Here is a 72,089-nt window from a genome sequence, read left to right as displayed (position 1 = left end):
TTGGTCTCAGCATGTCTAGCTGTCTCAGCCTGTGGAACAGACTAGTGTAAGACTCTCCCAATGGAGTGTAAGTTTTCTTTTTCTGTTCCCTTTCTCCCCTGAATGCTGGCCTAGGCCTGAAACCTGGTCCGGGATAGGCTCGTGGGTAAGTATTTGGTGTGACAGGAGCACGCCAATTGGTGTGAACAGGTGGCTGATTGTATGCTTGAGCATGGTTAATGGAAAAATGAGGCTCTGAAGGGTGATAGTAGTGTTGGGATGAATCATGGTGGTAAGCTGATTGGCGAGGTCGTTGTTGATTATAGTAAGACGATGAACCTCTGGGTCCTGACCAAATTCCTGAATCAACTACAGCTGCCTCTTCCCTCTTCTTTCTTCCGATTCCTCCTACCCCGCCTTGAATAGCTTGAGTAGTCGCCTTAATCGCTGAATAGCTCATGATTGTATTTGTATTGAGGCCTTCTTCCACCATACCTCCCATCTTTACTACTTCGTTGAATGATTTCCCAACCGCTGAAACCAAATGGGCATAGTAAGTTGGTTCCAAGGCTTGGAGGAAGTAGTCTACCATTTCACTCTCCTTCATAGGAGGATCCACTCTTGCTGCCTGTTCTCTCCACCGAAAACCATACTCTCTGAAACTTTCATTATGTTTCTTCTCAAATTTTGTCAAAGATAATCTATCTGGGATGATTTCCAGATTGTATTGGAAATGGTATGCGAATGCCTGTGCCAGGTCATCCCAGGTGTACCATCTCCCATGGTCCTGGCGTGTATACCACTCCAAAGCTGATCCGCTTAAACTTTGACTGAAGTAAGCCATCAATAATTCATCCTTTCCCCCAGCTCCTCGCATCTTGCTACAGAAACCCCTTAAGTGGGCTACTGGGTCGCCGTGCCCGTTGTATAGGTCAAATTTGGGCATCTTGAAGCCAACTGGTAATTGTACATTGGGGAATAAGCACAAATCTTTGTATGCTACACTGACTTGCCCACCTAATCCTCGCATGTCTCTGAACGATTGTTCTAGACTCTTGACCTTCCTGAACATCTCTTCTTGTTCAGCATTTTTGGCTGGCTTGTCAATTTCGGTTGGGAGATCAAAACGAGGAGCAGTTGAATGGATTTCGGAGGCTTTGAGGGTGGGCTCCGGGGGGTAATATTGGTTGTCCTGGGCCTGGAATGTAGGCTCACTAGGAGATTTGTGGAATGTAGCAGGGGGAGGTGCTACGAAAACAGGAGTCATAGGTGGAGGAAAATATGGAACTGGTTTCGGAGGTGGAGACTGCGGTGTCTGAGAGGTGGTGCCTCGGTAGTGCTGGTAAATGGGGAAATTTGGGGATAATTCAGTGGTAATATTATCCTGAGTTTGGGTCATTGATGGAGCAGGGTTATTTGGGTAAGATGGGGGTAACTGTCCTGTAGACCAGGCTTGGTACATCTCAGCCATTTGCTGCTTGAGTTTAAACATCTCTTCTTTCATTTTCCCGACATCCATCTCCTCTAGCTCCATACCTGTGTCAACATCTGGGATAGACATACTTTCGGGTATTGGTCCTTTTGATCTTGTGTGATAATGATAATATGCCAGTATACTCTTTAGAGAAACTAACTGCTTGAATTCTGGACATGAACAAACTTGTTAGTTTTGAGATTTTAACACATATATAATCACACGTTGAGATGCAATGCTCCTAGATAAATAATCCCTTTCTATTATGCATTTTCTTGGCTGCTTGCGTCGTCCCAGCTTTCTTGAAATTTTTATTGTTATTTGCTTTTAATTTTATTTATTATATATATCTCTTATTGCGGTGGTCGAATCTTATAGATATTGCCTACGTATCATGCCCCCGCATGAATCAGACCTTGCGTAGTTCGGACATGAGGCAAACACTTTTATTCATTATACAAAGATGAACAGACATTACATTTGAAAACTTTGTAAGAAAATGGCTTGAAACACACACACTTAAATCAAAATAAAAGATACAATTCTTAACATCTCACAACGTGCCCCACTTTCCATTTGTGTTATAAATTAATAGATTATTTGCTCAATGTGGGGCTTGACCTGGATGACCTTCCAGCGTACGATACATCCTTTCCAACTCCATTGCTAGATGACGGGCAAAAATGGGTGCATGCTCTGTAAACCTTTCATAATCCATTCCTTGGCAGTTTACGTAACTTTGAGAAGTGTAGACCGCCAGGTCGTGGATTTGTGCCCTGAAATCTTGGAGACGTTGGTCTTGGTTCTGCAATTGCTGCTGACGAGTGGTGGCTATATCTCTGACACGGTTTTCACGATCTAGAGCTGATTCTAACAGAGCTCGGAGTCTGGCCTGCTCTAATCTTGCTTGCGCTCTTTCCCTGTCGAGGTCTGCTTGTTGATGTTCTCTGTTGCATCTTCTTGCCTCTTCTAGTTGTGCACGAAGCTGGTTTTCTGATCGTATCCAATGGTCTTTTTCCTTCTTGAATTGTGCCCTGTCTTTTTCGGATTGCCTATCTTGGCGTTCCTTATTAGATCTGGCTTCTTCGTTTAATTGTTGGATCCTTTCTTTTGCTTTGCTCAACGCCCTTTTGTTTTCCGCAAGAATGGAATCATAATCTTGCATTCTTTCAAAAAGATTGGCGATGGTTTTTTGATCCTTCCAGCTCCTCTTTGGTGTCTCAGAAACTCTTTTCATTCTTTGGAATCGAGCATGAAGATTTTCATTCTCACAAGCTAGACTCTTCTTCTCGCCTTCGGCTTCTTGTGCTTGCAAATCTTTCTCCAAACTGAGGCTTCTCAGATTTTCTTTTAGGGCATGGATAGTTGCTTTGTACCCTTTTTCCTTTTCTCCCCAGATCAACCGCTCTTGGATTTTATCATTGAAGTTTTGAACATGGGGTCTTTTTGTTGGCCTTCTTAGCTCAGGCTCTGGTACATCATCCACGCGAGACCGTTTTTCAAACCACCTTGCATATCCAGGATTTATCTCACCCTTTGTAGTGTCTGGGACTTGAGTATCACTTTTCAAGTATCGACATCCATTCCACATCTGCTGAAGTAGAGCCTCGGGAATGGTGGCTTCTGGGTGTAATTCGATTACTTGCATACTCAAATCTTCATCATCAGGAACTACTTGATATCTCCCTAGTTGTCTTAGGACTCTTAGTGGCGCATACGGCTGGATGCTTCTAAATCCCAATAGTAGCAGATAACTATTTGAGGTTGACATGTGTATCACTTCCCTCATCGGGAGCCATCCCAAAGTCCATTCAATCTGATTTGCCGTTAAAGCCTTTAGATGAGATACCCATGCTTCTATCCCTTCTGGAGCCTGATAATTTTTTATTCTTTCCTCATAACTCTCGATGCAATTATCATTGTTTGACCCATACTGTATGATCTTGGGCTGTTGTTGGAGATGTTCAATCACCCACATTTGCAACAAAATTTTGCATCCTTCGAAGACTTTTGCTCCTGATTTACATAAAGTCAAAGCCCGATAAATGTCTGATAGAATGATGGGGACAAGGGTGTGATTTTCTTTGGTGGTGAGGATTTGCACAACTTTTGCGGTGCGAATATCAATTGTTCGCTCTTTGTTTGGGAAGATCATGATTCCTAGAAAAGCCACCATGAAGGCAAAGAGACGGTGAATTTGCCAAGTGTCTTTGTTTTGCTTGTTAGTAAGGCCTTTCTCATGAATTTCGAACCCATCTGACTTTCCGAACCTTGAATATAAAAAGTTGAAGGAACAACATCCATTGATGACATTGCTTTTTCCTGATTTGACTGCTGATGTTCAGAAGACCGAAGAATCGATGTACCGAGGGAGCCTTTGTGAATATCAGGCTTTGATTTCTTAGACTTCCGTCAAAACCAGCATATCCAGCTATCTCCTCTAATGTAGGAGTAAGCTCGAAGTCAGAGAAACGAAAGACATTGTGAACAGGGTCCCAAAAAGTTACTAACGCCGCAATCAGATCATCACGGGGTTTAACTTTCATAATATCCGTGAGATTTCCCAAATGCTTGACGACCCATTTTTGACCAGCTTCGCCTAAATCATACCACCACATTTGAAGCTGAAATAGAAACTCTTCTGTATTCGTGGATGGGGGGTTTTGCGTGGTGCTCATTTTGTATCTGAAATTTAATTTAATAAAGTCAAGACTCATTTTGAAAATATACACTAAAAAATCATTTTCAAAAAAAAATTTTATTTATTAAATACCTTTATTTCAAGATTTAAAACTATTTTTTTTTTTGAAATTTTTAAAACAACCCATTTTATTCCTCTCTTCTCACCATGATTTCATTTAAGCTGGTCAACAAGCATGTTCGAGGCAAATGAATGCACAAGTAGCAAGTAGGATGCATCATGATGGTCTTTTTATTTCGGGTTCACCTGTCCTAGACAGACCCAACCCCTGTGTTGAGTCTCCAAGGCCAAATGTACATGATGCAAATATACGTTCCTACTAGGGATCCGGTACATGGCTGAGTTATTCTAAGTGAAAAACCTGAGGTTGATTGTTCTAAACCTGGCTTACCCAAACGGACAGTTTGAGCCGAAGCGGGGGCAACGTACCGGGAGCACGAAAGTCTACCCGGCCTAGTTACTTGTCCCAACTTCGTCTTATTTGGTATGACTTTAACAGAAAGGTGGGCCACGCGCACGTGTGCACCATAAATTTAGAAGACTCAGAAAGAAGGGGGTTTCGTAGCAGTTGTATATATTCACAATTCAAATAATATTAAAGCGGTAAAAAAAACATTTAGCATGTTAAGCATATAAACAGTTGAAAATCATATAGTAAATAAAGCCAATTATCGCAGTTATTTTAAGCTTGAATTCTTTAAACCCTGAACCAGAGATTCTGGGTTCGTCCCCAGCGGAGTCGCCAGAGCTGTCGCACCTCCTTTTTACCGCGCCCGCGGGGCGCGTGGGGAGTTTTCTCCAATTGAAGGACAGTCGAAATGAGATTTATTTAATTATTTCAGAGTCGCCACCTGGGAATTTTAAGGCGTCCCAAGTCACCGGTTTTAATCCCTGAATCGAGGAGAATATGACTCTGTTTATTATTCTGCGAACCAGAAATCCTGAGTAAGGAATTCTGTTAATCCGGAAGAAGGTGTTAGGCATTTCCGAATTCCGTGGTTCTAGCACGGTCGCTCAACTGTTTTTATTATTGGCTTAATTATCTTGATTTTACTAAATACGTTTTTATTGCATGATTTTACTACCGCTTTTTACTTATTATTTACAATTATATAAACGAATTACGCGTACGTATATTCGTATTATATACCTTTTATAATTACCGGGGATCGTGCCACGCGTACGTGTACACAATAAAGTTGACCATATTATGTCCTTTATTACAAATTTATATGTTCGTAATTTAAAATAGAATTAAAAAAAACGTTACCACCCTTATATTTAAATAATGAATTGCACATCCCGGGTTATATGAAATTATTTTAACATTTTTGGAGAAATCCTTTTTATTAAATATTCGTTCGAAATTGCGCGTACGCATAATCCGAGTTTGCTTTTTTTAAAAAAATAATTAGGGTACGCGAACGCATCCCTAATTGCGCAAAATATTTGTAATGGTATTATGGATTTTCCACAAATTGTTTATTATATTCATACATTTTTTATGTGAAAATCATGAGAACTCCCATTTTTAGAGGCCCTTAAATTCTTTGAAAAGAATTCACAATCTATTAAATGTTGCCCGTCGATTATAATTTCCGAGTATAAATTATATTCATTCCAACTATTTAAATTCAAAGAAAAGAATAAAAATATGATTAATACTATTTTTAACAAGTACAACATATATATATGCCAAAGAATGAATTGTATATGAAACTAACAAAACTGATTTATGAAGGGAGAAGTATTTTTGAACAATTTTTACATTATTTATTTAGTGCAAATTCTATTTCTAATTACCATTGATATAAAGTGTTGCGATTTGTGTTTGTACATCTCATCTTATTTTCATATACTTTCTTTTAATCCAATAGGCGAAATTAAATTAATTAATTATGCTTATGATTGAGTTAGGATAGATATATATATAATCAAACCAATTTGATTCTCAATCTATATGAATTATTACTAAATATTAACTTTCACATTGTATAAGTTCCTAAGCCCTTTATTATTAAGAAAGAGAACAAGTCTAGTTGACTTAATAAAATGATATTGCATACAATATTACTCACCATATTTGACATCGTGAACATAGCGGATTATACTAACGCATCTTTCAACTATTGATTATAAACACAACCAATGTTGTGCCAAAAGATAGCAAATTGCAACCAACATCATCTAGCTTTAAACAACAACTAATTAACTAACAAAATAAACTAATAGCATATTTTCCTTGATATTTCCATATTTTGCTATACCTAGCTAACAATACCATAAAGTGTAAATAAAAGCCAACTTTCTGCCATGCTTCCTATTTACACAACTTAAAGATAACTAAACTAATGAAATTTCGACATGGATAACATTATCACAAAGTTTTATATGAATTTCAAAATAAGACAATTAACTTGTAGCCATCAAGTCGAACTCACTACTGGTTATCCAACATGAAACCAAAGCTAAAATTTAAATGTTTAAACTTAAACGAATAGAAGGCAGTATTACAATTCAAACTTCATTTATTTGTCATGCTGAATCTCTTTCCAACATAGAATTTAAAAGATAAGTACCTGGAAATGAAGGTAGAAGAAGTAAGTTTCAGCAGTAACAGCAGTAACAAAATCAGCAGAATAGCAATCTTTCCACAGATTTGAGCAATAATAAGACCCGAGGAGCCCAGATGCACAATGACGGTATTTTTAAAGAAAACTTTAGATTTTAACTGAACTGTGGAATCAAATAAATCCGAACAGATTCAACAAAAGGACAATATTTCAGATTTCAGTTTCCTTTCTGTTTCAAATTCCTGTTTCTGATTTTTTCTGTTTCTTCTTCCTCTTCAGAAAATCATTTCTGATTTTCTGCTTGATTCTCTTTCTTTTATCTCACTCTAGGTGTATTTTTTCTTAAAGTCTCTCTCAAAATCTGATCTATATCCCCTAATCTCTCCTTATTTTTTTTCTTCTGATTTTTCCTTTCTTCAGTTTTAAAAACTGTCCTCCAGATCAGATTTTTCTTTCTCTCCTTTCTCTTCTGTCTGAAAGGCTCCCTTAAGTCAGTCCCAATCCCCCTCTTTTATACAGGTCTGCCCCATATTTTTTAAGTGTTGCCTGGACCCTTTTCTCTTTTTTAAAAATCAGAAAGTTCCATTCAAAACTGCTTTTGAATACTTTTAATGATCTTATCCTGATTTTAAGCAGCTCCATTATCCCTTGTTCCCCATTATTACTTAAATTATAGCCACTATCATTCCATTATAAGCACACTATCACATTACCCTACTATTTCATTCCAAAATAAACCTGAAATCCTACTGTATTTACAGCCTTTAAACTAAAGTCAGAATCTGTTACAAAACAGATTTTAAAGTCTGTTTTAACAGTTTTAACCATTCCTAGGATTAACTTCCTAATACAATTGTATTTAACCAACCTTTGTAAATTCGAATTCAAAACTAACATCACAACAATATTATACTGAATTCAGCCTAATAGTTCAACTGAATTTCAACATTGGACGAAAAATTAAACAAACACAGGAGCATTGTCAATATACTGACAATGCCCTGTTCAGAAAACAATATACAACATTCATTTGAATTTACTGATTTGCAAACAAACATGATTTAATTGACGAGTATTAATCAATTGACTATTTACAACATTTGTCCATGATCAGTCTAAAACAAAAGAAACAGACTGTTTCAATCAGCATTTTCAGAAACAAGATTTATAACACAACTGATCGACGAACTTAATCGAGTCGATCACACACATTGTAATTAATCACAACCAACAGAAACAATTCATTTATTTGACTAATCATACGGGCATGAGACAAAGATGACAGAATTAATCAAATAAAAACATGAAAAATTAACAGGTTATTAAACAAACAATTATTCATGTAAGAAACAAAAAGAAATAAGGAAAGTACCTCTAAATCTTTAAATTCAACCGGACTCGAACTCAACTTGGATTTGGACTTTGTTTGAAATCAAACAGACCTTAGTCGAAGTATTTTCAACTGAAAATACTTCGACTAAGGTCGATTAAACCTCAATCTTCTATTTAATTTGAACAGAATCCAAAAGTCTGGTATTTCTAGGGTTCTTGAAGGTTCGATTTGGGACTTAACCATTTCTGGTCAGATTCGAGGGGGACCAAATACGACACAAGGGTGAGGGTAGCCTAGGGGTCATTTGGTGTCAGTTTAGAACAGATCTGAGTTTGTTCTTGTTTGGCTCGAATCTTCAAAAGAAGATTCGAGAAGCTCTGAAATAATTCGAGCCAAACAAATACTAGATCCATAACGAGGCATGCTAGGGGGTACTATGGTGTTAACTAGGGGTTGTTTGGTTTAGATCTAAGCTCGGCTCGAATCTTCAAATGAAGATTCGAGAACCTTTAGGAAGATTCGAGCCAAGTGGCTAGCATATCTGGATAGAGGATGTTCAGGGGGTTCTAGGGTGTTATTTTGGTGACCGGCGGCGTTGTTGCCGCCGGGTTTCAGGCGATGGGATCCTAGGGCGGCTAGGGTTAGGGGTGGGTTTCGAAAGATGATGATGAACAGTGGAGAGGGGGGGTGTTAAGTTAGGGGGCTGGGGTAGGGGTTTGGGCTTATATAGGGACGGGGTGGGTTGATGCTGACCGTTAGATCTAGTAGGATGAAAGGTCAGGATTTATTCACTTAACCAAACGATGTCGTTTGGTTTAAGCTGGGGGACGGGTTGAACCGGGTATCGGATCGGGTAATGATTACGGGTTAGGTTCGTGGGATCTCAGCCGTTGGTTGGATTTGATCCAACGGTCACTGATAAGCTATGACCAAACGCTGTCGTTTTGACTCGTTTGAATAAGACCGGATCTGGGCTGCCTGGATTGGGCTGGGGGGGTAACTTTGTTTTGGGCCTGGATTTTAATCCAGGTCCGATATTTTTTCTTATTTTTCAATTTATTTTTCATTTTTCTAATTTAAATTTCTAATTTTAATTATAAAACAATTTTAACTTCTAAACAATATTAATCACTTCATAACAACTATTCAACATACAGATAAAACATTAATCACACAGTGGAATATTAAAAATAGAACAAAATGCATATTTTTTGTGATTTTATTTTGAATCAATGCATAATTAAATCCTAGATATGCATGCAACATGTATTTTATTTTATTTTTTCATTTTATTATGGCAACGTAAATATTTACGGATATAAGACAAATATTTAACAAACATCACGCAAATTCAAAAATTGCACAGTAAAAGAAATTTATTTTATTTTTGATTTATTTTGGAGTAGTTTTCGTAAGGCAAAAATCACGTGCTCACAGGTACTAAGGTGATTGTTCACATGGAGCATGCGACGCTTTGGTATTTGATGAGCAAGAAAGATTCTAAAGCAATTTTGATGCAGTGGGTGCTTCTATTGCAAGATTTTGATCTAGAGATTCAAGACCGCAAGGGTAGTGAGAATCAAGTAGCGAACCACTTATCCCGATTGTAGGAGGAGGGGAGGCCACATGACAGCCTTGAGATCAATGATTCATTTTCCGATGAGCAACTCCTAGACATTTTAATGACTGTTATGCTATGATATTCCGATTTAACCAACTATCTTGGAGAGGTATTGTACCGAATGAGTTCTCTTCAAAATAAAGGAAGAAACTCAAATGGGATTGCCTTGACTATTATTGGGATGAGTTGTATCTCTTTCAAATATGTACCGATGGTCGGCGATGTGTGCCAGAGGAATAACAAGTGGGTATTCTTGAAGCTTGCTACTCTTCACCGTATGGTGGTCACCATGACGGAGCAAGAACGACGGCAAAAGTTTTGAGTTGTGGATTATATTGGCCTATGCTCTACAAGGATGCTAGTGAGTTTTTCAACATTGTGATGAATGCCAAAGGGCCGGTGGGATCTCAAAGAAGAATGAAATGCCTCTCACCACCATTTTGGAGATAGACATCTTCGACGTGTGGGGTATTGATTTCATGGGTCCGTTTATTAGTTCATGTGGGAATACCTACATTCTAGTCGCGGTTGATAGTGTTTCCAAGTAGGTCGATGTTGTTACCTTGCCCAATAATGAAGCGAGGGGTGTGGTGGCATTCTTAAAGAAAAGCATCTTTACGAGGTTTGGTACACCAAAGGCCAGTATTAGTGATGGGGGTTTGCATTTTTGCAACAAGGCTTTTGATACCTTACTCACAAAGTATGGTGTCACTCACAAAGTATCGACCCCCTACCATCCTCAAGCAAGCGGGCAAGTTGAAGTCTCCAACCGAGATATTAGGGGAGTATTTTGTCAAAGACAGTCAATGCCAACCGAACGGATTGGTCAAGAAAACTTGATGATGCTCTTTGGGCTTATAGGACGTCTTACAAGATGTCGATTGGGATGTCTCCATATCGATTGGTGTTTGGGAAGGCGTGCCATCTTTTGGTAGAACTCGAGCATAAGGCCATCTGGGTTTTGAAAAAGTTGAACCTTGAGTGGGATGTCGCAGCAAACCTAAGGGTGTCACAATTGAATGAGCTCGATGAATTCCGGTACCATGCCTACACAAGTTCGTCCCTTTACAAGGAGAAAATGAAGTACATCCATGACAAGTACATCCACAACTAGGAGTTCAAAGAACGTGATCGTGTGCTATTGTTCAGTTTCTGGTTAAGGATGTTTCTGGGCAAGCTGAAATGAAAATGGAGTGGGCCCTTTGAAGTAGTGAATGTAACCCCCTTTGGTGCTCTAGATTTGAAAAATAAGAATGATGAGGTTTTTAGATTCAATGGGCACCGGGTTAAATATTATCTTGGCAAGGTTGATAATGGCCATATTGTGGCGGTTCTTTATTTCAAGTGATTGGTAATCTGCGTCGTGTCGCGATATTAAATCAGACGCTTTATGGGAGGCAACCCATGTCTTTTTCTTTCTTTTGTTTTTCTTCATTAGATTAGATAGGCTTTGTTTTGTGCTAACTAGTTTTGAAGTGTATGCAGGAATTGGTGTGCATTGCAGGGATTGTGCAAGAAAATTTGGCTAAGTGTCACAAAAAGTGCGGACCGCACTGACACTCTGCGGTTGCACAACTTTGTATGCAGCCGCACAACTAGAATCTCAAAAATTCATGGTCTCTGAAGTTGGTATGTCAAAAACGCTAAACAAATTGCGGCAACACACATTTTTGTGCGGTTCACACTAATTCTGCGGCCGCACACATTTTTGTGCGGTCCACACTAATTTTGTGGCCGCTCTCAGTTTTGTGCGGTCCGCAGAAGGACTTCATAGGAGCATGTAAGGAGTGCGAACCGCATCAAAATTATGCGGCCGCACTCAGGTAAAATTATGGGCCCGGCGGGTCAAAAATCTAAATAACGCCTTTCTCTTCTTTTTACACTTTAAGGCCCCTGAACCCCAACGCCCTAAGCAACTACAGTGCACTCTATTAGCTTGAAATCTTATCACATTTCATCTCCTAGATTCTCACCTGCATCACTCCTTACTAGTATGCTCATTCCTTCTTTTGATTTTTTTCATCTGTTCTTAGCTTAGCTCTTTTGTCTAAAGTTAATTTCATGCCTAAATATGTCAATAGTTAGTCATTCTTATAGATCATATGGGTAACGTATTAAATGTTAATTGGGGTCTGGCTAAGTAGCCAAACATGTTTAATTGCTCAAACCATGTCTACATTGTGAAAATATTGCATGAACCCTAAGTCACTGCTCGTAATATTCAAATTGCGGGCCGCACTCATTTTTGTGCAGTCCACACTTTGAGCTTTGTGGCCACACACATTTTTGTGCGGTCCGTAGCTCTCTAAGCTAGGGCATCAGTGTGCATGAAAATGTGCGGTCCGCAGTGGACTTGTGCGGTCGCACTCATTTTTGTGCGGTCCGCACTGATGAAACATTAAAGACCCCAGTAGTCTGAACCTGGGTTGTGAGGCCGCAGTCAAAATTGTGCGGTGAACTGGGTAGTTTGCGGCCGCACTCACTTTTGTGAAGTCCGCTCTGCCCTTCTGAGACTGTTTTCTTGCAACTTTGAACAATGATTCTGTATACATTTTGAGCTTCAATTCTAATTGATTTCTATTACTTATGTGTTGCAGACAATGGTTCGATCATGTGACAAATGAGATATATAAAAAGGGAGGGCAGAACCCTCCCGAGGCCTAGGTCGAGGCAAAAGCAACCTACCTCTAGCACTTCAAAGGGTCATAAGCAAGAAACCAACCACATGCAGAGTTCCTGAACCATCCGACACCAGTGAGTATGTCCCATTTGGGGAAGCTTCTGAGGGTAACTCCGAGCAAGCACAGTCGGAAGCCCAATCACAACAAATTCAGGGCAGATTCCACTTGGTAGATGAGTCATCTTCTGCTTCCAGTTCGTTTGAAGGTTCGAAAGAGGGTAGCCAAGACTCTGAGCCCTCTTCCTCACCTACTCCAGCTGCCCTAATTAATGTGGACGATGATGATGATATCCTAAATGATGGTAGAGGGGGTGATACTACTGTGGGGGGGTTAGAAAGATCAAGGAGGCCAGAGCTATGGGAAGATAGATTTGTTAGTACCAATGCCTTTGCAAAGTTTAGAGAATGGTGGCCGCAAAGGTCGCTCACTTTTGAGCGACAATTTTTGATGAAAGACTTGAACAAGAACAACCCCATTGTCCTTGTTCCAAGAGCGGAAAGGATGGAAATGGTTCACCAACGACGTCCTAGATGCAAATGAGTACCTGGTCAAGGAATTCTACGCAAATGTTGCTCACATCAAAAAAAGTACTAAGGTGACAAAAGTGTAGAATCTGAAAATCCGCTTTGACTCTTGTGCACCGAACAAATATGTGGGATTTGAAGAAGTAGAAGCAGTGCAATACTTGGAAAAACTAACTATGGGTGATGCAACTCGTCTGTGGTTACCTGAGTTTCTGGCAATCTGAGGGTCAACACCTTTGTGGCTCACAACTGGGGTTCCAATTGTTCGGGCCACCCTAAATATTGAAGCAAAAGGGTGGCAAACGTTCGTGTGTAGCCACATTGATCCATGCCTCAATGAAAACATGCTCCCACTTCCCCGTGTAGTCTTGGTGGCTTCGATTTTGGCTAGGTATCCAATAAATGTTGGTGTCATCATGTCCACCAACATCACTTTAGTTGTCCAGAAGGGTGAAAGATTCTATCCGTACCCAAACTTCCTCACAGAGTACTTCAAGGATCAAGGGGTAGAGCCGAAGCATTATGATATAGAAGTAAAGGCCAAGAACCTTTCTCATGGTACCACCTTCAGGGAGCTGACAACTCCAAATTCAAGGGTAAATCTACTACCTCCACTAGCTAGTCTAAGGAGCCTTCAGCATCTACATTACCTCCCATAGCAGCCGGCCCTTTCACCTGGACAGCGGATATGCCACCATCTTCCACTACCAGACTATCAGTGCTATTACCGTGGTAGCCTCCTCTACATATCCTCAGACTGCGCTGCGAGTCTCCCAGAAATTGGCGAGTCTCAACAACTGGATGTAGGCAACTACTACAAAGCTGACTAACATATCCAGTTCTGTTGTAGCACAGTCCTCCGCCCCTGTAGTCCCAGCAGAGCCACAGGTACCTCCGTCAGTGGAGGAAACATTGGAGAAAATTCTGGACAACCATAAGACCATATTGGATACTTTAGAGACGCATGGAAAGGTCATCAAGGATTTGGTCAAACAGGTCAAGAAGATGCGGAGGTCTTAGGCATCAAAGAAGTTGGTAGAGAAGTTGAGCAAAGAGATTGAGAAGATTGCATATGTTGGAGATCTGCCACTGGATTTACTCATGGAGGGTGACCCAGCAGCATAGACAACACCAGCAGCAGTACCCGAGGCACTTGAGGCAGCAGCCGGCCAGTCTGAGGAGCCGGTTGTAACTGCCCACACTGCTGAGGAGATGATCCAGATGCTCAACAACCCAATTGTCCCTCAGCCATGAGATGATGAGATTCAGCTAGAGGAGCCCGAGGGTGTTGTGGATGCCATGGAGATTGAGACCACCTAGGGAGTTTTCTTCACTCTCTAACCTTCCCTGTTCTTATTTTTATTAAGCATTAGGGACAATGCTTATTTTAATTTGGGGGTGGTCTATTTTGATTGATTTACATTGACATTTCGCATGTAATAACTATTACACTATTTTTCTTTTATCTTTATTAACCCTTTGGTATGTATATATTTGTCCCTTTAAAATTGATGTAGATATTCATTTCCCTTATGTATATATTCATTTGACTTCGATTTGTACATTCATTTATCTCGCTTTCCGTAGTTTATTTTATAGCTTCTTTAGTTTGCTTTTTCTTAGTAGTATAACTTCTTATTTACTTTAGTAGCATCTTTTTAATTTGTTAGCTTTTTGTTTTTTACGTTTTGAGTGAACAATAAGCCTTTGGTTTTTTAATGTCATGGTTCTTTCCAAAGGTAGATTTTGTGTGAACGCGTGGCTCTTCCCAACAATGGATGGCGTGACAACCTTCTTAAGGGATTGAGTATGTTTTCTTTTATGTTTAGACAAATATAATAGTAATAAATAAAATGGTTTCAAGCATGCTTCACTTGGTACCAACTCATTTACCTATGATTGTATGGTTAAAAACAAGTTGTTGGTAGGAAATAGTTCTAGTTGTGACCTTTTGACTCTTGTGTGGACTTAAACAATCATCGAGTGGTTCAGTCGAGCCATTTGTGATTCTCAATCTTAACTAGGGTTGTTGTGGGCCCTCGACTCCATTCTCTTTAGCAATCCATAAGCATGAGAGGTGAGATGTTTAGTCGCAAGTCCAAGTGCTCGTGCTAAAGGTTTAGAACTTGCCCCGAATATTTTTCTAGGCGAAATTCTAAGTGTAGTTTGGTTTGAGAAATGATTATAGGCTCTCCTTGATCCAATTTAAAATTTAAAATCTTCCATAGCCTACCAATGTGATATCCCTAGTCAACCCCTTCGAACCATAACTAACAGAGTCCGCTCATCGAGGTCATCTAGGGCCAGCCTCAATAAGTGGAGGGACTAACTGTATGGGTAAAAATTTACCCTAAGGGAATTTAGCACAATGAGAAATTAAGGAAAATGATGCGGCCGAGGTCGACAAGTAAACAATGAAAGTCGTAGCCAGACAGTTGACGATAGTCGAGGTCGAGCACTAAGGATAGAATATTAGAGCTGATTAGGGGTACGTCACATATAAATAGAAAAGGATATAAGGGGATAGGGTATGTAATATTCATTTTCTTAAGAATACTTTTTGAGAAGAAGATTCTCTCTCTAGAAAAGATACAACTTCTACCTTTTTACAAAGATTTCATCATTTATTGTCTGGTACTTTTCCATCAGATCCGAGAATAGTTCCAATATTCTAAGGTTGGCTGTCATTTATCACCATCGGAGAGAAGAATAATCCACCCCATTCAATATTGGGTGAAATATTCTCCTTATTTACGCAAATACCAGTTATTGCTATTTATTGCTTGTTGTTCCTCTATCATTGCCCAAATCTTTCAAAATATTAAATGCACGTTGATTTTAATTCTTCACCAATATTATCCCACGTTTTTCTTGCCAACTAGTTCTAAATTTAGATATACTATTATTAACTAGGTTTAACTCTTTATTACACAAGATTTAATAGTTTAACCCAAGGTTTACACTTTTTGGTCAAACAACCCTTAGTCATATTTTTCTCTAGACCAAATTTGACAATTAAGAAATCCCATACTAAGTTATATTTCATCATGTAGGTTAGGTGCACGCAATGTTCAAATTTACCACTCTATCTTACCTTTTGCTCCCTTTCCCTTCCTAATTTTTTTATTTAAAAAACAAAATACATTCAAACAAAATGACCTTCTCCTTCAGTAATTGGCCAGCTACATGTTTTACAAGAATAAAGTGGGATTTCAGGTATCAGTTATCAGAATGCCGCCACATCATATCATCATCTCGTCCGTTACCGGACCCGACCCGTAAACTTCCTCTCCTCCCTCCTCCCTCGCGCCCTTTCTTGATTTCTGATAACCCACAACTAAAAGAAGGGGTAAGAACCTCAACTCTTTATACCAATTGAACGGTTGAGCTTATTATTTTGAATAAACCCTTTCGGTTCATTGCCACTATTATTCTACAGAAAATCGAAGAAAATGGGAAGCTCAAATGCTGGAGTATCGGACGATTCCACAACCATCTCTGATGAAGTTGGTGGCACCACTCATGATACTGACATTGACGTGGTTGACTCCAGTCGTTTTCAAGAAGGTGAAAGAGTACTCGCCTTTCATAGCCAACAACTTTATGAAGCTAAGGTACACGCTCCTCTTACCTTTTCTTACTTTTAGCCATTTTGCATTTGGGTAAAATAAAATAAACATGGATTTTGTTTTGACTTATATATTTTTAATGTTGTTCCTATCTAAGGGTAGATTGTTATTTTTTCAATTAAAGAGGGCAGCTCCGTACACTAAGCTCCCGCTATGCACAGGGGTCGGAGAAGGGCCGGACAACAAAGGTTTATTGTACGCAGTCTTATCCTACATTTCTACAAGAGACTGTTTTGACGGCTCGAACCCATGACCTCCTGGTCACATGGCAATAATTTTATCAGTTATGCCAAGACTCCTCTTCTTATTTTTTTAACTAATGATTTAAATAAGAAATTTGATTGAGTGGGTTTGTGAGAAGGCTTTAAAAAATAGAGATGATAAGGGATAAGATTATAAATATAGATATAAGGTTACAAGAGAGAGATAGAAGATCACAATTAAGGAGGATATACGAATAGACCCTTAGGGTTCGTTTGGTACGAGAGATAAGGATAATTAATCCTGGGATTAAATTTGAGATGAGTTTATCCTACGTTTGGTTGGGATAAAATCGTGGTATAACTAATCCCGAGATTAGTTATCCCGAGATTATACTTTTTTTATCCCCATGGAAGGGTGGGATAACTAATCCTGAAATAATTAATCATGGGATAACTTGTTTCCCAACCAAACAACCCCTTAGAGTTCAAAATCTCTAGAAAGCATAGGATGTAAGGTAAAGTGATAACATGATTAGAGCATATTCTCAATTACTAGGTATTGTTCATATAGATCTTTTTATTCTATTGGATCCCAAGAGATTGTAGGTCCTTCGAAACAACTTTTTACCGGGTGATTTTAGGGCTATCTCGTCCCCCCTTATAACACCTCGACTAAGACCAGTGCATCTGGTAGTCGACGCAGGACATGACCAAACAAATCTCAAGCGACCTCGTCTCATTTTATCCTTGATGTGTGCTACTTGAACCTTAAATCGCAAATGTGCTCATTTGTCTAGCCTTTTATGGCAGCACACCATCTTGACATCCACATCTCTGCAACTCTCATTTTATGGATGTTTTGGAAAGGAAATTTGATATTTTGAGAATTGCTGAATCTAGTTTTGCATCAATCTGCTACGTCAACAACCTCTTGCCATCTGCATCTTCAATCATTTATCTCAGAATCAATTTTGACTCTTTTGTACGTCCATTGAAGAAAATTGCCTAATATCATACAACTCTTTAGATCAAATGACACCATAGATTATATTGTAGCGAAGAGAAAATAGGTGAGAAAATAAAATATACTTGTGAAGTAGATTTTTATTTTATTTAGAGGATAAGTCGTTGATCATGTGGACCGAGAAGGGGTTTGGTTCATGAACCACATAGCTGGTATCAAAATTTGACCTTTCCAGATGATTTTTGTTTTCTTCGTGGTTTAAATTCCAGTCTATAATAACGTGTTTTACCAGTTAGATTAGTTGATCTTATGGTTAATGCCATTTTAACCATGAATTTTGTACTCATCTACTGCATTTTAATTTTCTTTTTTTGTGTGGGAAGATTCAAAAAGCTGAGTTTCAAATGAGGGAGTGGAGATATTTTGTTCATTATCTTGTAAGTATCAGTTTCCCTAACTCTATAACTTTTTAAAAGCTCCATTTATTTTACAGTAAAACATTGTTGTCATCTATCTTCTGTTTAGTTGGTAGAGAGTACCTCCTCATGGATATGAATGCGTTGCATGGGAGTGACAGAAGGTGATTGTTAGATATGTGCTATAACCATGCTTCTTTTTCCTTTTTCAGGGTTGGAACAAAAAGTGAGTACATCATTGTCAATTTTTTCCTCAAGCAGAAGTTTAATTTGTTCTACATAAAATTCTTGCTGGCGGCGAGTTTTCGAATTGACGTGCATCTGATTATCTGATAAGTCAACATATGGTTCTTTAAAGTCATTTGGCGTAGTCTATTGACCTCCCCTTATTCTAGTTCACCTTCCATTCAACTGACTCAGGTTCATTCTTTATAAACTGTTGACCTGCTTCTATTGTTCCCTTCTTTCTTAACTAAGTTTACTGAAATCAGAATTTTTTGTATGCTTCTAGCCTGTATTTTAGGTCAATGCTGTCTGATTACTGGTTTGGTATTGGTGACTGCAAGTTAGAAATCTTGGTTTATTACTTGGTAGCGCATAGATTGGTTTATTTGATTTACTTTCTATGCATTTCTCAAGGAACACATATATCTTTATTTCTCCTTCGCTTTTTAACAGCTGGGATGAATGGGTGGGCATAGATCGACTGATGAAACTCACTGAAGAGAATATTCAGAAGCAGCAGGAGCTTAAGAAAAAACAGGATACAGATAAGAGTTCAAAGGGTGGACGTGGATCACAAATGAAAACAAAAGGCTCCACAGGTTAGATCACTTGTACTCTACTGAATTAGCTATAGGGTGATTCTTTTCTACCCCTCCCCTTCTCTTTTCGTGGCAGACAGGTTAAGTTACTTCATTTTTTGTGTGATTAGAAGAGTCCATCTGTTGACTTTTGAAGAAAAATAGGTTCTTTAGGTTGACAAAAGCATTCTTTTCACTCTCCGGGTGTTAATTCATTTGCACAGGTTTAACCACCTGTGGTCTGAAATATTCCCTATTATGATGTGCTTGATGGGATTTTCCAGGAATACATGCTTTTTCTGCTGTTATCTTATTTTTCTCCATGCTTCTTAAATGGTTATCTGTTTCCTTCTTAACACGGGAATGAACTTTATAATGTACTTGAATGCATTCAGTTTTCGATTGATTACAGGGGGAAGAGGCAGAAAGCGAAAGAGTGATGTTCCGCACAAGGTACATATCTGGTCTAGTTTGCCTTTTCTGTTCTAAGGATCAGATGCTTATTTTTCTTTCTGCATCTCTATTCAGGTTTATTTTCCACTGTAGTACTGACATTCTATTGCCTAATACAAATGAAGGTTGCAATAATGAAGCGAGAGTCCTTTCTAACTATACTTTTTCTGTGAAAAATGTTCATTTATCTTGTCTAGTTTTTTAACATTTCTTAATAATCGACTTAGAAGTTATACTCTTACTTGTTTGTATCTGATTAAAAAATGGAAGCTAAACTTACATATTGAAAAGGATGTCACATCTGATGTTTTAGTCACACTTAATGCTGTTTGGGAGCAGCCCATTCGCATTGATTGCTACACTAGGACCCAGTAAGTTAAGGTTATTCGGTGTCTGCGGCTCCAATTGGCAATAGTTGACATCATTGGATGAAGATCTATATTAAAAATTTGAATGCAATTAAATATTTTTAAAAAGCATTGTTTTGTTGTTGATCTCAAATGAAATGATGCAACTTTGCGGAGATGGGTAGCTAATTATAAAGATTACATGGTTTAGAAGCTAATTAGTTACTTCATGTATCTATAAATTCTCAAAGGTCATCTTTAAATGATTATGGATTGAGTAATCTCTTGAAGGAAGGCCTCGTTTTTCTTGATCCCAATTACTTCCGTGCTATCTTAATTTCCTTGGTCAACGACACTTGGTTGTATAATGCTGGTTTGCCAGTAATTCTTGTTTCATTTTATAAAAGCAAGGGTTTGTTTAGCTTTGGTTTCCTTTATCCCGATAGGTCTCTTTGTTGTATTTTCTTGATCAATTTAGATGTGATCATTTAGATTATAATCTAGTTGTTTTCCAGGACAAGTATGCTCCTCCTCCAGAAAAGCTTGTCAATATCCAAATACCACCACAATTAAAGAAACAGCTGATTGATGATTGTGAATTTGTCAACCACTTGGGCAAGGTAAAGACATTGTATAGAAGATGTTTTGAGGGTTTAGAAACTCCAAATTACTCCTTGAAAGCTAATTGTATAGTTTTGTTATATCGCTGGAGTAACCTCTCCCCTATTAGCTCCCCCGAATTATTTTTGGATTTTGTTAGCTCCCTAACACTAGCATAGGACCATCTGTACAGAGCTAACATATCATCTTTTGTATTAGTACCTGGACAGTGCTCTTTTGCATCTTCTTGATGCTTTTTATAATCTCTTACTTCATCAAAAAAAAGGTAAAGACATGCTAAATGCTCCAACTTCTTGGCTGTCTCCTAAATTTGTTGACAGGATATTTGCTATGCCATGTTGCTTGATTACTTTTCCTTGAAATATCTCCATACTCTCAATCCTACTCTCTTTTGTTTCTTTGTACTTGTAGTTAGTTTGGTGTAGACTGGGAGTTCTTTTTTTCCTTCTTTTTTTAAGTTAGAACATTGAGCATTTGGGGTTTACTCTATGAACTGCTGTTTATTAAACTCATATGTAATTTTCCTTTGTTGTGGGCCTTGAGTCAATTCATAATCTAGACTAAGGTGTACATCGCTTTCTTAATCTCCAATGAATTGCTTGATGTGAAAATGAATGTAGAATCACTGTCCATGAACAAAGAGGGATTAGTGATTACACCCTCTTATCTCCAAAATACTTTGCGACTTTGAGTTACTTTTTTTTTGTTCATGCAAAACACTTGATCTCTTTCAATAAATACTAAATTTAATTCTCTCTCCGATGATTCAAGCTAATTTGCTGATCGTTTTTCTCTCTCCAACAATACAAGTAATAGATTGATTCTACTTTGTTACTTCGGAATTGACGTGAAACCTCCTTAGCTAGAACTCTACTTTCACATTTGAAATTAAAATTCTGAACATCTCCCTATTTCAAAGTGTGTAATGACGTATTCAAACATCTTAGTCACAGTGTATGTTAGTCAAAGTAGGTCATGTCTTGTGGAATGAAAGTGGCAGATGGTCATTAAACAAACTTTTCCCAACTTCACTGTGATTCAACTGTTACGCTGTGGCTAAAGGATTTATTATACATATAAATGTGAATAACAATGTTTTTGGTGTTGACTGCGCTGGTATTTATTTCCATTATCACCTCTTTTATTCTTGCAAGTTGGGGCTGAATGAGATAGTTGAGCACTTCATCTAAGTTTATACTGAAATAGTTAGATATTTAACTTAGTTGACATGACCAGAAGTAGGAGAAGTATCCTATTTGATCCTTCTCAGAACTCTCATTCTGGTGAAAAGGATGTCTTATTCTAAAAACAAATATTACTGAAACCTAAAAGAAGATGCTTTTAACCTACTTGACTTCACTTCATGAATAACATATACAGTGCCTTCTTGTCTGTTCAAATTTTGTGAATCTGATGTGTCTGGTTCTTCCTTTTTTTGTGGGTTTTTTTTTGGGAGGGGGGGGGGGAAGGAACAATTGACATGTCTCTATCCTCTTGAGCTGATTGAGTTGAGGGAATATAATTTTGCAGCTCGTCAAACTTCCACGTTCTCCAAATGTAGATGAAATATTAAAGAAGTATCATGACTATCGGCTGAAAAAGGATGGAGTGTAAGTTTTCTATCATTTACGTCAACTTGAATGTTTCTCTAACTAATTGATATGTTGTCTATGTTATTTCCTTTCATTTCAATATATTTTACCCTTTTAGAATCTTTGTCCTGTTGATAATAATAGTAGAAAGAAGGCCACTGTTTTATGTATTGTTCTTTGAACTTGATTGTTATCAATAAAAATGCTTTCGTTGTTGCAAAGAATCTTCTTAGTCGATCTGTGAGTTGGACTGCAAACATATCCCTAGTTGATTTTTGGTGATACCGAACTCTTAGGAATATATTGCAGATATACCTTGCGTTATCAGCTTCATCTCTTTCATTTATCTTCTGAAGATGCAAGAATCTGATAATTTTTCTTCATGGAGTTTTAATATATTGATCTATTGAGTAACAATGATTCTGTTCATCACTATTACAAGCTTAATAACTAGTAAATTGAATTTACCTTAATTGATCTTGGGTGAAGGATATCTGATTCGGTTGGAGAGATTCTTAGTGGTTTGCAATGCTACTTCGACAAAGCACTGCCTGCTATGCTCCTTTACAAGAACGAGCGGGAACAATACCAAGAATCAATTAGAGATGATGCCGCTCCTTCCTCCATATATGGAGCCGAGCATTTATTACGGCTTTTTGGTATGTTCGGTTTTATCAAATTCTTAAGCAGTTGATGTTGCATGTGACAGTTTAGCTTCGTGTTTATGTTTGAAACTTAGCTACCTATATTCGTTGACTTCAAAGTCCTCATTTGTGGGTGTGGAATGAGCTAAAATATTCTGTTTGCTGACTTTGTTCCATCTGGCTATACAACTTTCATCCAGTTTCTGAGGTCAAGGAAACCTTCTGCTTTAATCTAATACCTTTTGTAATAAATTACATGGAGTAGCCATGAATATTTGTAGATTAATTATTTGGCTATACTGAAGCCATAAGTGGTGAAGACTAAATCCTATGTCAAGGTGTAAAATAATTTCTTTTAGACTTTTTGCATCAAAATTCAGTGTTGCTGAGGCGCAGAGTAGTAAAAGCTTTTGCAGCCTTATTATATTATATGTGTTAAGTGAGTGATACAGATGCTTGTGAATGGTTTTTCTGAGCTTTCAATGTCACTTCATGATTGTGAAGTTAATATTTGTTTAAACTTGACTTTCACATCCAACATCGTTACATACCCTTAACAGCTACTTCTCTTGTTATCTGCAGTTAAGTTGCCAGAGATTCTGTTCTACGCAAGTATTGAAGATGAAACATTAACAGAGTTGAGGCAGAAGTTACAAGACTTTCTCAGGTTTAGATATCTTATGTTTCTGACATGGTGGCACAGAGTTTCTTAACTTGGTTTTATCCCGTTGGAATACTTGCAAAGAATTTGAGAAGTGTGTATGTCCACCTAAAATAATAGTGTAGGAGAATATATAATGGCAACCTTAAACCTAAACTAAGTACTTAATCTTGTCAATAAAAAACTTATGAAGGGAAAGAAAAGAAAGAGTACTCCATCTAATAACTTGGAAACTACAGTTGTATTACCTAAGAATTAATAGAATGAATTATAATTAAAAGTTACTATAATAAATTGTTTTGCCCCCTTTGCTGTCTCTTCTAGTCTCTTCGGGTTGAAAAAATAAAATTTTGTCCTTAGTTTTGGCTTTCTGTGATTAATTGTGAATCCATGTAATCTTCTCGATGCTTCTTTATATTCATGGAGTTCCAAAGATAGTTGATTTGAACATAACTCAAGACAAATGGCAAAAGTGGACATTTGAGTTGCTATTCTTAGCAGAATTGTCATATCCGTGTTGGATCTCTTTGCTAAGAAGTTCTTCCAAATAACGCCACCTCTTCACAAAAAGAAGGTAGAGGCTTATTAGTTGAAATCATTAGTTTGTAAATTAAGACTTTAAATACCAATTTCTCATCTTCAAGGCCATCATCAGCAGGCAAGACATCAATATGGGAGGATCAATCATCATACTTAGAACCCTCATTAAATTAACTCATGATATCATAGATTCATAGTATTGATCATCTTCCATTTATACAAATTAAAAAAATGTTTAATCAATTTCTATGTTCTAAATATTTGGGAGGTTATTTAAGATCTTGTTATTTAGGATTGAGGAATTAGTGTGATTGAGGGATTGGATACAGTTAATGAGAAGCATAGAGAGGAACCAGAAGAGGAATCAGTGATAGATGAAGAAGGGAATAAATCTGAGGAAGAGGATCTAGAAGAGGAGAGCAAGACTAAAGAGAAGAATGATGAACACAGAGAAGAGGGAGAAGACGAGGTCGATGATCACGATCAAGAAAAGTTTGATGTAGAGGTTGATCAAGACAAGGAAAGAAGAGAAGATGATGAGAAGGCAACTGAGGAGAGAGATCCTGAAGTGAACGATAGTCAGGTGGAGGAAGAGGCCGCCATTGAGAGAAAAAGGGTTAGAAACGAGTTTTGGGTAATGGGGTGTTAAATCGGTTCGGGTCTTTTCGGGTGGGTTTGGATATTAGTGAGAAAATGGGTTAGGGTGTTTAACATGCTGCCACGTGTCCACGAAGAATGGGTCTGTTAGATGGAGGGATAGATATGTTTAAACGAGTAACGGTAGGGGTAGATAGTGTCGAATAGTATAATGGACGGTACATACAACTAATATTTGATAGTATAGGAACACATATAGCCCCTTTTGGTAAAAAGAAGGTAAAGGCATATTTATTGAAATCATTAGGTTGTAAATTAAGACCTTAAATACCGATTTCTCATCTTCAAGGCCACCATCAGCAGGCAAGGCATCAATATGGACGGATAATATTCTTACTTAGAATCCCCATTGAATAACCCATGATATCACATGTAGCAACCCCTTTGGGAGGGTACTACTTAGGAAACAAATCTAATTTCCTACTTACAAAATATTAAAAGAGATATTAATAAAAATATTCAGAATAATTTTAGTAGCGGAAGTAGGCCCATGTATATTTTTTGAAAATACACCATAATTTTATTTTAAATGAAATACAATGTCAAAATATTAACATATGGTGATATAACCCTTCTTGATTAATCAACAGATTAAAGCAACTTCCAAACAGATTTATACAATCATTCAAAATCACTACAAGTTTGTATTGTACATAAATTTCAAACTATCGGGTAAAAAAAAGAAACTAGTTTTCTCCTTTTCTACATATTTACAAGACAAAGTGTAAATTCAGCATATTACAAGACTTGAGTTATTAAAACACCCTAATACAATAAAATAGGTTACAAATTCAAGTTACAAGATTTTGGTCTTTAAAATCCAACAAGCCTCCAAATAACATAAGTGTGACATATATATATCTATATATGTATGTATATATCCTGTTTATCATGTACATGTCCCAAAACTATGCAAACCAAGGTGCATATGCAAATGTGATCTCCATAAATTCTCCCAAAGAGACTACTTCACCCTGGCCATCTTCAGATTTCATCCCGAACATTTCCTACGATAGAAAACAACTATCGCTAAGCATAAAGCTTAGTGGTGTATAAACTTTAGGCTTGGAGTCATTAAATTCTCCAATTCCCCTTTTCAGTCATAGTTAGCTCAATTTAACATAATTTAAAACAAGTGAACAAATATATCAAACATATCAATATCAAACTTTGAAGTGTTTCCAAATATCAATAACAATGTTCAAGAGTCTAGAAAGTGTATACTATCAATTTAAGAGAGTATACCAAATATCCATTTTTCGCCCAATATGTACGTCATGCCATCACACTAAGCATAATCAGATATCAAGATGGACCGAAGCCCCAAATCAAGTAGGGTCAAAACCCAATAGACAAGAGAATCAAGAACCATATTAAAAATGGCTTCCTAGTTCGTACTTAACACGGACAAGTTCCATAATTCAAGACGAACTACAAATCCAAAGTCAAGATGGCAAAAGATCCGAATCAAGAGGCATGCCAAGATGAGTGACAAAGTCACTGCCACAAGAAGGACAAAGTCCCAACAAGAATGCAAAATGATCAAACAATCCGTACGAATGGGCGATTTAGCAAATATCTTACAATACTTGATATAGTACGAATATAACAATATAAATTGAAGCCAAGAAAAATAAAATATCAAGTTATTTCAACATATTCCAGCAAGCAAAAAGAGTACAAGTTTATACACAAACCTTGGTGTTTTACCACGAAACAGTTCAATCACAACTTGGGGACGGTTCGAATCGTCTACGCCGTAAACAAACCAAATCTGTCCACTTCCTCAAACACTTCCCCTTTGATTTTTTTCAAGGGTTTATATACCTTAAATACATAATCAAGTATCTAAATAAGTTCAGTGATTTGGCAAGTCAAACTAAATATGATATTGGTGAAAATTACCCAAAAACGTTTGAAACAGAAATTCTGGACAGTATCACTGTTCCGAGTTGTGACTCAGTTTTGAAGATCTATACGGACAAAATAGACTTTATGGTCTTCACAAAAGTTGTAGATCTATGTCTTACCGTTTCAGAACATCTTGAATCACCTCCATATCAATTGTGAACAAAACGTTATGCTAAAATTACTAACAGCAGTACATGGAGTATTTCTAAAACTGGAAATCTGGACAGCACCTGCCCTGTACTTTCTGATCTTTTTTTAGGTAAATACCAACAAAACTAGATTTTGGTTCCTTCATAAAAGTTATAGATTTATGAAATACCTTTCCAGAAAGTCCTGGATCACTTAAATTGGAGCTCTGTACAAAAAGATATGTAGAAATTTCTAGTAGGTGTCTAGTATAAAAACGAGTTTAGAAACTTACCAAGAGGAGCAACTTGATCTTCACCAAAAACGAAATTTGCTTGTTGATTTAGTAGAAATCCATGGTTTTTTTTTCATGAAACTTCAGATTCTAGTTTCTACGGAGGAGAGAGAGAGAAAGAGATAGAGAGAAGGAGAAATAGATAGAAAGAGAGATGGATAGATATGAAATAAAATGGTTACCCAACTACTAAATATTCTTAGATAAATACAAAAGGTTGGAAACCAAAACCTAATTATATATTATATCTATTAACAACTAGTCAAAATAATATTAAGTGTTACATATAGCAACATCATGAAACTTCATTGCCAATATTAACAGAACCTAAAGTAAGAAATTTTCATATATTGACCATATCACATTTAGGAAGTGCAAAGTAAAATATTTCCTCGTTATAAAAATGCCCAATCAAGAATGCAAATATTATAAAAAAATTTGGGGTGTTACAACTCTCTCCCCCTAAAAAAAACTTCGTCTCGAAATTTACCTTGTACTAGTCCCGAAACAAATGTGGATATTGAACTCGCATATCCTCTTCTCGCTCCCAGGTAGCTTCTTCGCCTGAATGATTTCTCCAAAGAACCTTCACTAATGGGATTCTCTTATTTCTAAGCTCTTTTATCTCACGCGCTAAGATTTGGATTGGTTCTTCTTCATATGTCAAATCAGGATTAACCTCAATAGACTCAATAGGAAGAACATGAGATGGATCTGAGCGGTATTTTCGAAGCATAGAAACATGAAAGACGTTGTGGATCTTACCTAATTCAGGTGGCAAAGCTAGCTTATATGCAACCGGACCAATTCTCTCAAGTATTTCATAAGGTCCAATGAATCGAGGGCTAAGTTTACCTTTTTGGCCAAATCTCATAATCTTCTTCCATGGAGAAACCTTTAAAAATACCTTATCGCCCACCTGATGCTCAATTTCACGCCTTTTAAGATCAGCATAGGACTTTTGTCTGTCTGAAGAAATTTTCAAACGATCCTTGATGATTTTTACCTTATCTTCAGTTTGTTGCACAATCTCAGGACCCACAAATTTTCTTTCACCAACCTCATTCCAACAAAGAGGCGTTCCACATTTTCTCCCATATAAAACTTCAGAAGGAGGCATGCCTATACTTGATTGGTAGCTATTATTGTAAGCAAATTCTATTAGGGCTAAGTGTTTGTCCCAACTACCCTTAAACTCAATAATGCAAGCTCGAAGCATATCCTCCAAGATTTGTATTACCCTTTCAGACTGGCCGTCCGTTTGTGGATGGAAAGCGGTACTAAAATTCAACCTGGAACCCAAAGCTTCTTGCAAGCTAGACCAAAATCTAGATGTAAACCTCGGATCTCTATCAGACACAATAGAAATAGGGATTCCATGCAGCTTCACAATCTCATTAATGTACAATTCTGCTAAACGTTCAAGTGAGTAGTCCATTCTGATTGCCAAGAAATGAGCACTCTTAGTTAGTCTATCTACAATGACCCAAATTGCATCATGATTTCTTTGAGTGCGTGGAAGTCCAGAAACAAAGTCCATCGTTATCCTTTCCCATTTCCATTCAGGTATTGACAAAGGTTGCAGGAGACCAGCTGGGACTTGATGTTCAGCCTTTATTTGTTGACATACCAAGCATTTAGAAATGAACTCTGCAATGTCTTTCTTCATACCACTCCACCAATAGTGCTCCTTAATGGTCCGATACATTTTAGTACCTCCAGGATGCATTGCATAAGGCGAACTATGTGCTTCAATCAAGATCTGCTTTCTCAATTCATCATCATTAGGAACACACAACCTATTTTTATAAAATAAGGTACCATCTTTTCTTAATGAAAAATTTGATTCTCTTCCATTTTGGACTTTTTCAACCCGTTTCACAAGCTTCCCATCTAACTTTTGTGCTTCTTGGACTTGCTCAAGTAAGACTGGCTTGACTTGCAAATTAGCAATGATAGAACCATTAGAATTAAATGAAAGGCAAACATTCATGGCTCTTAATTCAAGAAGCAAAGGCAAAGGACTTAGAGTTAAACTTGCAAGGGAATTGCGACTCAACGCATCTGCAACCACATTGGCTTTACCAGGATGATAATCAATCGTGCAATCATAATCTTTGATGAGTTCAAGCCATCTACGTTGTCGCAAGTTTAACTCTTTTTGTGTACCCAAGTACTTCAAACTCTTGTGATCAGTAAATATGTGACACTTCTCTCCGTATAAGTAATGCCTCCAAATTTTTAAGGCAAAAACAATGGCAGCAAGTTCAAGATCATGAGTGGGATAATTCAACTCATGCGATTTCAACTTTCGAGAGGCATAAGCGATTACTTTCCCTTCTTGCATCAAAACACAACCCAAGCCACGATGAGATGTATCACTGTATACCACATAATCTTTTCCTTCAGCTGGCAAAGAAAGTATTGGAGCTTGTGTCAACAAGGATTTGAGCTTTTCAAAGCTCTCTTGACACTTGTCATCCCATACAAATTTGGCGTCTTTCCCTAAAAGTTTGGTCAAGGGAGAAGCTATAATAGAGAAGCCCTTCACAAACCTTCTGTAGTATCCTGCTAAACCCAAGAAACTTCTTATCTCAGTTGGAGTTTTAGGGAGTTTCCAATCAACAATAGCTTGAATCTTACTAGGATAAACCTTCACACCTTCAGATGATACAATGTACCCTAAAAAAGCCACTTCATTCAGCCAAAATGCACATTTGGAAAGCTTCGCGTAGAGTTGTCTCTCTTTCAGAATTTGCATGACAATTCGGATATGCTTATCATGATCTTCTCTATTTTTGGAATAGACTAAAATGTCATCAATAAATACCACCACAAATTGATCGAGATAAGGCTTGAATACACGGTTCATTAGATCCATAAATGCAGCAAGAGCATTTGTCAAACCAAATGGCATTACCAAAAATTCATAATGGCCATACCTGGTCCTAAAAGCAGTTTTAGGAACATCTTGCTCCCTCACACGCAACTGATAATATCCGGACCTCAAGTCAATTTTTGAGAATAAGCTGGCACCCTTCAGTTGGTCAAACAAGTCATCGATTCTAGGCAGTGTGTATTTGTTCTTGATTGTTACCTTGTTCAGCTGTCGGTAATCAATACAAAGCCTAAGAGTGCCATCTTTCTTTTTCACAAATAAAACAGGAGCTCCCCAAGGTGAAATACTGGGACGGATAAAACCTTTCTCAAGAAGTTCTTGCAATTGAGCCTTCAACTCTTTTAATTCAGCTGGAGCCATTCTAAGGGAGCGATAGAAATAGGAGTAGTTCCAGGAACAAGATCTATAGGAAATTCAATCTCCCTTTCTGGAGGCAACCCAGGAAGATCATCAGGAAATACATCAGGAAAGTCGCACACAGTTGGTATGTCCTTTAAGACTTGGACTCCCCAATCGTGTATCGACTATATGAGCAAGATAGGCATCACAACCTTGACAAATCATCTTCCGTGCCAAGACCGCAGAGATAATATTAGATGACAATGATCTTTCTCCTTGAACTACCATGTGTGAATATGCAGGAGTTCTAAATGTCACTTGCTTCAACCTACAATCAACCAATGCATGGTGCCTATGGAGCCAATCCATGCCAACAATAACATCATAGTCTCGGAAGGGCATTTCAAGCAAGTCGACAGGGAAGACCAGATTTTGAATCATGAATGGACAATCTCGATAAATCCTGTTAACAACAGCCTGATGACCTAATGGACTCGTGACCAGCACATCAAAGTCAAGTCTCACAGATTTAACAGTATCGGGAAATGCAAGTGATGAGCAAACATAAGAGTGCGAAGATCCAGGATCAAATAATGTAACAACAGATATGCCAAATAAGTGAAATTTACCAGCAACCACGTCCGGACCATCCTGGTCATTCTTCTGTCTTATAGCATAAACTCGTGCAGCAGCTCTCGACCCACCAGCCTGATTAGCTACACTCGAACCCGCTGCTTGCATATTTCGAGGTCTAGCACTACTATTAGCTTGAGAATGAGTAGTGACAGGCTTTTGAACTGATCCTTCTGTATGTGTATAAGAAATAGGATTAGGATTAGGACAATCCTTCACTTTATGATCCATACTTCCACAATTAAAACAAGTACCAGAAGCTCGTCTACATGCACCATAATGATTCTTCCCGCACTGTGCACAAGTAGGTGTATGAGTTTTGCCGGGGCCATAACTTGGAGTACTGGCAGTAGAAAAATTTGACTTATTCTGCTTATGATGTAATGATTTATGTGTACTCTCAGTCTTGGAATAGTCAAACTTTCCCTTTTTAGATGGACCGCCATAATCTGAATTACCCTTCCTAAACCTGTTTTCTCTCCTACTAGCTTCTTCCTTGTCAATTCTTTCCCAAGTAAGTGCAGCTGAAATCAGCTTGGAAAAATCCTCAAGTTGTAAGATTGCCACTGATTTTCGAATGTAACCATTCAAACCTTCTTCAAATCTTCTGCACTTGTCTCTTTCACCATCAATAATACCTTTAGCATAGCGAGAAAGCCTGAGAAAGTTTTGTTGATACTCTGCAATAGACATACTCCCTTGTCTTAAATTCAGAAACTCTTTCTTTTTAGCATCACAATAGATAGGGGAACATATTTTGCACGAAATGATTTCACAAAGTCATCCCAAGTCAGCACCGGAGGTTTTGCTTTTGCATTTGGCACACTTACCCACCAATCATAGACATCTTTTTGTAAAAGGGAGATAACATACTTAAATTTGGCAGCATTAGTACACTCCAGTTGTTCAAAGACCCTCTCCATGCGCTCGAGCCATTGTTCAGCTACCGTGGGATCTGTAGTGCCTTCAAATTCAACTCCGCCCATTTTTCTCATTTTCTCAAAATTCATTTCACTAGGTTCTGACATTGTCCCAGCCAAGTGACGAAAGAATTCAGCCATCTGCTGGAATGGGGGAGTCATAAATGGAGTATTATGATTCATTGCTCTTGGATTACTGCCCATTTCATTTCCACTAACACGAGAATGATTTAGGTCAGACAAGTGTTCCTCATTTCCTCCTTGAAGGTGAGGCATGGCATTATACTGGGCCTGACTTTCATCAACGGATTCAACAGCTCTATTCGAAGAAGGGGCCATATTAAAAGTCCTATAAAAGATAAGATCACACTGCATTAGGGACATGTACATGATGCATATGCACACAGAATACAATAAATTAAATTAAACAAGTATGCAAAAATTTATAAACTCCAAGTCATTTTCAAGAAAGGAAATAACAACAAATACTAGGTACTATCACAACAAAACAAATCCTAGAATCACAAACCGTGGCTCTGATACCAAAACTTGTAGCAACCCCTTTGGGAGGGTACTACTTAGGAAACAAATCTAATTTCCTACTTACAAAATATTAAAAGAGATATTAATAAAAATATTCAGAATAATTTTAGTAGCGAAAGTAGGCCCATGCGAAAAGGTTCAAAGTGCAATATATTTTTTTTTTGAAAATACACCATAATTTTATTTTAAATGTAATACAATGTCAAAATATTAACATATGGTGATATAACCCTTCTTGATTAATCAACAGATTAAAGCAACTTCCTAACAGATTTATACAATCATTCAAAATCACTACAAGTTTGTATTGTACATAAATTTCAAACTATCGGGTAAAAAAAAAGAAACTAGTTTTCTCCTTTTCTACATATTTACAAAACAAAGTGTAAATTCAGCATATTACAAGACTTGATTTATTAAAACACCCTAATACAATAAAATAGGTTACAAATTCAAGTTACAAGATTTTGGTCTTTAAAATCCAACAAGCCTCCAAATAACATAAGTGTGACATATATATATATATATGTATGTATATATGTATGTATGTATGTATATATCCTGTATATCATGTACATGTCCCAAAACTATGCAAACCAAGGTGCATATGCAAATGTGATCTCCATAAATTCTCACAAAAAGACTACACCCTGGCCATCTTCAGATTTCATCCCGAACATTTCCTACGATAGAAAACAACTATCGCTAAGCATAAAGCTTAGTGGTGTATAAACTTTAGGCTTGGAGTCATTAAATTCTCCAATTCCCCTTTTCAGTCATAGTTAGCTCAATTTAACATAATTTAAAACAAGTGAACAAATATATCAAACATATCAATATCAAACTTTGAAGTGTTTCCAAATATCAATAACAATGTTCAAGAGTCTAGAAAGTGTATACTATCAATTTAAGAGAGTACCAAATATCCATTTTTCGCCCAATATGTACGTCATGCCATCACACTAAGCATAATCAGATATCAAGATGGACCGAAGCCTCAAATCAAGTAGGGTCAAAACCCAATAGACAAGAGAATCAAGAACCATATTAAAAATGGCTTCCTAGTTCGTACTTAACATGGACAAGTTCCATAATTCAAGATGAACTACAAATCCAAAGTCAAGATGGCAAAAGATCCGAATCAAGAGGCATGCCAAGATGAGTGACAAAGTCACTGCCACAAGAAGGACAAAGTCCCATCAAGAATGCAAAATGATCAAACAATCCGTACGAATGGGCGATTTAGCAAATATCTTACAATACTTGATATAGTACGAATATAACAATATAAATTGAAGCCAAGAAAAATAAAATATCAAGTTATTTCAACATATTCCAGCAAGCAAAAAGAGTACAAGTTTATACACAAACCTTGGTGTTTTACCACGAAACAGTTCAATCACAACTTGGGGACGTTCGAATCGTCTACGCCGTAAACAAACCAAATCTGTCCACTTCCTCAAACACTTCCCCTTTGATTTTTTTCAAGGGTTTATATACCTTAAATACATAATCAAGTATCTAAATAAGTTCAGTGATTTGGCAAGTCAAACTAAATATGATATTGGTGAAAATTACCCAAAAACGTTTGAAACAGAAATTCTGGACAGTATCACTGTTCCGAGTTGTGACTCAGTTTTGAAGATCTATACGGACAAAATAGACTTTATGGTCTTCACAAAAGTTGTAGATCTATGTCTTACCGTTTCAGAACATCTTGAATCACCTCCATATCAATTGTGAACAAAAAGTTATGCTAAAATTACTAACAGCAGTACATGGAGTATTTCTAAAACTGGAAATCTGGACAGCACCTGCCCTGTACTTTCTGATCCTTTTTCAGGTAAATACCAACAAAACTAGATTTTGGTTCCTTCATAAAAGTTATAGATTTATGAAATACCTTTCCAGAAAGTCCTGGATCACTTAAATCGGAGCTCTGTACAAAAAGATATGTGGAAAATTCTAGTAGGTGTCTAGTATAAAAACTAGTTTAGAAATTTACCAAGAGGAGCAACTTGATCTTCACCAAAAACGAAATTTGCTTGTTGATTTAGTAGAAATCCATGTTTTTTTTTTTCATGAAACTTCAGATTCTAGTTTCTACGGAGGAGAGAGAGAAAGAGATAGAGAGAAGGAGAGATAGATAGAAAGAGAGAGATGGATAGATATGAAATAAAATGGTTACCCAACTACTAAATATTCTTAGATAAATACAAAAGGTTGGAAACCAAAACCTAATTATATATTATATCTAATAACAACTAGTCAAAATAATATTAAGTGTTATATATAGCAACATCATGAAACTTCATTGTCAATATTAACACAACCTAAAGTAAGAAATTTTCATATATTGACCATTTCACATTTAGGAAGTGCAAAGTAAAATATTTCCTCGTTATAAAAATGCCCAATCAAGAATGCAAATATTATAAAAAATTTTGGGGTGTTACATCACAGATTCATAGTATTGATCATCTTCCATTTATATATTAAAAAAATATTAATCATCTTCCGTGTCCTCCCGAATATTCAGCTCAACTTCCCGGTTTGTTATTTAAGATCTTGTTATTTAGGATTGAGGAATTAGTGTGATTGATGGGCAATTTATGAGTGACTATTTCGATTCTATCCCTACCAGACGCACAATCGTAGTTCCTACTTTGGTACTGCCACAACAAATAGTGGTCATAGCCTAAGTTGCGCGGACTTTTTGATTTTGGTGTCGTCCCCGTCCCGGATACGGTCAACTGACTTCGGACACTTTGACCGGAGTCCATTAACAAATTTGGGAGAAAAATTGAGATTTTGATTTCTCAAAATCAAAAATAAAACAGATTTAGGAGAATGAAAATAATGTCCATCTTGGAGAATGAAAGATTGAATTCTACAATATTCATGTAAGTTTTTCACAAAATATCTCTCAAAATTTACAATATTTTTATAGCTCTATTTTTTATTAACCGAATCCCCGCACCCGTATCTATATCCGGATTCGCACCTCCGAATCTTAAAATTTAAATTTTGCCGAATCCGATACTCGGATCCGTCCCTGTATCGGATACCCGCACCCGAGTCCGAGCAGCTTAGGTCATAGCTGAGCAGAAGAAATCATACCATTTTCATCTTTGACCAATGGTGAACAGGATGATTCTCTTGGCTATGCATCATATTTTGTCCTTGTTCCTGCCATTCAATGTTCCCCTTCTAATTTATAGGCTTTCAGTTGTACCTTCTTATCCTCTGGGATTTCAATGTAATTGAAGATTCTATCAACTCTATCAATCTAATCAAGAAACTCCTTAGTATGTAGATGCCCCTTAAAAGAAGGAAGATCAATCTTTAGCCGAAACTCTCCTCGGCAACTTTATTCTTGCCATTGACTTTCAATATCAAATGGATTACCATGATTATTATGTTATCTTGTGCAGAAATCTCCTTACTCCATAGCCAGCAGTACAAGTGTAATTCTTTCATAAACTAAGAACTATTATTTTGCAATGGCCTTCTGATAATGGATGTTTGTTGCTCATTTTAAATGTACTTACACTCCCGCCAATAACTTATCTTCCTTCCTTGCAGATTCCTGCAGAAGAATCAAAGTGCATTTTTCCTGTCCATGTACCATTCTGCGGAAGGTTTTGATGTGGCTGACAAGAAACAGGATAACTGAGTTGGAACTTTTCTTCTCTAGTGTACATTCTATATCACACCTACTATGTATATTCTCTGTTCTCCAATGCAGAACTATGTTGTATTACCAGGGATGTTACTAGTAAATTTTGCTGCATAGTAGCTCGCACATGTTTTCCTACTTATTGCCTGTGCAGTGGCTATTCCAGTGTTCTGGTTGTCCAGCTAAATCTTTTCTCTTGAAAACAGGTACTTATGTACCCTACTAACTTGTGTTACATATGGGAAAGAAATTTGCTCTGCAATAACTAATAGGAGGTGTCGACAATGTAAGGTGCATTGAGTTGTCTTTACATAAGACGGTATTTCCTATTTCATGGCATGACATCTTACGCTCATCCCTTTATTCCGTAAATTATGTATTAAGCTTATATTAAATAATCTATCTACTTTTACCATATCAAATAGTCTCGAAGTGTAATTACTTGTAAAAGGTAAATGCTGCACGATAGATTTTTTCTACAAGATGATTTTTTTTCCTTTTTGGTGATGTGGACTGCTAGATTGGAAAGTAGGTTGATAATGATGCCCATGAAGTTGTCATAAAGATGGCACGATTGGACACAACGAAACCTATTTTGCAGAATGGGCTAGAAGAGTCATTCATCAAGTTGGGTTAAGCAAGCTGGAGCAAGCCTTTGCTGATCAAGCAAAAAAGCAACAAAATGATTCAAAAGCATGTGTATCATAGCCTTCTAATAGCATTGAAGAGCACAATTAAGGGTAGACTTTGTAAGAGTTAAATCCGAATATATGCACTGTTTGCCGAACATCATCATCTGCAAAACAGGCTCTGCTGTTTAAACAAATGAAGTATGGAGCATCTTCCATCGACAATAATCAACTTTTTCCTAGGATAAGCAGACAATGATCATTGTCATTTGTCATATAGCTAGTAATAAAAAGAAAAAAAAAAGTGAAGAGAAAACGAGAAACTAATAACAATCCTCAGTGCTTCTAAAGATTAGGAAACTTTACACAAGAATAATATGTGGAGTTTCTACAGTTGCACCCTTGATGTCCCCAATCACAAAAAATTAACCACTGCGGCATTTGTATGATGCCTTGAATAGATGTGTTTCTCTCATCTTCATCAAGACTTGCACCAGAAACAGTAAAACAGCACAGAAGATCGCCCTTATCTCCGTGAAAACTTGGACAGCAAATATATCACAAAGAAGCAAAATAGTGCAAAAAGAATAACATGCATCACATGGTTTGATCCTTCCTGGATGATACTCCTGTTCAACCGTCTCATATTGTTCTTCACCCCTGCTTGAGCTTTGATCAATGTCATTTGCTGTGATAATGGGAAAAGTGTGAGCTTTTAAGGAAATATGGAAGTTATGTAACTTACAAGAATGATTCCATAATCAATAAAATAAGCATACATCATGAGAATCTCAGATAGACCGACCAACCAACACGTTTATAAACAATGCCACACTAAGTCTAGGAAAGTTTACTACTACTAACGGCTTGAAGCAATCTATTGCAGCAATTTGCTGAACGGGATAACTATTAGAAATACACCATTCAAATTTACAATCAGTTGAAAATATGCAGTGTATAGCCCACACAAATTACCCTTAAGAACAAAGAAAAAAGAGAAAAATGGAATCACGTTTGGGCTTATTATAAGATCTAACAAGGATGTATCTTTCAAATCACTAGAAAACCTATAAGAAAAGTATAGAGAGACAGAGACATTCAGGCAGGTTGGCATGGCAGTACGTAAGACAAACAAAGGCAATGAGTACACTTTCATTCCCAAAATATTTACAGTAATAACAATTGCAATTCCCAGCAACTATAGAGGGAGAGAGAGAGTTAGATTGTTATCCAGCCTAACGAACATAAATACCAAACAATCTCCAATATACAAAAACTTAATTGTTAAGGTATATAAATATATGGAAAAGTAACTAAAAAGGACTTACAGAATATCAAATACTTGGAAGAAAAGGAGAACAAGTTCATGGCATACCAGTTGGTTAATAAAATCATTCTGATATTTTGCTTCAGACTTAATTTCTTGGGCTACCTGCAGCATGAAATATTTATAAGTACTAGCAAAGGGTAAGTAGGAATAAAAATCTGAAACCCTGACAAAGATGAAACAACTAAGGCCAACAAATGAGATTGGAAAAGATGACCTATAAGGAACATATAGGGTGTGTTTGGTATGAAGGAAAAATGTTTTCCAATTTTCCTATGTTTGGTTGGCTTAAATGTTTTCGAAAATATTTTCCTTATAAACTCATTTTCCTCCAATTTTTTCCTTATTAAGAGAAGGGAAAACATTTTCCAAAACTCCTTCTCAACCTTCCCCACCCTAACCAACCTACCCCACCACCTCTCCAAAAAAAAGGTTTTTTTTTTTTTCAAATTTCAGTTTTCCTGTCACCACCCTCCCTACTACCCCTCCTCCCCTCCCCCCGCAATTTTTTTTTACCTTATTATTTTTTTTTTTTGCAATTTCAAATTTCTGTTTTTTCGTTTTTCTGCACCACCCACCCCAACCACTGCCCCCAAACCCGCAAAAACGCACACGCACAAAAAAAATTACTACTTTTTTTTGTAATTTAAATTTCTGTTTTTTTTCGTTTTACTGTATTTTTTAAATATATTTTTCAGTTTTAATTTTATTATTTATCGGTTTAAAGGCTCAAAATTTTACAAGTTCCAAAATTATGAGTTCGTAAGTTTATGTGTTTGGAAGTTTACGGGTTTAGAAATTATAAAGTTTACGGGTTCGAAATTCCGCGGTTTCGAATGTTTATGAAATTTGTGGGTCCGGAAGGTTGTTGGTTTGAAAGTTTATGGCTTCATGTTTATTATATCTAAATTATTTACGAATACTCTTGAGAAGTCATTTTCCTTAATTTGCGTACCGAACACCGGAAAATGAATAAGATTACTACTTGTTATCCAAGAAAATATTTTCTTAGAAAACATTTTCCGTTATACCAAACACACCCATAGTATAAAAAGATATTCTGGACTCCTACACCAGGACTTACACCCAAAGAAATGTTCAACTAGAAATACAAAAGTTTAGTGCTGCTTCAAAATTCAGTCTAAGACATTGCAATTATTAACACATCTATGCAGCAGATGCATGTGGAGGTCAACAATTAGTGCCAGTGCCAGTGCCAGTGCCAGTGCTAGATACAAGAAAAAGGGACAGTGGGAGGTAGAGAGATGATGATGTCTTTGCTCTACTGCCGAAATATGCGAGTGACAATCAGACGGTTAATTTTCTTACCTTCTTCAAATAAGATCAAGTCAAGAAGTGATTGTTCCTAATAACTTATCCGGACAGCAACAGTTAGGCACACATCGAATCCAACTTAAACTGGAGACAGAGAAGTATCACACTAGCCATGTCTTTTAGTACCATTTGCAGCTTTTCGGTATTAGCGTGTGTCCCGGCATCAATGTACTTACTAGATAGCCGGGAGATCAAGAAGACTACATTGGCAGTCGGCTATGAAAAATGGGAAGTCGTAGTGCATCAGCAGAAGTAAAAGATATAACCTCAATGTCGAGCCCAAATTCAGAAATCAATATTTTTTGGGCCAAGTTGATTTAGACCATAAAAGAAGGGATTTAGGCTTGAGATTACTCCAAAGAGTGAGTTAACATTTTTTTCATAACAATAGTGTGTGGGCTAACTTGTGCACACCTCAGCCATTTCACCGAGTGCCTGCTACCTCCAATTGGCACAAGTATTGGGTAACTCTACTTGCCACAGCTTAGACATATGGAAATAAATAACCTAGTGTTTTTGTGTCTCTGCAGGGACTAGAACCCTAGCTCCAAGGTTTGAACTCACTTCATTGACCACTAAGCGACAATCTTGGGTTGATTAACAACTTTAATTATCCAGTACGATACGAAAAATTAATGGTAAAAGTAAAATATACATTTCCATTCCCAATTCTAAGATGAAATCCTAAATTAAAGGATAGAGAGCAACATTCCTGAATGCAACATTGTGTGGTTTAGGTGAATCCCTAACGCAGTATTGTCATTACGCTTTTCGTTTGTTCGTGGAAGAGACTTCAACTATCTTCAACCTCTATGCCTAACAAGTTTCACAATGTTTTCTAAGAAATATTGTTGTCAGTGTCCCAACACAACACGTCACCTTATTTAAAATGGGTCCATGACATAACACATCACCAAATTTGACATGTACATACATATTAAAGATGCCACCGGTTATGCAAAAAAAATATCCTCCAACAAAAAGTACAAAATACTAAAATATAGAGTCAAAGACAAGGTGATAGGTAAACATACATTTCTAAGCTGTTTTACTTGCTTGCGAAGACCTGTAATCTCGTTATCTAGGTCCCCGTGCATCGGATCAATCCGCACCTGTATCTCATCTGAACCACCTACTTGCCTCGTACTCAATCCATCTCTGATCAATCAAACAACAAAAGAAAACAACTCAATTTCTCAAAAATTAACCCAAAAAGTGTATTTTTGTTAATTTTCTCCTAATTAGGTTATGCTTTTGGCAATATTTTGTTATAGAACACTTCTCTATCACAATTCAAATCGTGCAAGCAATTAGAACCATAACAAATTATAATTTAAGAAGACCATAATTTTTTTTCCCGTTTTTCATAGATACCTGGATCTGTGGGAAGCAGCACCATAGAAATCACCGCCTCTATGAGAACTAGAAGCCATTGAAAGAAAAAAACTGAAGGAACCTCGAAACCCTAGGTTCACGGAAAACTTTTAAAGTATCAATAAAATGGATTGAGAATTCAACACACCGAAAAATACTTCTGTGCTGCCAAAGATTGTCCAGTTTCTAAATTTTTTTTAAAACAGAAGTAGAATTTTGTGTTCAGTTAAGGTAGCTCTGAGTCACAGCTTGTTACCTTTATCATTGATGTAAGGTGACGTTCCCAGGGCATGTCCACCGTTCGATTAGGGAATCTAACGGTGAAGGGCCGATCACTAATTTGCCAGGTAATGGGAGCTACACGCAGAATATAGATCCCACATGGATAGTAGCAGCTAACTATTGAGTTGCTTCGTTTCTTTAACCAATGACTTAATTCCACGTACGACCAAGCTGTGTGTGGGAGTGTAGATTGAACTTTTCGTTTTATGTTAGATGAGGTAGTTTGACTCGGTACGGATTTTAAAAAGAAATAAAAATTGAAATTTGTAGTGTTAAAAGCTTAAGGGGTAAAAGATTTGTAGGACCATGATATTTGTATGGCTATAAAAGCTTCTTATTAAGGGTAAATGGGTAAAATAAAATAGTTTAAAGTTAAATTATTTTCAAATTTAGAAATATGTTATTTATTTTGGAATACACTACAAACTAAAGTACGAAAGGAGTAATAATTACTCATACCATCCAATTTTCTTTTGTTAGTAGTACTTCTTAATTTTAGGGTTGTTCACAGTTTGACGAAAAATTAATCCAAACCAAAAACTAAACCAATCCAATTAAGTAAACCGACTTAGTTTTTGATTTGAATTGGTTTTGATTTCAAATTTTAGAAATCGATAACATTTGATTTGGTTTTGGTTCCATTATAAAAAACCAAAAAAGAAACCGAATCAAACTAATAAATTATTAAAAAATTTAATAAATATTTATATATATGATACTATCTTTTTATAAATTTTAAATAGTTTATACATTTTAATCATTGTTTTGGACTTTGGTTTATCCTAATTATTTCTTAAAAAATTACCCAAGCCCGAAACAAAAGAAATAATCTTCCCTAACTATCTCATCTCACGCTCGCTTGTTTGCTCTAGCCTAACAGAATTGTGTCAAAAGAAAAACCTACCAGAAGAGTGAAGAAGAGCAAGACTAGCAGCGGCTAAAGCTTGCGAAGGTTTTTAAGAACCTAATGTCTTCAAGTTAAATATTATTTTTTTCTTTCTCACTTGAATTTTGATTGATTCAACAAAAGTGTCGTCAATCAATTTTTGTTCTTGCATCTGATAAAATGGGTTCTAATTTTTTTCGGATGAAAAAGATAGAGGTTGAAGATTTGGATGTAAAGGTCCATTTTTTGTCCCTCATTGTTCTGCATCTTGGCAATTGGGCATTACACTCTTAGACTTTAGAAGTTAAAACTTAAAACCCCCGGATTTAGCCCAATACAGTCAATCATTACAAAGAAGGGAAATTTTCGTTTCTATACCATATAGGAAACTATATTATCAAATATGTTCATAGTTTACATATTATCCGCCATGCTAATAGTATTTCTACAAAATATAGACAATTCATTAAATAAAGAATCATTATAGCTATATGCTTCCTTATTTAGGCAAATCACGCAAATCACGCATTAAAAAATACTGTCGATCCCACGGCCACCATCACATTCCAAGAGACGTATCTGGATGTAAAGCCAGCACCAATTGTTGCTGCATCCTCAGCACGAGGCCCCTCCAGAAGCTACATGGGAATTGCAAAACCAGATATATTGGCACCAGGGGTGCTGATTCTTGCCGCGTTAAATATTCTCAATTCTTCTACAATTCTTTACGCAAATCAAAAACGACTAAATCTTCTACAATTCTTTTGCAACAAACACAATTATGTCCAAAATTCCAATTATGCAACAATTGAATGGGAATTAGGATAGCTATGTGAGATTTAGAGAATTTCGAATTTGGGTTTTCAAAAATCATTACTTGTTTGGATTGTGAGTTGTTGCAAATAATTGGGGATATGGTTTGGAGTTTATATCTCAATTTTGAGGGGTTTTGATGAAGATTAGACTTGGTTTTGGCTGAATTTCAGAAGAAGAAGAAGAAGAAGAAGAAGAAGAAGAAGAAGAAGAAGAAGAAGACATGACATTCATTATATTGCAGAAATTGTAGAAAAATTATAGAAAAATTGTATTCTGTTGTTTATTTATTTTTCTTTTATTCATTTACCTATTGTATGAAAGTTGAACAACGTTGTATAAAAATTGTATTTAAGTGGTATTATATTGTAGTTGTATATAACTTAGTAGAAATAATGTACGAAAATTGTAGATAATTTGTATAATATATAATTTGTTGTATGAAAATTATTTTTACTATGTATAAATCAGATACAAATATACAAAAGACATATTGTATAAATTTTGTATAAAAATTTGTATGTAAGTTATATGTTATTGTAGTTGTATTTAACTGGGTGGAAATAATGTGTGAAAGTTGTAAAACATTGTAGATAAGTTGTATTACTCTATAATGGGAGATGTTGGCATATCAAGTAACTTTAGTGTTCCAGACGAATATGCATGAAAATAAAGATAAATTCTGTTTTGAACAGTTTGTAGAAAATTTGTAGATAATTTGTAGAAACATTAAAATTATGTATTTTCATATTAATTTTTCAAATGATATGTAGTTTTATTGTAGTTAAATGTAGAAAACAAGCCATTGTGAGTCGTATTTGACTTATTCCTCACATTCAGCCTATTCTACAAATTCACGCCTCTTTAAATACAATACAACCATATTTTCTTGAATTTAAGGTATAGCAATATATATAACTTAAAAGCATCTTCTCCTCTGCACAAGTTAGCTCCAAAACAGACGAAGTGGAATAACAAGCTCCCATAAAAATTTTTAACACAAAAGCACAAAGCTCAAAATAAATAAACAACAGAATATATTTTTTCTACAATTTTTCTATGATTTCTGTAATATAATGTATGTCATGTCTTCTTCTTTGAGTTTCAATCTGAAATTCAGCCAAAACCAAGTCCAATCTTCACCAAAACCCCTCAAAATTGAGATATAAACTCCAAACCATATTCTCAATTATTTGCAACAACACTCAATCCAAACAAATTAATTTTTGAAAACCCAAATTCAAATTCAAAGCTTCAAAGCTTTTTAATGGCTGTCAATGGTGGAATTGCTGCTCTCTTTTCCTTTCCTCTTATATTACTGAGATTTGGGATTGAGAAATAGAGAGAGACGTAGAGAAAATTCTCAATTCTTTGCAACAACATCCAATCCAAACAAACAATGTCTTTTGAAAACCCAAATTCGAATTCAAAGTTTCAAATTTTTTTAATGGTTGTCAATGGTGGAGGTGTTACAGATTTTTACTGGTTTTAGAAGAGAAAATTGTGGGTGATTGAAGAGGAAATCGTGGGGATTTGGAGAGAGAAACTTGGGGGAGTGGGAATATATGGTTGAGTAAAATTAGGAGACTAATTAATACCATTAAAATCCTAAAATGGTACATAAATAGTAATTAGGTATATAAAAGGTAATTATATTAAAAGTTAAGCATAGAGGGTAATATAGTTTATTATATGGCATATGAATGTAAAAATTAAGCAAATTAGAATGGAATTCACTAACAAAATAGTACCTTTATTTTCATATGCAGCGAGGCTACATAGGCCATTGGCACTTCAATTATAAATTGTAATATAGAAGTATTCCAACAATTCAAAAGCATCCACACAAGTAAAACTAATTACACTCTGACCATCTCAATCCACATGTTACAAAGTATGAATCAGATGAAATATGATGAGATTACTTCATCTTACACAAGTTTGAATCACTTGGATTGAATTTACACACTCATATAGATGCACATACTATCACTGAACGTCCGTACTAACTTGGCTTGATAACAAAAACAAAATCTGACTGTACCAATTTTAAGAATTGAAACATGTAAGGTTACATGATCGTCATTCGGGAGGAACTTTATCGTTTATCTTCAGAAACAAAATCCAATTTAGGGTCATTATAAATCGCACTATCTTTTGATTGATCAGAAGATAATTGACAGCAGGGCGTTATTTTGGACAGACATGCTGAAATTTCATAGTGCTAGATCAATTAGGCTATACGGGAAATGCTATTATCAATTCGAGCACAAAGTTTGGTTACTCGAACAAGAAGCATGTATTATTCATCCGAAAAATTACAGAGACACCAAGGAATTCGATGTACACTATAAAATTGACATAAGACATAATTATACAAAAGGCAATAGCTATGAAATTGAGAAGAAAAATGTGTGCGTGCACAGAGAGTGAGATTGTTAGCTGGAAGACAGAAAGTGTCACGTCCCAGGATTCCCACCCTCGGGAGTCGTGATGACGCCTACTCGTAAAAGCTAGGCAAGCCGCACAACAAAGAATCACTAACTCTTTTAACTTTTAGTCCTTTTTAACAATTTAGATTAACAGGTAATCAACATTGAATATTAACGATAAATAGAACAAGCGGAAGACTTAAACAGATAAAAATAACCAAAGCCAGTACTACAATGCCAATATACGCCTCTACTCGGAATCTGGAGTCACAATATCACGGACTGTCTATGAGTACTACATACAAGATTCTGAAAAGGAAATACAATCTGTCTCGAATATAAGGGAAAACAGAACACATAACGAAATAGAAGAGAACGCCGGGCCTGCAGACGCCTGCAGGACTACCTCGGGATCTCTAGCTGGACTGAAGGCAGCCACTCGTATGCTATGGTCCAAGAGCTGCTCCGGGATCTGCACATAGTGCAGAGTGTAACATCAGCACAACCGACCCCATGTGCTGGTAAGTGTCTGGCCTAACCCCGGCGAAGTAGTGACGAGGCTAGGGCCAGACCCCAGATAAACATATGCAGTTATGTAATATACAACGAAAAATAAAACAGGAATAAACAATTAAAGATGGGAGGGGGTGCATGCTGCGGGGGAAATATCAAATCCAACAGAAAATTTAGAGAAATATAAGAGAACAATTCAAGATCTACAACAAAATAATAATAACATTGTTGCAGCGTGCAACCCGATCCATTTATATCATTGTTGCAGCGTGCAACCCGATCCATTTATATCATTGTTGCGGCATGCAAACCGATCCAATATAACATTGTTGCGGCGTGCAACTCGATCCATATATATGTACATTTAACAACAATCATACCAAGAGTCCTGGCAAGGGATCAACAAAGAACTACATTACCCCCGCAAGGGAATCGATAGTAAAAGTAAATACATCCCGGCAAGGGAGATACAGCTATAACCAATCTTATTCCAACATTCTAACCATCTCAGCTAACACCAATACTCCATCATAAGTAGTTTCCATGGGGACAATTTTAATCCTTGCTCAATACCGAGAATCATCAATTAAAGCATCCGTAGTATTATTTAAGAACACAATAAATTACAATTTAAGACTCACGGTCATGCTCGACACCAACGTATAGATACTCGTCACCATGCCTATACGTCGTACTCAACAAGAAACAAATAGCAAATAGGACACAACTCTTAATCCCTCAAGATAAGGTTAGCCCGAACACTTACCTCGAACTTCCACGGCCAACTCAAGCCTCAAACACCGCTTTTCCTTTTGAATTTGGCTCCAAATCAATCGTATCTAGACATAATCGACTTAATAACATCAATAAACGCTAAACAATCCAATTCCAATGCTTAATTATCACTTTCCCATCATTCTTCCCAAAAAAGTCCAAAATTGACCCCGGGCCCGCTTGGTCAAAATATGAGGTTCGGACCAAAACCTGATCACCGATTCACCCACGAGCCCGAATATATAATTTATTTTGAAATCCGACCCCAAAACGAGGTCAAATTCCCAAATAATCAAAAAGCCCTAACTCTACCCAAATCCCTAATTTTCTACCCTTAATCTCATGTTTTAGGCCTAGAAATCTAGTGGGTGTTGATAAAAATGGAAGAAAACGAGCTTAGGATTACATACTTATGAAGCTATGGTGAAGTTCCTCTTCAAAAAAATCGCCCAAGAGGTGTGGAGAAGAAGATGTTTATGAAAAATGGTGAAACTCCCGTAATATATTATGTTTTTGAACATAAAATCATTGGGCGGATTTTGGTCTATGCATTCGCGATGAATTAAGCTTGAGTGGCCTTCGCGTTCGCGAAATGGGCTCGCGTTCGCGAAGCACTAACTCCTCAAGCCTTCGCGTTCGCATCCAGGTGGTCGCGTTCATGTAGGGTATAATACCCCTCCCCCTGCCCAGGCTCATAAGCCTTCGCGTTCGCGATACTAGGCCCACGTTCGCGAAGGGAAGACCCCCCAAAGCTTCGCGTTCGCGTAGAAGGAAATTTCCTTCAGCCTGAATAACTCATCGCGTTCGCGAGGGTCCTTCCGCGAACTTGAAGAAGAAAATACCAGAACACTAGAAACTAAAAAACCTGCAACTTTTTATGAGTTCAAAACCTTCCGAAACACATTTGAAACTCACCAGAGCCCTCGGGGCTCCAAACCAAATATACGTACTAACTCAAAAACACCATATGAACTTATCCATGTGATCAAATCGCCAAAATAATCCCTTAGACAATGAATTAAACCTCAAAATCAATGAAATATTTCAAAACTTCTTAAAACATAAATTTTTGCATTCAAGGTCCGAATCACGTCAAATGACATCCGTTTCTTATCAAATTTCACAGACTTATCTTATTTCACATATAAGACCTGTACCGGGCCCCGGAACCAGAATATGAGCCTGATACCATCAAATTCTAAATGCATTTCATTTCCAAAACTCATAGAAATTTTCAGAAAATAATTTTCTTTAAAAATTCATTTCTCGGGCTTGGGACCTCGGAATTTGATTCCGAGCATACGCCCAAGTACCGTATTTTTTTACGGACCATTCGGGACTGTCAAATCATGGGTCCGGGTCCGTTTACACAAAATATTGACCTAAGTCAACTTAAATGCATTTTAAGTTAAAATTTTAACATTTTCACAAATTTTCACATATAGCTTTCCGGCTACGCGCTCGAACTGCGCACACAAATCGAGATGATGCCGAAAGAAGTATTTTTTAGGCCTCGAAACGCAGAATTTATTTTTAAAACCAGTGATGACGTTTTGGGTCATCACAGAAAGAGACAACGCCAACGAATGTTCTATAGGGGAGAAGAGCAGGGAATTCTTTTATGGTGCTAAATCAATTAGGCTATACGAAGAACCCTAAATCTGAATCGTTTGACTCAAATAACCCTGATTGATCCTTGACCCATCCGACCCGCATCAATTGAAATTACCAGGTAAGAATTTCTATTATGATGACTTTAAAAAGAGTAAATTACAGTATATGGTTCCTTTTTTGTTTCCACAGTATGATCTTTTTTTTTGTATAAAAGATAACTTGCATAAATTAAAAGTTGCATACAGGGGGTTGGTGCTCGTGCACCATAGTACATATACTCGCACTAGATATATTATCACTGATAGAGGCTGTTATTGTCTTATCTATTGCCAAAACAGTATTGTCAACAACCTCATTAGCTACACGATTACTAACAAAATATGTTTTTCAATTGTGAGAGGCAGCTTCTTATGCATCTGGGTATAGATACTAGACATTGAGTTGTTGCTCCCATTTGATTTTCCTGCGGCTGAGCTGATATAATAAGCGGTGGTTTAACAAAAAATTGCAGCATAGTCTGATCTTGCATCCTACTTCCTAGCTTTGCAAGTTGGTCTACTACTCCATTTTGTTCCATGTACTCATGTCAAATTAGTGGATCATGTAGCATCCCGAGAAGGTACCTACAGTCACAAATTAGGTTAGTGTACTTAGAGTGATTTGTATCTAAAAGTGTGATTACCTCCCCCACATTCGTTTCCACTTCCAGAGGATGTAGTTGCATTTGTAAAGCTAGACTTAGCCCCTTTATGAGTGCTTGCAACTCTGTAGTGATACAAAGTACACGTGGGACCTGGCCAGCAAAGCCCATAATCCAAGTGCCTAAGTGGTTTCTAATTACTCCTCCAATTCCATCAATATCCTTTTCGGAAGATGTTTCCCCATCCGTATTTAATTTATAATAGTTAGGCTTTGGAGGTATCCATTTAAGGTTCAGATGAACCCTTTTAGGGTGCGTATGTTGTGATGCTGCCATATAGGCAAACTCAATAGTTTGATTTAAGACTAGATGTGGACTTGGTTTTAGCGAAGTGTGTTCATATAGAATCTTTTTTCTAGTAGTCCAGATTTCCAAAGGCTTAGTGACAAAAAGGTGCGTGTGTTAACTTTATGGGGAAGTTAGAGAGCTTTGGAGTGAATTATTTTATGTAACCATTGACTTGTGGGGCCTATGTACAGGAGTTTACAAATATAATCATGCAGTCCTATCGAAATCCAGTATTGTTGAGCATTAGAGTAAGTGAGGAATATATGACTTATAGTTTCTGGTGTGTCTTGACAGATAGGACAAGATGGAATTGCAGATATGCCTATATAATGGAGGTAGTGGCGCGTAGTAAGCCTATTATGTTGTAATAGCCAAATGAATATTTTGATTTTTGGCTGGATTGGCAGTGCTCAAATCCATTTGAAATCGTTTGTTGTGATAGGGAGTTTGGTTTTATTATTAGCTAGCTCCTTATACATAGTTTGCATAGTGAATTGTCCATTGTTTGTAAGTGCCCAAAAGAGTTGATCTTGTTGTTGTGTATAGGTAGAGAGGTATTGCTTATTGATAGCTTTGTTTATGTCCGAAGTAATTTCAAACGGGAAATTTGCCCAGTTCCATCCCTTATGTGTGAGTACGTGAGAGAGTGGAACTGTGTCATGAAACTGTGGCAGTGGTCCTATGAACATGGATCACAAAGGCGTTCCTGATTTCAACCATGGGTCAGTCCATAACTTGATATGGTTCCCTGTCCCTACTCTCCACTGGATACCCAATTGTCAGTGATTCCAACTTTTTAAAATATTGCCCCAAGTCAATGAACAATTAGCTACTGATTTTAGTGAGAGATATTTATTTAAGAGAGTCCTAGCCCAAAGAGTGTGCGGTTTCTAAAAGATCCTCTAAGCTAGGCTTGCTAACAAAACGTTATTCTTAGTTGTTAGATTTTGGATATTTAATCCCCCTTTACTGTAGGAGTGGTAATGTGCTCCCATTTGAGAAGATGTAACTTTTTTCGTGTATCAGTGGTACCCTACCAAAAGTTTCTTAGATAACGTTCCATTTTGTTAATAATGTTTGTGGGAATATGGATGTATTGCATGACATGATTGGGGAGAGTATTGAGTATACATTTGATTAGTGTAGTTCTTCCCGCCATAGTCAAAAATTTGGTCTTCCAGCCAGCTAGATGGCCTTTAAAGTTGTCAAGTATAAACTGAAAGTCAGTCTTACGTAGTCTATTGTGAAATATGGGAAAGCCTAAATATTTGCCAAAAGACTGGCCTTCCTTCATTGCAAATGATTGCAGCACAAAAGTTTTAGTTGAATCAGAGCAATTTTTTAAGAAAAAGATCTTAGATTTTTGGAAGTTGATTTTTGGCTAGAGTTTTGATTAAAAAGATTGATAACAACAATAATAGCATGACAGTTTCGTGTATCGATTTTAGAAAGAAGTATGATGTCATCGGTAAAGAAAAGATGAGAGATATCTGGACCATTTTTTGAAATGCGAATAAGATGCCAATGTAGGTAATCTACTGACTGTTTAATCATACGGGAGAACATTTCCATACACATTATAAATATGTAGGGAGACAAAGGATCCCTTTGGCGAATGCCTCTCGATGGACGAAAATAGGAAGTACGGGTTTCATTAATTAGTATCGATATAGTTGTAGTGTTAATACAGAACATGATTAGTTGTATTATAGTATGCTCCTGTAATATGACTCAAATGCAGATATGCCCTCTTTGTTTATAAATTAAACTCTTATGAAAAGAAAAACTAACCCAAATGGTCGTACATCCAACTACTTAAATTAAAAATAGCCGATAAAAATATAATATATGCATAATTTATGTATTATATGTGTGTAGTTGATATAATCTATGTATATGGTTAAAAAAAGTAAACAATAAATATGACTGACTATTTGTGTAAAAATCTCAAATTAATACATATTAAACAGTCTTATTCGTATTTTCTATTTTTCAAAATCAAACACTTAACTTAATCCCTTTATATAGCCAAAATCCTACACAATGGAACATTCATTTAACTTAATAAACTTACGATATTTGAAGAGAAATAACATAAAACTAAACGAATACAATTAGTTAACGAGTATATCTTATTAATTTAGTTGTGCTCATTTCCTATTTAAGAGTTTTAAAAGATACATGTTCCAACAATGTTTATTCTCCTTTGGCAAAATACCTTATCACCTCCCTAAATTTATCACAGATTATTAGTTACAGCCTTAAATTATTTGTGGTCTTAATTACCCCCTTCAACTAGGCGTTTTGAGAGTCATTACCCCCTGGATGCTGATGCGGCAAATTGTGTGGGTGCACTCGCCTGCCACGTGGATTTTTTTGTATATGTGCCTTTTTTTGGCTATAATTTTTTTATATAGCTCTAAATTATGGTGCTCTAAAAATATACTTTTTACATATTTTACATGAAAAAGTAAAAATACGCAGTTGAAATAAATAGTTATTGCATCAAAAGAAGAAATAAAAAGAGTGAACAATTGCAAGAAATAACTTATTATTTCTAACATACTTATTGCTCTAAAAAATACTCATTGCAGAAATGCAGGGTAAGACTGCGTACGATAGACCCTTGTGGTCCAGCCCTTCCCCGGACCTCGTGCATAGTGGGAGCTTAGTGCATCGAGCTGCTCCTTTTTTTATTGCTCTAAAAATGTATCCATAGAGTAAGTTATATTTGCAATTATACACTCTTTTTATTTCTTCTTTTGATACAATGACTATTTATTTTAACTATGTATTTTTACCTTTTTTAGGTAAAATCTGCAATATATATATATTTAGAGCACCATAATTTAGAGCTATATAAAAAATTATAGCCAAAATAATTAATTTTATTAATTTTATAGCCAAAATAAAACTTTATTATTTTTAGCCAAATAAAAAAATTTAGCCTAAATAATATAGTTCTATCCAAGTTTTATTATAAATTATATTCGAAAAAAATTATCTAAAAAGTTAACATACTTAAAAAGGTAAAAATATATTTTATTTTTCAAAAAAATGCCACATATACAGGAAAATCCACGTGGCAGGTGAATGCAACCATACAATTTGCCACATCAGCGTCCATGGAGGTAATAACTCTCAAAAGGCCTAGTTGAAGAAAGTAATTAAGACCACGAATAGTTTAAGGCTGCAACTAATAATCTGTGACAAGTTTAGGGGGTGGTAAGGTATTTTGCCTTCTCCTTTTCAATAAAAGGCGTGAATAGAAGTGTATGACAAAAATATTTATTCTCTTTCTTACATTTCATAAGATTTTTATTTTTTTTTCTTATTTCATAAGATTAAATATGTAAGAACTTTCTATAAGTAATTTTGATTTATCTTTTAGTTATTTTCTTTTAATATATGTAGTATGCCTATTTTCAAATCTAAACACTTAGCACCCCTATAGAAACGAAATACTACTAAAACTAATACTTATGTAGACTTTTTACTATACTAATTTTAGTGTACGTGCATTGCGCGTGTATTTATATCAATGAGTATATAATTTTAAAAGTAATAAAATATTATTAAATAATATAATTGAGTTACAAAAGAAAAATTTTAAAAATATAAGTTATTGAAATAAATAATATTAATGATATTTAGATAGATCGATAAAGAAAAAAAATCTTGCTATATAATATTTTCAGACATATAATGCAAACATTAATAGGATAAAATTCTAAATAAATATTACTATAAAATATAAATCTAAACAACATATATATATTTAAATCGATTTTGATCTGCCCATAGCTTCTTCCTTCACGTTTCAAGTTGAGTAGGACTAAGATGGAATACCTAGAGTGGAAGTTCAGCGTCGAGTCGACGGAAGCGGGCGTGTTCGTGAGGCTTGAATCATAAGTCATCCCCAAGAAGGGCAGTTTCAAGTACCTTGGGTCGGTTATACAGGAGGATGGTGAGATTGACGAGGATGTCACATACCATATAGGGGTGGGGTGAATGAAGTGGAGGTTAGCGTCTGGAGTCCTGTGTTACAAAAAAGTGTCACCGATACTCAAAGGTAAGTTCAATATAGCGGTGGTTAGATCAGTCATGTTGTATGCGGATGAGTGCTAGACAGTTAAGAACTTACATATCCAGAGATGAAAGTAGCAGAGATGAGGATGTTGAGGTAGATATGCGGGCACACTAAAATGGATAAGATTAGGAATAAAGATATTCGGGAGAAGGTAGGCGTGGCCCCGTGAATGACAAGCTGCAGAAAGCAAGGCTCAGATGGTTCGGGCAAGTTTAGAGGAGGAGCCTAGATGCCCCGGTAAGGAGATAGGAGCGGCTGGCTTTGGTGGGTACAAGGAGAGGTAAAGGGCGGCCTAAGACGTATTGGGGAGAGGTGATCAAGCAGGATATGACATGACTTCAGATTACCAAGGACATTGTCCTAGATATGAAGTTATGGAGGTCGAGCATTAAGGTTGTAGGTTAGTGGGTAGTTGTGCATATTCTACGATGCTCCAGAGTGAGGGTAATCTGTTAGGATTTAGTCTTAGACTGTTAGTGGTTAATGTTGAGTTCACACCGCTCTTTCGTTTCTCTTAGTGTCGGACTTTATCTACTTGTTATTATTTTACTTTTCATCTATTTTTTGGTTCTTATGATGCAGTCATTATTTTTCTATGGGTTTTATTGATGGTACTGATATATTGCCTCTTTTCGTCTACTTGAGCCGAGGGTCCATCGGAAACAGCTTCTCTACCCTCTCGGGGCAGGGGTAAGGCCTGCGTACACACTATCCTTCCCAGACCCCACTAGTAGAATTTTAGTGGGTCGTTGTTTACTTGTTTATGATTATTAACCAATATTATAATAAATTTTAAAATTATTACGCTAATGATAGTAACATCTAAAAAAGAGATTTATACATTGTATATATTTACAAAGCAAAAAGCATAGATCTTAAGAACCTATAATATCTGTAAATATAAAATGAGTGTCGACCAGTATTATCAATTTTGGTAATAATTAGGTCTTACGTATTCTTTGTAATTTTTTCATTTTAAGCATTCTTGTTCATCATTATATCCAAATCTATTTCTCTCATTTGAATTGATAATATAGTACTTTTGACTGGATTTATCATTCGAAATATGAGATAATACACCTTAATATTCTTATTCTTTAATTTAAAAAATATTGTTAAAATAGAGTGCAACTTAGTTTATATTTAAAATTCACGATTGTTATTAGATCATTACAGATAAGGAATTAAAATTAAATTTTCGGTTTTTCTTTTTTGGATATGAATTAGATTAAGAAGTTATATAATTATTTTTTGCAATTTAAATGTATAAGTTAAAATTTCATTTGATTTTGAATTTCTAAATATTAGGAGCTCCTATTATAGAAACTTTTTAGTTAATTTTAAAGTTATAAATATTAAAATTTAATTAAATGATAAAATTTATATGTAATGTATAATATTATATACGGGTTATCCATCATTAATGATGAAACAATTTATATTAAAAAATAACAAATTTATAAATTACCTTAAGACTTCGTGCAAATGTGAAATATTAGAATTAACAATATAAGTGGTTAGTACTACAAAATTGAAATGAAGACAAAATTCCTAAAGTGACAAAAACTTGGAAACGTTTAAGGATTAAATATGGAAAAAAAGTTATATAAGTAAAATCAAACTCAATTTTAAATTCTTAAGTATTAGGAATTTTACCTAATTCAAATAAGTAAGAATTTAATAATTAAAATTTAGTTGATTTTTAAAGTCTTAAATATTAGGAAAATAAGTAAACTACTATTACAAATTTGTCCAATGTGAAATTAACTTTTCAAGGATAAAAAGGGCGAACAATATTTTGTTGCTTTTAATATAGTATAGATAAATAATATAAGTTATTGACTTTAAAATACAAAAACTCGATGTGCAGTTAAATCCTATTGTAGGGATATGTATTGTAATTTATCCCTTAAACAACAGATGAATATAGAGCAGCAGATTTATCAAAAGCTTTCAGGACTATACTAGTGATTTAGCTGATTTCAAATTGATAAATTTCTTTTACAAAATTCATTGCCCATGATAAGATCAAAACTTGGCCTGTATCGAAATGAGTCAAATTAAAATTAGTATTTACTTTCATGATTGCGCATTTCAGAAGAATCAAGGTGCATTTTTCCTATCGAGGTACCATTCTGCGTGAGGTTTTGATAAACAGGATAATTGACTTGGAACATTTCTTCTTCTAGTCTTGTGTATATATTCTGTATCACGCCTACTAATGTATTGTATATTCTCGATCTGGTTTCCAATGCACAACTTACTAGGCATGTTACTAGTAAATTAAGTAGCTCACACATGTGTTGCTACTTATTGCTTATGGCCAGTGTTGTGGTTGTCCAGCTAATCTTTTCTCTTCGTACTTAAGTGTAACGATTCGGCCAGTCGTTTCATGAGTTACCACTCCGTTTTTCCTATTTCTGCTTCTTATTGCTTTGTTTATCGGTATTATGTGTGATCGGGTTGGTTGGCTCGAGTTCAGAGAGGTTTTGGTAAGGTTTGAGACATTTAGTCTCTTTTGAGTGAACTTAAGTTGGAAAAGTCAACCGGATGTTGACTTATATGTTAAAGGGCTCGGATAGTTTCGGAAGGTGATTTGGAACTTGGAGCGTGATCGAAATGTGTTTTAGAGGTCCGGAGTAGATTTAGGCTTGAATTGGCGAAATTGGAATTTTGGCGGTTTCCGGTTGATAGGTAAGATTTTGATATAGAGGTCGGAATTGAATTCCGGGAGTTGCAGTAGGTCCGTGGTGTCATTTGGGATGTGTGTGCAAAATTAGAGATCATTCGGACGTGGTTTGGTAGACTTTTTGATCAAAAGCGTAATTCGGAAGATTTTAGGGACTTTAGGCTTGAATCCGATGTGTTTTGGTTGATTCGATGTTGCTCGAGGTGTTTTGAAGATTGGTATAAGTTTGAATAGTAGTATATGGCTTGTTGGTGCTTTTGGTTGAGGTCCCGGGGGCCTCGGAGTAATTTCGGATGGTTGGCGGAAAGTTTGGAATTTGGAAATGGTAGCTGAAGTGTTGGGGCTGCTGTCATAACCGCATCTGCGGTTGGGAGGCCGCAGGTGCGACCCCACAGATGCGGAAAGGAGTCGCAGAAGCGGAAAGGGCCAAGGAGAGCTGGAATCGCAGAAGCGGTTGAGGTGGCACACCTGCAATAGCGCAGGTGCGAGATATGCTTCGTAGATGCGGCGTCTCGGATTTAAGTGATGACCGCAGAAGCGATTGCGCATGAGCGAGGAATTGGCTGCAGTTGCGAAAAGCTTGGGCCAGAAGGTATAAAAGCATTCCTTCGCAATTTTGAGCTATTTTTTCACCATTTTTATTCGGGTTTGAGCTTGGGGAAGCCATTTTGAAGAGGGATTCAAGGGATAATATCTGGAAGTAAGATTTTTTAACCTAATAATCGATCCTATGGCATTATTTAACGGATTAGGCTTGTAATTATGGAAATTAAGAGTTAAAATTTGGAAAACTAGGGTTTGGTATTGGAGACCTTGAATTGAGGACTTGAGGGGCCATTTTGTGGTTGGATTTTGGGACTTTTGATATGTATGAACTCGTGGGGAGATAAAGAATCTATTGATGAAAATTTTATCGAATTCCGAGACGTGGGCCCGGCGGTCAGGTTTTGATTAATTTCGAGATTTTATGTTGTAAATTGATTATTTTCGCATGGGCTTCGTTCCCATAGCATATTTTGACGTTGTGATTCTGATTTTGGATAGATTCGACGCGAGTTGAGGCCGATTCGAGGGGCAAAGGCTTCGCGGGCTAGAGTTTGGACCGGATTGAGGTGAGTAATGATTTTAAATATTGTCCCGAGGGTATGAAACCCCGGATTTTACATCGTGGTACTATATTGAGGTGATGCACGCGCTAGATGATGAGCGTGGGGTCGTGCACCGTTGGGGATTGTGACTTAGTCCGTCCCGAATGCCTGTTTTATCGCGTATTTGATTAAAAACAGTTTGCCATCATCATGTTTTGGCCTGAATGTCATATTTGGGCCTCGTGCCAACTATTTGGACCCTTAGGAAATTTTTACTGCTATTTTCTCACTGTTTAGTTTTAATATCTGCACTCAATCATGCTATATTATACCGTTTTCAAAACTCAGCCATATTTACTCTATTTTAATACATTAAATAATATTTTAAAAGATATTTTTGGGCTGAGCATCATGTTTTTTACTGTTGCCCGATTGGCTTATGAGATTCTAACTGAGTAAGGCCGATGACCTGTGTTTTGAGGATACTTTTGGGTCGGGCTGCACGCCGCAATAGTGATACATTGATTTATGATTATGAGACCGAGGGCCTGAGATTGTACGCCACAAGGTGGCTTGATATGAGGCCGAGAGCCAATTGTTTATGCCACGAGATGACTTGATACTGCTCTTGGGCCGTAAGGGGACCCTTCCGGAGCCTGTACACTCCCAGTGAGCGCGGGTACCCATTGTGATATGAGATATAGCCCGAGGGGCTGGTGTTGTTCCATGTTGTTGCCCGAGGGGCTGATTCTGTTGGTATTGTGCCCGAGAGGCGGTTTTTATGTGTTTATCTTTTCTAGCTGCCTCTCATTTACTTGTTTAACTGTTAAAAATGTATTTTAAAGAAGCTTAAACTGAACTAAGATGTTTTTATGAGATTTCACTGTTTTATTGCACTTTACTGGTTTTACTCTGCCTCTGTATAGCATGTTGTTGTGTTTTTACGTGATTTCTTATCGCTCAGTCTTCATTTATTATTATTACTCACTGAGTCGGAGTACTCACATTACTCCCTACACCCCTATGTGCATATACAGGAGCCTCGGTTCCCGCTAACGAGTGTTGATTGCTTCCATAGGTAGCTGCTCGGCATTCGCAGCCCAGTGCTTCTCCCCCAATCTTATTCTCTCTTGTTTTTAGTTCTGTAATAGGCTATGTAGACTCTTCCTGCTTTTAATCGGTTATTAGATACTCATGACTGGTGATACCCCGATGTCGGGCTGTATTTTTTCGCAAACTGTATTATTCACCTTTATTCTGGGATTATTATCATGTCAATGACCTAAATTTTATTACTTTTAATTGTTAAAAAGAATTGGGTGTTGTGTCGGCTGACCTTGTCTTCACGAGAGGCGCCATCACGACCGGGTCTGGGTTTAGGATCGTGACACTAAGTACCCAACTAATTTTGTGTTACATAATTTGCTCTACAATTGGAGTAAAAATGGCGTGTAGTAGCCACTAATTAAGGGTGTCTTTAATTTTTATCCACTAATTATAATGCTAAGCAAAAATAGCCATCACTAATAGAAAAAAGACAATTTTACCCTTTCTTCCTCTCTTTCGCGTTGCATTTTCATCTGGAATACCCAAGGTGATTTCATGGTCGGCCTCCTCCATACTTGGTCAACAGCATCAATCCCTCAATCCCTTATCTGTGCACATCAATCCCTCAATCCCTTGTCTCTCTCTCTCTCTCTAAAAGAAAATGTCGAAACCCCTCTTCATTTCACACACTGTTGTTGCTTCTCTCAAGCACAAACTTCAACTTTCAAAACCCAGAAACTTTAGAATAAACCAATGGATGAATTGCAGTTCAGTTCGACTCACAACTACTGCCACTGCCACTAAGTGTAGTGGAAAAGTGAATAGATGGTCCTTTTATGGCATGAATGCTCTTGTAACTGGTGGCACTCGAGGCATTGGGTACTTTTTCATTTGCTAGTTCATGATTTATGTTCTGTTTCAAGATATTTATAGTGTTCAGTCCATCTACAATTAAAAACAACTATTATGCATATTGTTTCCATTCTACAAGTCAAGAAAATGGGAAACAAAGGACATACGTTATAAAGTAATCCTTGTAGAATTAAGAACATGTGTACTGTAAGTGTAAGACCAAGATAAGGACTGTCTGTCCTTAACATTTAAACATGGAATTAAAAGTTAAGGACTTTCAGTCCTTAACTTTTGAACAAGAAATTAAAACTTAAGGACTGTCTGTCCTTAACTTTTGAACCAAAAATTAAAACTTAAGGACTGTCTGTCCTTTAACATTTAAACATATAATTAAAGTTAAGGACTGCCAGTCCTTAACATTTAAATATGGAATTAAAAGTTAAGGACTGTCAGTCCTTAACTTCTGAACCAGAAATTAAAAGCTAAGGACTGCCTGTCCTTTAACATTTTAACATGTAATTAAAGTTAAGGACTGTCAGTCCTTAACATTTAAACATGGAACTAAAAGTTAAGGACTGTCAGTCCTTAACTTTTGAACAAGAAATTAAAAACTAAGGACTGTCTGTCCTTTAACATTTAAACATGGAATTAATAGTTAAGGACTGCTAGTCCTTAACATTTAAACATGTATTTAAAAGTTAAGGACTGTCAGTCCTTAATCCTTGTAGAATTGAGAACAAGTGTACTGTAAGTGCAAGACCAAGATAAGGACTGTCTGTCCTTAACATTTAAACATGAAATTAAAAGTTAAGGACTTTCAGTCCTTAACTTTTGAACAAGAAATTAAAACTTAAGGATTGTCTGTCCTTAACTTTTGAACCAAAAATTAAAACTTAAGGACTGCATGTCCTTAACTTTTGAACCAGAAATTAAAAGCTAAGGACTGCCTGTCCTTTAACATTTAAACATATAATTAAAGTTAAGGACTGCTAGTCCTTAACATTTAAATATGAAATTAAAAGTTAAGGACTGTCAGTCCTTAACTTCTGAACCAGAAATTAAAAGCTAAGGACTTTATGTCCTTTAACATTTAAACATGTAATTAAAGTTAAGGATTGTTAGTCCTTAACATTTAAACATGGAATTAAAAGTTAAGGACTGCCAGTCCTTAACTTTTGAACAAGAAATTAAAAGCTAAGGACTGTCTGTCCTTCAACATTTAAACATGGAATTAATAGTTAAGGACTGCTAGTCCTTAACATTTAAACATGTATTTAAAAGTTAAGGACTGTCAGTCCTTAACATTTGAACCAGAAATTAAAACATACAATTTGAAACTCAAGCTACAGGACTTTGTATACAGAAGAACAACAACAAAGTGAAGGACATTTTGTCCTTAAGTTTTTTTATTCAATTTGCAAAATGAGGCCAGTAGAATCAAAGTTAAGGACATAGTGTTCTTATTTTTTTTTTTTTGATTTCAATTTCTAAAATGAAGACACTATGTCCAGAATACAGAATTATCATAGGAGGCGATGTCTATAACTTTATCAATCCTCAGTTGATCGCCGCTGTGGTAACTGCTGCTGCTGCTCGTTTCTTCTCTTTGTGTAACTGCTGCTTGTGTTGATAGCGTAGGTATAAGTTATACCAGAAGGGTATTTTCGGCCAGTCAGGTATAAGTTTTTTAAAGGAGTGGCTAAAATCTAAATACATTGAAAACAATGGCTTTAAAATAAAAGCCACTGCTTTTAGTGGCTATTTGTGCCGTTCGCCCGCAATTGGAGGTGTCGACAATGTTTGGGCTGGATGATTAATTTTAGCCAGCTGATTGAATATTTGGGAAAATTAATCTGTAGTCATTTGCCATAGTTGGCATGAACCAAAACTCTTGTAAATATGCATTACCATAGCGTGATGATATTGAACGAAAAATAATCGCCTTTTAAGAGTGTTATTTGTGAATGTCATTAATACTAAGCTCGTTGCATATTGAGTTGTCTTTTACGGCGCTCTTTCTCATTATCATATATGGAAATGTTGTTTTTCCTTGGCGTGTTTTTGTAATGTGAAAAAAGAGAAATGTCTATAAAAAAAATTAATTATGTTAAGAAATTAAGCTCAGAGTAACAATATAAAACAAGAAAATAGACAAGAGATTTAGAGAGGAAAGAGAGAACTTTATTATTTCATGAAGTGTTTAATTTCCCAAGTATTTTTAAGTGTGTACAATGTAATGCTCAAACCCTCTATTTATAGGATGACATTAAGGTAATATAAAGGATGTCATGAACAATGTTATTAACTATATGAGATCATGAGAGAAGAACATGGAGAGATTATAGAGGTGTGAGACTTACAACTATAATAATAAAAAGTAGTAGGGTTTATCTACATAATGGGGAAGAATAGTGGGAGTTATATTTGATTAATGGACATTCATATAATATGTATTTCATAACAAATTACGCTTTGGTTTATAACAAGGGCACAACACAACCCAGCGTCAATAAATAGACTATATACTGCAATATCACTAGTTGAAATCTTTTGCCCAGTAATTTCTTTCACTCTTTCTTAAGTATTGTGTGATTCTACACATATTAACACAGGTTTTTGAAATTTATACATCTTGTTCTGGTCTCAAGGTTTTATTTAGGGGTGACAATTTGAGTCAAATCCATTCAACCCGCCTAATTCGTCCAGAGATTAATGAATTGGGCAACAAATATTTTAATTCATGGGTCTATTTGGGATGAGCCCAAGTTAACACATTATTTTTTATAGCTCATTTTGATCCATTAAGCAGCCCAAATACAATCCATAAAACTCACCCAAAATAAAGGGATCTCAACCCAACTTATCTAGAAATTTACTTAGTTGCCCCAATTTTACTTTTTTTTTTGTATTCTCAATTTTCTATTTTTTTGTTTTTCTACACCACCACCTCCACCCCTACCCCCCCAATGCAAACCCCCTCAATTTTTTTTTTTTACTTTATTTTTGTATTTTCAATTTTTTTTTTGTTTTTCTGCACCACCCACCTCACCCTACATCCCCTACTCCCCCTCCCCCCCGAAAACAACCTCAATTTTTTTTTGTATTTTTAGTTTTCTGCACCACCCACCCACCCTACCCACTCATCTCCCCCCTCCCCCTTATTTTTCAACTTACACATTTTAAGGTAAAAAACTTTTTTATGCAAGATGAGCGTGGTTATAAAACATGGGTCAAGTTGGCGAGTTGGGCTATCACCCATTGTTTAACCCATCTTGACCCAACCCAAAAGTTGGGCGGGTTGGGCTATGGCCTATTGTTTAGCCCATCTTGACCCAGCCCATCTTAGCCCAAGTACACTTTTGGCTGGGTTGGGCAATGACCCATTTATTGATCTAACCCATCTTGACCCGTCCAAATTCAGCCCAACCCGCCCATTTGCCACCCCTAGTTTTAGTCAACCGATACACGATGTATTAAATATCTATCTATTTTACCATAACATTTTCTTACGCTAATAGTATCAAAATGTAATTACTGAAAGTATATCACTGCACGTTAGTATTTTCCTAGAAGATGATGCGGAATGCTAGATTGGAGGTTGATAATGATGCCCATGAAGTTGTGGAGGGGTTGGCTACTTGCTGCTGGGGCCCTGATTTGCCTGCAAAGTTCTTTGTCATGATTCATCATATCCTAAACATTTCAAAATCTAAATATTAGTAGTATTATTATTTTTCTTAATAGTATAGTCATGTAGACGTCCAGTTTTATTATTAGTGTACAACAAATTATTAAATAGATAAATATATTCTTTATCAAAGGAAAGTAGTATGACGAAAATACCAAGAAGAATATAAAAGGGGAAAAAAAGGGACAGCTACAATGTAGCATAGATAAAAATTAATATCTCAGATATAATTGCTTGATCCTCTTCAATATATCACTTCAATTTGGAGCAGGATAAAATAAGAGCGAACTTGACCAGCGCACCAAGTTTCTGTATTGGAAAAAAACTGAATTTACATTGTAGGTGACGTGGCATGACACGTGGACTGCTCAAACGGTCAAAACACAATAAATAGCCAAGAGGCACGGGCGACAACAGATAAGGGAAAAAGAAAGCAACATAGGTGTGGACCGTTACTAAAATAGGTACGAGTCTCGTACCTATCCAAGTCATTTAAAGACCGAAGATCGGAAGAAGTTGAAGATACGAATCTGATGACATAAAAGAGTCTAAATACAGCATTAAATATCAAATACGTTAGAATATTGAATTAAAAAGAAATGATTGTGTAACGTTTCTTTTAATGTCATTTATTGCTCATAATTGCCTCATTAAGACAAAGGCATTACATCTTCTCCTAGAATTAACTATAAAAGGAGAAGAACTCACCATCTGTAAGGATACGAAATACTATTGAGATCTTACTGAAATGCAAAACTATTTACTGCTTTACCATCATTCTCAAAAACATTTTATTTTCTTCTCCTGATTATCAGTAACCCGAATTTCTTTTTTAGCTTTGACCAAAGACTCAGAATTTTGGTTAAGCAAATTGGTTCTGTTACCGGGAATCTGATAATCTTTTCTTTTACGCTATATCTTGTCCATTGTTATCACCATGTCAAACAACACCGACAATAACAGTAATAACCCATTGGGAAACCATGAAAATCAAATCCATCAAAATCAAGGTGACGTGATTCCCTCCCCTCCAAATTTCCCACGTCAATCTCGTGAAGGCACTCCTGTTACTGAATCCCGTGCTGATCAACCAGAACAATCTGAACACTTTGAAGGAGGCACAAGTGAAGCTTTACAAAAGCTAATTGATGCACAGGTCGGCAAAGCTCTTCAGGCTCTAGTTAGTCGATTGCCTGCTGCACCACCCACACCAACTCCTAATAATAATACATTGGAGAATCCCCGTTCTGGTCTTGTTAATTCTGGAAATGGAGGAACCACCAGCGAACCACAAGAAAGGGGACCGGGTAATTTAAATAATTCCTATTTGCAAAATTTAGTACTAACCTTGCAAAAACAGATTAAGGAACAAAATGAGCGTATTGAGCAAATCCTTGGAGTTCCGCCTGCAATAAAAGGAGTAGACATGGACAAATACTCACAACAACCTTGGAAGCCAAGTGCTGCTCCCCTTCCAATTCCGAAAAAGTTCAAAATGCCTGACATCCCGAAATATGATGGTACTACAGACCCACGTGACCACGTGACTGCATTTACAACAGGCGTGAAAGGCAACGACTTGACCAAACAAGAAATTGAATCAGTACTGGTCAAGAAATTTGGAGAAACACTCACCAAGGGTGCATTAACCTGGTATTCTCTTTTATCTGAAAATTCTATAAATTCTTTTGCTGAGCTTGCAGATTCTTTTATTAAAGCACATTCGGGAGCACAAAAGGTTGAGAAAAGAATGGAAGATATTTTCAAAATCAAACAAGGGGATTCAGAGTTGCTTAGAGATTTTGTTGATAGATTCCAGCGTGAAAGAATGACTCTACCCCGTGTGCCTGACAACTGGGCTGCAATAGCCTTTGCGAGTAATTTAAATGACAAAAGTTCTGAAGCCACGAGACGACTCAAAGAAAGCCTTCGAGAATTTCCTGCAACCACGTGGAATGATGTTTACAACCGGTATAGTACGAAGCTGCGAATTGAAGAAGATACCATACCTAAGTTTCATCATGAAGAAAGGGGTGGTTCTAGAAGATCAGAAACTGAAAAAAGATCGGGTAAAAACAGGTATGATCCATATATGGGACCCACAGGAAAAGACCCACGGTCAAAACAAGATAGCCAGCAATATGATCAAAAATCGAGGAACAGGGACTCCGGTTCTTCTTCGAAATTCAGGAATGATCGGAACAGACAAGAGTCACGAGATGATGACAGAAGTTTAAAGGCACAATTCGGCGGATATAATTTTAATGTTTCTACCTCCGAGCTCGTGGCTGTTTTGAGAAGCATGGGAGATAAGGTACGGTGGCCAAAAGAGATGCGGTCAAATCCAAATAGATGCAATCCAGATCATTGGTGCGAATTCCACAATGATCACGAGCACAAAACTTTAGAATGTAGATTCTTGCAGAGTGAAGTGGATCATCTATTGAAGCAAGGGTAACTCACTGAGTTATTTAGTGAAAAAGGAAAACAAGCCTATATGAAAAATAGGCAAGAGCCACCAAAGCCTCCTTCACCCAAGAGAACGGTGAATGTGATAAGTGGGGGAGAAGATATTCACGACATAACCTACACAACCTCCAACAAGGTTTCTAAAGTAACAATTACACACGGGAAACAGGTGCGGCAGGTTTTAGAAAATGAAAGTATTTCGTTCGATGATGCAGATACCGAAAGAGCGATAACTCCACATAATGACGCTCTGGTAATATCTTTACTTGTACATGATACTAATGTAAGACAAGTTTTGATTGATCCAGGGAGTTCTGTAAATATTATACTACTAAGGGTATTACGTGAAATGCAAGCTGAAGACAAAGTGATACCCAAGGCGCACACCTTGTCAAGCTTCGACAATTCAAGTGTGGTAACAAAAGGAGAGGTAATTCTAACAACTTTTGCTACAGGTGTTGTTAAAGAAACTAAATTTCAGGTAGTTGATATGGAAATGGCCTACAATATGATCATGGGGAGACCATAGATACATGATATGGATGTTGTCCCATCAACTCTACATCAAGTTATTAAATTCCCATCACCATGGGGAATTTACCAAATTCGCGGGGATCAACAAACAGCTAGAAGTATCAACGCTGTAACAGGAACGAGCACTATAAATAAAGAAAAATAGCAATTACAGGAAGCAGTTGAGAGTGTAAAAGATCAAACTTCAGCTGAACAAGAAAAGACAGATTTGGACTCGAGGCCTGATACGATTCAGGAACCTGAAGAAAATGAAAGCATCAAAACAACAATTGAAGAGCTCGAGGCAGTGATATTATTTGAGCAATGGCCTGAACGGAAGGTTTATGTCGGAGCCAATTTAAGCTCAGACATGCGAGGTATGATAATTGAATTTTTAAAAGCTAACGTAGACTGCTTTGCTTGGTCCCACGCTGACATGACAGGGATATCACCGGATGTGATGACTCACAAACTCAATGAGGACCCCTCTTTCACACCAATAAAAAAAAAGAAAAAAAAAGCAAGGTGCTTTCAAGAACCAGGTGATTCAGGATGAGGTCCAAAAATTATTAAAAATCGGGTCGATCCGCCAGGTAAAATATCCTAATTGGTTAGCTAACACGGTGGTCGTACCCAAGAAAAATGGTAAGTGGCGCGTTTGTGTGGATTATACCAATCTAAACAAAGCCTATCCAAAAGATTCTTTTCCTTTACCGCATATAGACCAACTAATTGATGCAACCGCAGCTCATGAACTTTTAAGCTTTTTAGATGCATATTCAGGATATAATCAAATTAAAATGGATCCTAGTGATGAAGAAAAAACTTCTTTCATCACAGACAGGGGGACTTACTGTTATAAAGTAATGCCCTTTGGTCTCAAAAATGCTGGGGCAACCTATCAAAGGTTGGTCACCAAAATGTTCCAAGAACATTTAGGGAAGACAATGGAAGTATATATAGACGATATGCTCGTCAAAACCCAGCAGTCTCATGATCATATTTCTCATCTATCTGTTACATTTGATATTTTGCGAAAATTTAATATGAAACTCAACCCAGAAAAATGTGCATTTGGAGTTGCATCAGGTAAGTTTTTGGGTTTTCTTGTTTCTAACCGTGGTATTGAGGTAAATCCTTCTCAGATCAAAGCAATAGAAGAAATCCCTGATATCCTTACTAATAAGAAGGAAGTCCAAAGATTAACGGGAAGAATTGCAGCTTTGGGGAGATTTATTTCCAAATCCTCAGAAAAATGTTTTAAGTTTTTCTCTGCATTCAAAAAGCAAGATCATTTCGAATGGAATGAGGATTGTCAACAAACCCTTAGAAATTTGAAAGCTTATTTGTCAAAACCATCGTTATTGGCAAAACCAAAGGTGGGGGAAAAGCTTCTCATCTATCTGACTGTATCTGAAGTTGCGGTCAGTGCTGTTTTAGTCCGAGAGGACCAAGGTGAACAATCTCCTATTTACTATGTAAGTAAGTCCTTATTAGATACTGAGACACGATACCCACAACTAGAAAAGTTAGCATTAGCTTTGATCATGGCATCTAGAAAATTAAGACCTTATTTTCAATGTCATCCCATTATTGTAGTTACTGCTTTTCCGCTTCGAAATATTTTGCATAAACACGAACTTTCAGGAAGATTAGCAAAATGGGATATAGAACTAAGTGAATACGAAATCATTTATCAACCCAGGACCGCTATAAAATCTCAAGTACTAGCTGATTTTAGTCAAGAGATGCATTTAGAAGCAGAAAAAGAATTACAAGTTTTTAATGGTGCAAACCCGGGGACTTGGGTTTTATTCACTGATGGTTCATCTAATGTAAAAGGGGTAGGCCTAAGGATAGTCCTCGTACCACCTACGGGTGAGACTATTAGACAGGCTATAAAATGTCATTCTATAACTAACAATGAAGCAGAGTATGAGGCTGTAATTGCAGGTCTAGAATTGGCACGAGAACTCAGCATAACGCAGATTATAATCAAGAGTGATTCTCAACTCGTAGTCAATCAAATGTTGGGGACTTATACAGCCAGGGAGACGCGAATGCAAGAATACCTCGCAAAAGTACGGGAGCTAATAAAGCAATTCCAAACTTGGAAAGTAGTGCAGATCCCAAGAGATGAGAATGTAGAGGCAGATGCTTTAGCTAATCTCGCATCTGCAACAGATGTAGCAAACGATACAAATGCTTCAGTCATACATTTATTTCATTCCGTTTTCGAACCTGATAAAAATGAGGTAAATTTTAATCATTTAACATGGGATTGGAGAAACGAAATTGTTGTCTTTTTACAGCACGGTACCGTGCCTAATGATAAAGGAAAGGCTCACGCGCTTCGCAAAAAAGCTGCTCGATATTGTTTATATCAAGGAAATCTTTATCGAAAGATGTTCGGTAGACCACTAGCAAGGTGTCTCGGACCACTAGCAAGGTGTCTCGGACCCTCTCAAATAGAATATGTGATGAGAGAAGTGCACGAAGGACATTGTGGAAATCATGCAGCGGGGAGGTCACTAGTAAGAACATTAATTCGCGCAGGATATTATTGGCCTAAGATGGAAGAAGAGGCAAATAGTTTCGTGTCCAAATGTGATAAATGTCAAAGATACGGCAATAATATGCACAGACCAGCTGAGTTACTACACCCTGTTATAGCCCCGTGGCCCTTTATGAAATGGGGAATGGATATCGTAGGTCCACTTCCACAAGCAAAAGGTCAGGTAAAGTTTCTACTTGTACTTACAGATTATTTCACTAAATGGGTAGAAGCAGGAGCATCTAAACAGGTACGAGAGAAGGAAGTTAAAGACTTCATATGGCGAAATATAATATGCCGCTTTGGAGCATCAAAGGAGATCGTGTGTGACAATGGACCACAATTCATAGGAGCTCAAATCACAGAATTTCTTCGAAGTTGGCAGATTAAAAGGATAATGTCTACGCCATACCATCCAGTGGGTAATGGACAAGCAGAATCCACTAACAAAGTCATTATCAACAACTTGAAGAAGAGGTTACAGGATTCAAAAGGTAATTGGCCTGAGGTGTTACTTGGAGTATTATGGGCTTATCGTACAACGACAAAAACAAGCACTGGAGAAACACCATTTTCAATGGTTTATGGTGCGGAAGCCTTAATTCCAGTTGAAATAGGTGAGCCAAGCACACGGTACGATCGAGCAACGGAGGAATCTAATGATGAAGAGATGCGGGTCAACCTTGATTTGCTTGAAGGAAGAAGAGAAGCTGCATTGATAAGAATGGCAGCACAAAAGCAAGTAATTGAACGATATTACAATAGGAAAGCACGCCTCAGATTTTTCAAAATTGGGGACTTCGTGCTTAAAAAGGTGTTCCAATCTGCAAAGGCTGCTAATTCAGGAAAGCTAAGTCCAACGTGGGAAGGATCGTACAAAGTTCGTGACATTGCAGGAAAAGGAGCATACGAGTTGGAGACAATGGACGACAAAGTTTTACCCTCACATTGGAATGCCGTCCATTTAAAAAGATATTACTTCTGAGAAAGTACCCACGGTCAGGTATCACCATGTTAAAATTTCTTTCTTGAATTATTAATGTTTTACTAACGATTTTAGATGCTAGGCAAAAACCCTAACTCGTGCCAAATGATGAGTCACAACCTGCAAGGCAAAATGGAGTATTCTTAATTTCCTAGCCCAGGGTTACAATTAATCTGATGGAAATACACACGAGTTAGGCAGTCTTCATCTATAATCGCACTTCCGAGTCCCGTATATTTTTCTGTTTCAGGAAAAAGGCCAAAGTAAAAGAAATAAACAAGTGCTCGAGGCTTTATACTTCACCGCTCAAACACTTGGGGGACTACATATTATATACAGATATGTGTAACAAAACAGATACGAATATCGAACAAAAGTCGGCCACAAAGAGACAAGTGTTGAGAAAAAGTTACGAAGTCTTCAGCATTCATGAGAACAACAGAGTCATCTCTCAAACTCATAAACAAAGTCACCTCTCAAACCCTTCTTAATATATAAAGATAGGGTCATGACTATGTACTGAAACAGGTTATGAAGAAAAACCTTGTTTATTCTATGTTATGTACAAATCTGTTACAAGAAAAACAGTTACGAGAAAGTTGTAGATGTATTGTAATACATGTAATAGTCAAACACTTGTTAAAGTTCATGAATAAAAACTTGCCAAAGTTGTTTCATACAAAACATGTGTATTCCTATTTCTTTCATCGTATTATAACACCATTATGAAGTTGAGACGTCTTCTTCATTAAGTGTCGATAAGATAAAAGGGCCCTTTTTTATAAAGCCTCATGTTGATAATCCATGAGAAGAATCATAAAGCATTTTAGAAGGATAAAAATGCTAAGCTATTCTATAAGTCCTAGATAAATAGGCAAGAATAAAATATACAGAAGTACCGATAAAACCTCTTAATATAAAAGACTAAGTACAAACTTAGTCAGCAAAATATTTCTTTTTTACAAATGCCCCATTATGGTAACTGGGGACTTCGTCAAAAGATCCCTTAAAGTTGCCAAGGGATAACACCACCAATTTAAAAAAAACAGTAAAGTTTGAAATACATTCAACTAGTCACTGAAGGGGTTGGAACATCAGAAGTTGCAATCTCATTTTCAGGGGCAGTCACAGGCACGGTAACAACTTTTGAGGGAGCAGCAATAGGAGCGGTTTCAACTGGGCCTGGAGTGTGAAAATCACCAAGGGAAGCAAGAGTCACGGGAGCTTCAGCTTCCATGGACTGTGTCACAAAAGTTTCACCCTCGGGAGCCGGAATTACAACTCCAATCGCCGTAGTAGCCACTTCTTCATTTAAAAGCTCTTCCGTTCCAGGAGCATCAAGTGCAGGAGAAGGAGTATCAACAGGTTGTTGACTTTTCTCGATAGTGTCTAAGACTTTGGCTAATTCAAATTGCAAATCAAAGCTTTCCTGAGCAGCTTCCATCAAAGCATCACGACGAGATTTCAGGAAAGCCCAACTTACCTCTATGTTGAAGTTCTCCTCCAGAAGTCCATACTCTCTTTCCCACATAGCAAGATCGTTCTTCAATATTTGGTGTTCAGCTAAATGGGAATCAAGGGAAGCTTCAAGGGAGGCATGAGAACTCTTCAAAGCTCGAATCTCGTCAGAGGAGGTCTGTAAGTCAGCTTGAGCTTGAGTCAAGCTTTGCACTAATTCTCCTGCATACTCTTCTTTCTTGGCTAAAAGTGCCTTAAGCTCCCTGACTTCTTCACTAGCCTTTGATAATTGTTCTGACAATGAGCACTCCAAAAGCTCTTTATCTCTTTTAAATTGGCTTGAAGAAGCCTTGGCAGTTACAAGTTCAGAAGTCAAACCACGCTTTTGCTGCTCCAGGAAATTTCTACTTTCTTGCAACTCCTCTATGGTCCCCTGAGCATTCTCAAACTGTTCTTTCCAATTAGCTGCTTCAAGCTGGGCTCCCCTGGCTATTTCCTCGGCTTCATGGATAGATTTTTTAGACTCACGGGTTTTTCTTTCCAGAAGGGAAATTCTTCCCATCAATTCTGTACTAATGAGGTTAGCCTACAGAGACAACTCATAGAAATGAGGATTTGAAGATTAGAAACAAAGAACTTGTTGGTAAGGGAAAAATACCTTCAAAGTAGAATGAACTATGTCATTCATCAGAGTCAGGCAACTGTGGCTCTCCATCTTCTTCTTCTCAATATCACCGATTAGAGGCTCGAGCCAAACATCAGCTCTACTAGTCTTTCTCAAAAGGCTATGGTTGGCAGGAACTTCAAGAGTAACACTTCTCATAGCCATGGTTCTACTACTAGAACCCGCCTCTGTATGCTGAACGAAAGGAGGAGGAGCCATGGAAGGAGGAGTAGTAGAAAAGGTAAACACAGCAGCAGGAGTCATAGGAGTCAAAGAAGGGATGGAAGGAGAAGATGAAGAAACCAACACAGGAACAGAAGCAGGTGCAGTTGAAACTGGCAAAGGAATGGAGGAAATAGGAACGAATGAGGAGAGATGAGCTTCATCAAAAATAGGACCGAGCTCGCCACTCTCAAAACCACTATAAAAAAGATGTAGAATTGATTCATTAGTATCTCTTGGCACGGTATCCTCGTCAGAATGAATCAAAACAGGCTCGGCGGATGAGATTTGACCAGGGGTATCTTCAATTTCATCATTATTAATGACTCGTCTCCTAACTCTTGGCCTGGCAATTAAAGAGGTATCTTCCTCTTCCTCATTCTCAGAACTTTCTCCTATAGGTTTCCTTTTGGGAAGCGAAGCTCGAGCCTTGTTCAAATCAAGAGCAGCATTAGCAGACATGCGAATGGCCATAGCTACATCAACTGCCATTCCTCTAACACCAAATCCTGATTAAAAGAAGGATACATAATCAACATTGAGAAAAAAGGTGCTTAACATGTAAAAATACAAAAAGGGACATACCATGTGTTTTCACCTTCCAGCCATGTAAAGAAGAAATTGATTTCCAAGTTCTTTGATCCTTAGGAGCAATCTTCAAAATTGAATCTACCCAACCACGGAAGTCATGAATAAGTTCCACATCTCCCATGGTTGCTACAAAAAACCAAAAAGAGGCGAAGTTAGAAAAAGAATCGGAATTCTCAAAAATAGGTGCGGTAAATAAAAGGAAACTTACATGCAAAATTCCACTTCTCAGGGAAGGGAATATTTGTTTCACCAAGTAAGTCCACCGTACGTACAACAATGTAACGGGTATACCATCCACGATCTCTGTCATCTTCAGGGTTTACCAAAACCTTTTTGCTTCTTGCAGTTAAGGTAAAAACCCCATGGCGCATTAAATTAGGATGGTATAAATGAATAAGGTGAGAAAAGGTAAAGTTGACATTGGCTTTGGCAGATAAGTATCTCAGACAAG

The 72,089-nt window shown here is 36.8% G+C and overlaps 3 protein-coding genes across 5 annotated transcripts; 1 reads left to right on the top strand and 2 right to left on the bottom strand.

Annotated features, from left to right (window-relative positions):
• The first annotated feature begins 16,058 nt into the window (after positions 1-16,058).
• LOC104236798 (protein MRG1-like) lies at positions 16,059-36,030 on the top strand. 2 transcript variants are annotated; one of them, XM_009790808.2, is made up of 11 exons: positions 16,059-16,235; positions 16,326-16,500; positions 18,066-18,119; positions 18,311-18,324; positions 18,777-18,922; positions 19,314-19,354; positions 20,217-20,321; positions 21,853-21,932; positions 22,404-22,573; positions 23,141-23,225; positions 35,668-36,030. In XM_009790808.2, the coding sequence occupies exons 2-11, from the start codon at positions 16,339-16,341 to the stop codon at positions 35,756-35,758; spliced, it is 948 nt and encodes a 315-aa protein (XP_009789110.1). In that variant the 5' UTR covers positions 16,059-16,235; positions 16,326-16,338; the 3' UTR covers positions 35,759-36,030. The 2 variants fall into 2 exon arrangements, with proteins under 2 accessions (XP_009789110.1, XP_009789111.1); XM_009790809.2 differs by lacking the exon at positions 18,066-18,119 and having other exon boundaries at positions 16,104-16,235.
• Positions 31,041-33,549, bottom strand: LOC138889178 (uncharacterized). The gene is made up of 2 exons (XM_070172307.1): positions 33,454-33,549; positions 31,041-31,888 (listed from the first exon to the last, which is right to left on the bottom strand). The coding sequence occupies exon 2, from the start codon at positions 31,876-31,878 to the stop codon at positions 31,330-31,332; it is 549 nt and encodes a 182-aa protein (XP_070028408.1). The 5' UTR covers positions 31,879-31,888; positions 33,454-33,549; the 3' UTR covers positions 31,041-31,329.
• Positions 36,031-36,444: 414 nt separating the features above from the next.
• Positions 36,445-40,793, bottom strand: LOC104236799 (bet1-like protein At4g14600). 2 transcript variants are annotated; one of them, XM_009790811.2, is made up of 5 exons: positions 40,683-40,793; positions 40,427-40,517; positions 40,087-40,210; positions 37,766-37,822; positions 36,445-37,078 (listed from the first exon to the last, which is right to left on the bottom strand). In XM_009790811.2, the coding sequence occupies exons 2-5, from the start codon at positions 40,483-40,485 to the stop codon at positions 36,917-36,919; spliced, it is 402 nt and encodes a 133-aa protein (XP_009789113.1). In that variant the 5' UTR covers positions 40,486-40,517; positions 40,683-40,793; the 3' UTR covers positions 36,445-36,916. The 2 variants fall into 2 exon arrangements, with proteins under 2 accessions (XP_009789113.1, XP_009789112.1); XM_009790810.2 differs by lacking the exon at positions 40,683-40,793 and having other exon boundaries at positions 40,427-40,665.
• Positions 40,794-72,089: the final 31,296 nt, after the last annotated feature.

The sequence above is a fragment of the Nicotiana sylvestris genome, chromosome 4, assembly GCF_000393655.2.
Source record: "Nicotiana sylvestris chromosome 4, ASM39365v2, whole genome shotgun sequence".
Taxonomy (NCBI): domain Eukaryota; kingdom Viridiplantae; phylum Streptophyta; class Magnoliopsida; order Solanales; family Solanaceae; genus Nicotiana; species Nicotiana sylvestris.
Note: the sequence above shows the minus strand (reverse complement) of the source record. Positions and strands in the feature narration are given on the sequence as shown.

Excerpts from the sequence above, each read along its gene's own strand:
- LOC104236799 (XM_009790811.2), bottom strand. The coding sequence starts at position 40,485 with ATGGCTTCTAGTTCTCATAGAGGCGGTGATTTCTATGGTGCTGCTTCC. Across the intron at positions 40,211-40,426 it reads GCTGCTTCCCACAGATCCAG|AGATGGATTGAGTACGAGGC; the intron begins GTATCTATGAAA and ends TTGATTGATCAG. Across the intron at positions 37,823-40,086 it reads AAGTAAAACAGCTTAGAAAT|GTAGCCCAAGAAATTAAGTC; the intron begins GTATGTTTACCT and ends TTCATGCTGCAG.
- LOC104236798 (XM_009790808.2), top strand. The coding sequence starts at position 16,339 with ATGGGAAGCTCAAATGCTGGAGTATCGGACGATTCCACAACCATCTCT. Across the intron at positions 18,923-19,313 it reads GAAAACAAAAGGCTCCACAG|GGGGAAGAGGCAGAAAGCGA; the intron begins GTTAGATCACTT and ends GATTGATTACAG. Across the intron at positions 20,322-21,852 it reads TTGTCAACCACTTGGGCAAG|CTCGTCAAACTTCCACGTTC; the intron begins GTAAAGACATTG and ends ATAATTTTGCAG.
- LOC138889178 (XM_070172307.1), bottom strand. The coding sequence starts at position 31,878 with ATGGCCCCTTCTTCGAATAGAGCTGTTGAATCCGTTGATGAAAGTCAG.